Consider the following 65,362-nt stretch of genomic DNA (forward strand, 5'->3'; position numbering starts at 1 on the left):
ACCAAGTGCTTTTATATATTTTAACAGTGTCTTCACATGATTTTAGATGGTATGGCCCACCTAAGTTCTGTATACGGCTGATTTTTGGGATATCCCATAATTTAGAGGGTACCCATCAAATGCACGGTGTTGATGGTCGACACGCATCACGGTGGGGCCCACACAGCTAAACCTCACGGGAGCTTATCATGAGGTCGAGCGCATAGTACCTTTTCCCATATATATATATATAAGGAAAAAAAAAAATACAACAAAACATTACTGAAACATTATGGTGGGCCTTAGGAAGTTTTTAAGGGTACACCATTGTTTCAATTTCTCATCGAATTTGGGCGGGTAGAACTCCTGTACTTGCTACGGTCATTGTATTCATAATTACAACTTTAAAAAATGAGGGTGCTTGTGTTAACAGTTCTCCTCTCTTTGCTAAGCAAATTTATGAGAAAATTGTTTTTTATACTGTCTTTGTCATTATCCTCCCTCGTGGGAGGAGCCATGTTCTCAGCCGGTGAAGCCTTATACACAATAGAGATCTCATGGTTGGGATTCTCCTGGGAAGTATTTCCCACTTAAAGATTTGGATTTTTTTCCTTTTTTGTTGTTGTTTTTTTTAGTTCAATGATCAAGAAGAACATATGATCGGTGCGAATACAGAATAGATACATTAAGGTGGGCCCATAGCAAGGGCTACACCGTGTTGGGTGAGACCGGGGCGCATCTAATCTGCTCCCCAACCATAGCAACCGGGCACATGTGCTAATGTGTAACACATGTTTGAGGTATAAGATTTCCATCTGGTCTCAGCCACAATGCTTTAGATTTCCTGGCTAAAAGCAGATACTCTCGCACCTCAGCGTATTAAAATGAACGGATGGTTGGGGAAAAAACATAATTGCTCCAGACTGTGAGTTTAACTTTTACACTACAGCCCACGCGAGAGACAGCTCATTGATGGTGGCCCACCTAATGTACGGTAAACTGCCGTAGACAAGCTGTTATGCAATTCATCTCATCATCTGTGAGGTGCAAATGCATTGACACTATCGTACACAAGATTAGGGGTGTACATCGATCCCTAGTGGGGGTGGCTAACAGTGAAGTGTCAACTGTCGGTGGGGTGTACTAACAAGCCAACGAAACCAAAAAAACAAAAAAAAAAGGGGGTGTGCAACGAATCAAACCAAGTCGAGCTGGCCTCAGCTGGGCCACTAGCTGACCTCAGCTTGAACTCCGCTCAGCTTGGTTCTCGAGCCTGACTAGCCAGCTCGGCTCGGTTCGGTCAGCAGCTTGGCCAGTTTGAGCAGAATTCGAGCCGAGTTAGTCATTGCAGCATTTTCACAAACACCTAGACTTGCCCTTCAAAATCTCACTGTATTTGAGATAACAGCAATGGTTTATGGGTATTTTGTGAAACACGTTCTAAGCAACATAAAAATCAAGAAAATAAAGGTGTTGATTTCATATACATACCTTCCTTGCCACCAGCCACACTTCTTTGAGGCATTTCATCACACACTTAGTGAGCAACATCAATATCAAAGTACCCAAGTCACCAAACTGGTTCGATCCGAGTTCGATTCAAGCTTGGTTCAATCCAAATCGAGTCGAGTTGAGTCGAGCTAGGGCTAGCTCGAACTCGGCTCGAACTCATTTTCGAGCTCAAAAAATCAGCTCAACTTGGCTCGAACTCAGCTTCAAACCGAGTCGAATCGAGCTTTTTCGAGTCAAGTCAAGCGAGCTAACCGAGCTAGCTCGGTTCGTGTACACCTCTACACAAGAATGCCTAAAAATGACAAACATGGACCAAAGAGAATGCTTACTGAGTCTGTGTGGCCCATCGTGATGTATGTCTTATCCACGATGTCCATCTGTTTTAACAGCTCATTTTAGGGCATGAGCCTAAAATTTAAGCATATCCACAGCTCAAGTGGACCACACCATAGGAAATAGTGTGAATTAAACTTTTACTGTTGAAAATTTCTTGGGGTCACGGAAGTTTTGAATATGGCTAATATTTGTGTTTTCCCTTCGTCTATTTCCGTGTGACCTGATGAAAGGTTGGATGAAAAATAAACATCACTATAGGCCCTACAAAGTTTTCAACGGTGGTAGTCATTATCAAACTAGTTTTTGGATATGCTTCAATTTGGGCCCAATGCCCAAAAATGAGTCGGAAAATGCATAGACAGCGTGGATAACAAACGTACATCCATGGTGGCCCCACATGGTTTGCTCAACATTAGAGCTGGGCACTGGACAACTCGACTGGTCCAACTCATTTAGATCCAAGTGAGTGAGTCTATCCGAACCGAGTTGACTTTGTCCAATCCGAACTCGAGTCGAATTCGAGTCACCCAGTAACTTGACTCTACTCGACCCAAAATCCAATGACTCGACTTGATTCGAAATTTGACTCGTACATATATACTTTAAAAAAAAAAACCTCAGATATAATGTTTCAAGTATGAGACGTCGTGTACTCAAAGAGGCCATAATTTTGGCAAGTGAATTTAGGCTTTGGGTGGTGATTTCAGCAGATCAATATTTGTTGCACCCGACCCGGCTCAGTGCTGACTCGACCCGACTCAGTACTTGTGATCGGATTGGACTCGGTCCGGATTAGTCTAGGCTAGACTCGGACTTGGATCCGATCAGGCATGCTGGACTCAGTAACGAGTCCATTCGAGTTTAGGTCAAGCCTATTTCAAATCCGTATCAAGTCTGGTCAGACCTAACTTGGTATGACTCGGCTCGATGCCCAGCTCTAACTAACCGGTCTCCTCAAGTTGACAGCTTAGAAAGAAAAAAGCAACTAATGAATGTAAATGGCGGGTGTGATTTTTGGATTATGGCTGACTAATATTGGGGTCCACCAAATGGACAATCCGGATGGCTCGACTCATCATCGATATTAATGTGTGTTGAAGGCACTAACCCACTTACTCGAACTTGTTAAATTGTTAATGTTCATAAAGATCACGGACTGTAATGATCTAGACCATCCATTTAAACAGCACCACCTTCCCCATTTGGAACAATTTGCCAGACGATTGAGATCAATATTGAACCGTCCCTATGACCAATACACAATGAATTGCACCAGATCATTCCCTAACAGACGTATATTTGCATTTTTTACTCCAACTCAAGGGGGCATTTTAAGTAGAGCTGGCAACGAGACGACTCAACTCGTCCGACTGGTTCAGATCCGACTCAATCTGAACGAGTGGGTGAGTCAATCCGAATCGAGTTGACTTCGTCCAATCTGAACTCAAGCTAAGTCAAGTTTGAATCACTCAATAATTCAAGTCAACCCAAGCTGAAATCTAACTTGGTATTGACTCTACTCGTTCTGGAACTCAACTTGTACATATGTATTTAAAAAAACTCAAATATGAAGTTTCATATTTGAGATGCCATGTATATGATGGAGAGGCAAGTAAATCTAGGTTTTGAGTTGCGATTTCAGCATGTGGATACCCGTAGCACCCAACTTTACTCAGTGCCGACTCAACCCAACTCAGTACTTGTGATCGGATTGGACTTGGTCTGGATTAGTTCAGGCCAGACCCGAACTCGAATTGGGTCAGGCATGCTGGACTCGATGCCGAGTCAGATTGAGTTTGGGTCAAGCCTATTTCAAAATCGGATCAAGTTGGGTCAGCCCTAACTCGGTCCGACTCGACTTGATGCCCAACTCTAACTTTAAGGCTCGTTTGTTTCCATACGTTAGAGCTATGTGCGATCCACCTTGATATGTTTGTACCATCCAAACCATCCATCTTACGTGACCCCATGTTTAGAGTGGAGCCTAAAAATTAAGTCTAATTCAAAAGCATCCATCAAATGTGACTTCATGGTATGCTATGTGGCCCAGCGGACATGTTAGTTAAGTGTGTCCCATGTCTATGATATACAAGAAATGGGATGCAAATCAGGTTGTGTGGCCCAATGTGATGTGTGTTTTATATCTATACCATCCATCTGTTTTGTCCCCCTCATTTTAGGCCATAAACCTAAAAATGAAGCAGATCTAAAACTCAAATTGACCTTACCATGGGAAAAAAGTAGAGATTGCGGTGGGCCCTTCATCCAAGTCTAAGTAACCTTATCAACAGGTTGATGACAAATAAACATTATGGTAGGCCCTAGAAAGGTTTCCCGTGGTGTGGTCCACTTGAGCTTTTTATCTGGGTCATTATTTACTTCATGAGATAAAATGAGCTAGAAAAAAGATCCATGGGTGGTACAAGACACATCACACACATCAACACGCCACCAGTGGGGATGGTCTACTTCCCAAGAAATGGCCTTGTAATTTCCCAGCTACACCAGTGCATGTGCCAAAAATAGGTATACCCAAGGGGGGCGGATGAGTCCGGATACTCTGCTTGCTACAAACAAACAAAATAATAATAATAATAATAATAATAATAATAATAATAAATAAAAATAAAAATTCCTATTTGGTATAATGTGATTGGGCCACATCATGGTAGACTGCGCTTTATGCAGAAGCAGATTGCGTACTGAGTAAACTCTATGGAGCCCACTGTCATTCATGCATTGTATCAACTTTGTCCATCCAGTTTATCATATAATTTTAGGGCTTAAAACAAAAAATTAATCATATCCAAAGCTCAAGTGGACCACACCACCTGAAACAGTGTGAATTGAAGTCTACCGTTGAAAAGTTCTTTAGGGCCCACAAAAGTCTTAGATCAAGATGGTATTTGTGTTTTCCCTTCTTCTATGTTTGTGTGATCTTATGAACAGTTTGAATGACAAATAAACATCACTGGGGCCTTAGAAAAGTTTCAATGATGGAAATCAATACTTTCACTGTTTCCTTTGGCATGGTTTACTTGTTTTGGGTTTAACCCCAAAAATGATAGGGAAAAGCGGATGGATTACGTGGATAAACCACATGAATTCACAATGGACCCAACAGAGTTTACTCAGTAAGATAAGAGCGTTCTAAGATGCAATTTGATTTCGTTAATTTTATGCATATGCTGACAAAGTAAGTAATGACATGAACCAATAACCTTGCAAGAAATCAAGAGTTTTCTGTTTATGGCAAGAGAGGATCCAGATTCAACGCAAATTAGGTATTACCAGCTTAGTGGGTGTTACCCATATTTTAGGTTGCAGTCTCAAACATTAAGCACATTCAAATCTCAGGTTACAGTCCCTACAAAGCTTTGTATGGGCGCCCATGTTGAGCTCCACATTGTTGGGCAGAAGTTGGCGAGAAGAGTTTGGTTGGCCCAGATTTGGTTCAAGCGACCTCAGAGAAGATTGATATTATCAGGCGTCGACTTCTTACAGCTTAGAGTAGACAGAAGAGTTTCGCCGATACGAGACGGAGACAGGTGGAAAAACTTACGCCGAGATTCATTGGCCCATTCCAGATTTTAAACTGAGTGGGTGTAGTAGCATACCGTCTTGCCTTGCTCACACCACTCGCAAGCGTGCACAACGTATTTCACGTATCGATGTTGAAAAAATATGTTCTTGACCCTACTAATATTATCAAATGGGAGTAAGTGCAGCTAAGTGAAAATGCTACCTATGTATTGCGACCAACACGATTTCTAGATAGGAAGGAACAAGTGCCACGTAGCAAGGTTATCCCGCTCATGAAAGTGTTATGGACACACCACACTAAGGAAGAAGCTACTTGGGAAATGGAAGCCGAAGTCTGTAAGAACTACCTTCAAATCCTCGAGAAGTACGAAAAGGTACTAATTTCGGGGATGAAAATTTTCTTTAAGGGGGGTAGATTGTAATGTCTCAAAAAAATTCGTATAAAGACCTGAGTACCACCTCAGGCAGAAATACCTAAGGATCGTATCCTGTCGTAATTAAGGCGGAATTTAGTTAAGTACCAAACTGAATAATCGGTGGATTAAGTTTAGGCAACCATTTTCACAAACGATAAGACCTAAAGCCATTAATACCACTGACACAATACTACATAAAGACCTAGGAAAAATCCCAAGCGTCTGTCGCTCTCGGGAGTACATTGAAACCCCGTATCGGACCTAGACCGCGCGTCAGGAATCCGATGACCGCGAAACTATAAGACTATGTCCGTCCTATTGAGCTTGACAACCATTGAGGGAATTAAGCTCAGATAGTGTCAAAAAATGCATGACTTGAGCCCTGAGTGAAGTGTGTGAGAAACGCGAATATCTTTAGAAAATGAAGTGAAACTTAAGTGAATTGGGTCATTCGCTCACACACGAAATTGAGGATTTCGGACCGTCAATTTCTGACCAAACTTCACCCATGGGGAAAGAAAATTTCCTTGCACATATCCGTATAACTATGGCCCCGATCGAGCAAGTATGATTGTTGATCTGACATAGGTCCTCCACGGTCGATCGACTTATCCGATCGCACCGAAATCACGTCCTGGCATAGATCCATTGTCAGAGAGCATACCCTATAACGTATGTGAGTAGTAGGCCTCCCTGTGAGCCCTGTTTGTCAAAAACAACTACCTAAAGAGTATAACCTATGTATATAGTGGCTCTATGGCCATTTGCATCACTTCTGGGCTTATATATAGCCCTTATACGACCCCACCTCTCTCATATACGAATTTTCCTAAAACCCTAAGGGAGAGAGAGAGAGAGAGAAAAGAAGAGAAAGGAGGAAAGAGAGAAGAGGAATTTTTGGTGATTGATGTTGTGATTCTCTCCCACGACTCCATGCATCGAATCACCTCCCCATTACGCTACACACTCTGATTCGGCTAAGATTTGGGTAAGAAACCCTAACCCTAATCTTATCATAGAGATCCATATTGAGTAATCGACAAACTAGCTAACCTATTTCATTGTGTAGGTGCCCGATGTTCGGTTTTCGGGAACGTAGAATTCGAACAGAGTCCGAATCGAGTATTCCGACGAAAGGTGTGGACTATAAACATTTAGGTTATGGTTATCAATGCTTTCAATGTCAGTTAATGATTTATATCTAACTTGATCGCTATCATATCGTCTTAAATATGCCATTTTCGATATAATATACATGTATGAACTATGTTGAACAAAAGATGCATCTCATGTGTTAGTTAAAATGTTTGAATGAATATGTAAATATGATTTATGCTTGCCACGTCTACTAATCTAGGATTCGTAATTGTTAGATGCATACTGACCTCTCTGTATAAGGATTTGCTAAAATATACATTGTAACTAACCTAGTCTATATATTTGATGAAGTAGTTTAAGTGTTTGAATGAGAAATTGTTAATGATTTGTATTTATTAAGAGTATTAAGATAAGATTCTTTGTTACCTTATTCATATGTATAGTTCCTTTCATATAATCTTATTTACTACAACGCAATTTATGAAAAAAATGTAAGTGTTTAGCAACGTGTGCAATGTGTTTGATGAAATGCTCAAATGAGGAGTTTACTTGGATTGTTTGTTAAATACTGAAATGATTTTCACATGTATTTACTTACTGCATCTGAGTAAGATTGGGGCTACAACGTAGCCCAGGCAATTGGTAACAGGTGGCCGAATTAGTCTCGCCACATTGGGTGTATTCGACGAATCTGGGTCACACAACGATTGTCGACAGTGGTTAGGCCACGAGGAGTGCTTATGCACTCCATGTCGATTAAGTCAGCGTGTGCTCGTACCAATCGAACTTGTCTAATAAACCGATTGGCCTATTGTGTGTTTATCATGTATGGACACTACTTCTTAAATTTAAGGTACCCCCTACTAATGTAAATGCCCACTTTAACCATGGTACCACGATCCGCTAAGACTCATGAGCCGGGGATGGTGGTATGGGACACCGTGTTTGAGCTGTCGGCCTACGCTAGGGTGACGAGCCTCCCCGTAGTGACCAGTGAGCAACTCAGACTCGTGAACCGGACGTGGTGGTATGAGACATCGTGTTCAAGCTATCGGCATACGCCGAGGTGATTAGCCACCCCATAGTGACCGCGAGTATAAACTTTTGAATTTGTCTATCGACTGCTTTTCATTAGGAGTGATGACCCTACAACTTGCCTATCATATGTGCTTGACTAGGAGTGACGAACCTAGATGAATCCTTCGGTTCGGGTCAATGATATAAAGGGAGGTACCCTACCTTCCTAAATCTGCTGTATGAATAAGCTTAATTAATTACTGGGCTAACATGACTATGCATTACACTGCATTAGTTAAGACATGCTTTAAAAGAGTGGAAGTCGCACAGGAAGCAGTGTTGTCATATGCGATATTAGTGTCAGTGTCGCTTGTTGAGGGAGCTTTGATGCGAGGGCATACATCATTACTTACATTCCATTCCTGCATTAACAAGAGTAGTTAGGAAGTGCTTGTTAATTTGCTTTTTCATTACTGCTTGATTGACTTGATAACATGTTAACCTTTGCCTTATAGTGTCATTGTGTTTGTCACTCACTCCCACCCTGGGACAGTGTTTTAAAACACTAACCAGACTTTGGTTTAGATGCAGGTGATGATGAAGTCTATGCAACGGAGCAGGACTTTATAGACGAGGAGGAAGAATTCTCCTACTTTCAGCTCTTGGGCGGGTCTATGTAGATCTCGTACCAATGCGCAGGGAATATAGGGATTTTTGGCTTAGTTGAACACATTTACTTTCCGCATTTTGTTTATTTTGAAATAGTACATGTATAAATTGAGCCCGGTTACATATTCATACTCTAGGGGCTGTGAAACACTTGTATACCTATATATATATATATATGTGTGTGTGTGTGTGTGTGTGTGTGTGTGTGTGTGTGTGTTTCAGTCTTCCGCTTGTTTAATTTAATTATATCTGGAGTATGACATGCTGTTTTAGTATAATCTCACTCATGTTTAACTCATTAATATGGATGAAATCTAAACATCATTATCCATATTGCATAAGTGATGTGCTAGATCTCGGGAGTAGAGCTTTACTTGACCCTGGAAATTCAGGGCGTTACAATTATCGAAGAGACCAAGAACAATACACCACTCATAGTACAAGAATACAACAAGAAATAATACAAACATATATATTATAGGGAAGATCATGCAAGAATCAAATATGAGATGATCATGCAACACCAATTTTATGCTCAAACATGTTGAAAACCAAACAAATAGCAATTTATCGTTGTATGAATGTTGGTGGACCTAATATGTAGGTTTTTAGCTAGGTTTTTTTCCGAATCACTCGTGCACATCACTTTAGCATTCAAAATCATTAAATTTATCCTAAAATTAGTACTTGGCCACCTAGGGATAATGGTTCGCACCTTATAACGTTTCGTCCCATTTCACGGAGTTCATAAGGTTTGGGCGTTGGGGAAAGGTTGTCGAAAACCTAAGTAAGCATACAAGCTTATAAAAATTGGAATGAATTAAACACAAGACTTAAACCTATAAACTTAACTCAATACTTACTTTCAATCGTCACCAAATCAACACCAATGAAGGACAATGTTGTTATAAAGAGATGAGAGGGTGAAGGTGCACAAACCCTTATGCTTCCAAGCTCTCCCTATCTCTTTCCTCTTTCTCTTCTTTCTCTTCTTCCTTTCTCCTTTTTTCTCTTGTTAAAATTCGTATGGGAGGAGGGGGTGCCCAAACGAAACCATTATATAGTGCCAGATTTGGTGTAAATGGCCCCAAGGGCTAGGTTTTTACTATATAGCCCTATGGGAGGGTCTTTCTAATCTCTAGGGCCCACTATGAGGTATACATGTCGATATATACCATAGGATAGTTAGCCCTAATAATGATCTACGTATAGACATGATCGGCCCGCCATTTGGATGCGCCGATCGACAAATATGATTACAAGTTTGTTCAATAGTCACCGATAGTCGATCGGGGCCGCGGCTATATGGATATGAGCAGGGAAATATCCTTACTCCACGTATGAAGTTTGGTCGTAAACCAACGGTCCGAAATCCTCAACTTTGCATAAGAGTAGACGACCCAATTCATTTAAATTCTAGCTTCTTCCTTTATGGTATTTGCACTTCTCATGCACTCGTCCTTCGGCTCAAATTGAGCGGTTCTGGACACTACCCAGGTCCGACTCCCCCGATAGACGTCGAGCCCAGTAAGATGGACATTATTCTATAGTTTTAGAATTAGTGGCCCACTAACGAGTAGTCTAAAGCTTGTTAAAAAAATCGGAGCATTTCTGGAATGAATTAAATATTGAGATTTCTCGTAGGCAGTGATTAAGGTTTAGATTAACTATGTTCATAGGGTGGCCTATTATAACTAGTGAAAGTGGAGATTTGGTCATGGTTACTCTAAACCATCGATTTTAAGCTAAAAGAGTGATAGAGTTGATTAATTTGGTCCATTAGTCAAGATCTGAGCCTTATCTAACTCGGCTTCGAGTAGGTCTTTTAATTTAGTTACGATTGTCTTGATTAATCAGTATTAGGTCAGTTAGATTTAAGCTCTGTGTGAGCAAATCATGTGGCTAAATTCGGTATTTAAGTGATCAGACGGATTTGTTGGCTTCTTACAATTAATTAATTGGACTTGTGCGGTTCTTTACTGGTTCCACCCATGTATAAACTAACACTAAGTGCTAATGTTCAGTAAGTGATAATATAAGTTAATTACATTTTTAAAAAAAATTAAAAATTTTTAATAATCTAAAATAGTGAAAATCCAGGACTTCGTTACATGAGTTTAATAATTTAATGGTTTAATTCAACTAATTGTATGCATAAGTGCATGTGTATCATCCATCATACTCACCAGAGCATCTATGTTGTTCTCGTGAGGAAAGTGGAGTATTATGATAATCTGGCAGATATAAAGCTTGATACACAGGCACTAAGAAACTATATATGTGGCATGCATTGATACAAATTAAACCGATTAAATCGTGACAACCATTGTTGCGACGTAACAACCCCAAAAGTAGATTTCTTCATTTATCTTAACCTCTGATGCACTGACACATGTTCATTGAAATTGGACCGTTGGATATTTCTAACGTTTAACAATTTAATAAATGTTCACCAGTCTAATACTCATATCATCAAATAATCCTAATTTTTTGTTCATGATGCATAAACTGGGAACAGTAATTTTGGGCAGTTTAGTTTGACTCGCTTGAAGGCCATGTACGCAATTTCTAAGGGCCTGTGCAGCATCCATCACAATCTGCCAGAGTAAAAATCTTTTCAGGAAGAAAAATGGCACTTGTCTTATAGTCTGGCAGAGTTTGATGATTAATACACATGGCATATATTAATCAATGCAAGTTGAGCCGACAGAATAATGGAATTTGCTTTCTTTTTATTTCATTTCTAAAATTGGATTTTTTTTTTTATTTTTATTTATTATTATTTTTTTTTGAGCCATTCTGTTCTTTAAATCCAGAACGCATGTTGAATTAGGAGCAGTACACTAAATGCCAACATTTCTAAGTTAGAAAAATTTTGTAATTATTTTTAAATATTTTAATATAATTTTATAATATTATAAAATTATTGAATTTGATAAAAAAAAAAAAAAAAAAAAAAAACATGTGAGTTGCATGAGCCACTGCATTGACCCACTTCAGTCAAGTTTCAAGGGTTAGTCCAGTGGAACCGCGTCCTGTGGTGATCTAGAAATGAGGCTATTTCTAGTAATGAATGTTTTGAATTCGATTGAACGTGCGCTATTAAAAATATTATTGGGCATAGCAACAGTATACTCTTCTGGAATTGATTGAAAGCTTATGATATCAAGAGATTATATATATATATATATATATATATATGAAGATTGGTCTAACTATTCAACAACTGATTGTTATGGTAATCAATAAATTTGAGAAGGCAACAATTAATTTTTTAAAATGAGATCTTTTTTACCTGAACTAGAATTATTTTTTTTTAAAGGTAATAACATTTTAAGTTTCTCAATGAATTAATTATAAATAGATAACATTAAAAATAAAATTGATCATCAATTTTATTAATTTAAAAGTAAAACTATTACAATCAGGGAGAGGCATAAAGTAAGGTAGATCTAAAGATCAAGTGGACCACACTGCAGAAAATGGTGAGAGATTGAAGGTCTACCATTGAAACCTTCCGGAGGTCACAAAAGTTTTTGATCAATCTGATATTTGTTTTTCCTCTTCATCCATGTTTTTATGACCTTATAAATGAATTTTAAAAAAAATAAATTAAGGTGATCCCTACCAATGTTTAACGGTGGGAATCGTTGTCCTCATGACTATTTGTGATGTGGTCCACTTGAACTTTGGATATTTCTCATTTTTAGGTTCATGCTATAAAATGACCTGGCGAAATGAATAGATGGTATAGACATATATATAATAAATACATCCTGATGGACTCACATAACTTTGATTTTTTTTTTTTTCCACCCTTGGTACCATTATGGGGCTCGAGGATGGTCGGCCTCTTCGCATACACCAGCTAGGTCACTGGTGTGCGGTACCGCACCTAATCAGCTTCCTAGTAGGGCTTGCCATAATTTCTGTGTTTTTATCAGCTGTATATTCATTTTGCCAGCTCATTTTAAGGCATGAGCCCAAAAATAAACTGATCCAAATCTCAAGTGGACAACACCAAAGTAAATAGTTGATCAACTTGATTAGACTTACTTATATGCCAAGTATTCATTTTTCTTACTTATACGCTACGTGGTTAATTCCTAAGGGTCTGGGTATCATCCGCCACACTCAACCAGAGTATCAAAGTTTTTCTCCTCAGATATACATGCCCAAAGGCCACAGAGTGAGAGAGAGAGAGAGAGAGAGAGAGGAAATGGCTTCTCAGTGGAAGGCGCACGCGGCGATGGCGTTCGTGCAGTTCTGCTTCGGCGGATATCACGTGATAACGAAGGTTGCCCTTAACGTGGGCATGAGTAACATCGTCTTCTGCGTCCTTCGCAACGCACTAGCTCTCTTCATCCTCGCCCCCATCGCCTTCTTCAGAGAAAGGTCAGTGCTCTCGTCTCTTCCCCTGCCTCCATCTATCCTTACATACTGACCGTACAAATCGTGAGTCACGCTGTGGATGGAGCGTATTCTGGAGATAACACTTAATGGATGATCAGGACCGTCCAATTGGTGACCTTCTAATGGACGGTTAGAAAGAAACTAATGAGTGGTCTGTTCAACGGATGGTATCACATGGTTGTGATCGTTCAATTGGGTTTTCTGAATATGCTCTATCTGTAATGGATCTGACAATTTGGACGGTCTGGATTGATTTACTTGTAGGCAGGTGTATGGTAGATGAGTCACCACCATTCAAGAGGACTCGGAATGCTTAATGTAGCACACAGCACGTATGTGTTTTATCCACGCCGTCCATCCATTTTTCCAGCTCATTTTAGGGTATGAGCCCAAAAATGAGCTAGATCTAAATCCTAGGTGGACCACACAGCCTACAAGGAAATCAATCCAGACTTTCCACATTGTCGGATCCATTACAGAGAGAGCATATTCAAAAAACCCAATTGAATGATCATAACCATGCCATATCATCCGTTGAACATGGACCACTGACTAGTCTCTTTCTAATCGCCCATTCGAATGTCACCAATTGGACGGTCCTGATCATCCAAGAATTGTTAAAATCACCTTTTTATGCCAATGCGTTGCTTGTGTAGGAAATCCGATCCATGTAAAAGGTTTATCCCACCATAAAGATCACCTGGACTGAAGACCAGGCCGATCCACTAGTCAGGCAGGCCACACCGATAAAATCGATGGTGTGTCCCACCTACTCTGTCGATCGGCGTGATTTTCGAAACTGATGATCTTGGTGGTAAGTTCCACTTTTTACATGGCTCGGATCTCCTGCCGAAGGTATGCTTTGTCTGGAAATATGGACCGTATTAAGTTAGCATGCAGCCGGATGCAGGGGATCCGTTTCCTTGGTAGAGTAGCCCGGAATTTACGGGAACGGATTAGGTCATGCAGGCGGCGGATTAGGTGCGCACCAGGCCTCACCCAAAGATGGTGTGGCCCTTACTGTGGGGCCCACCTTGATGTATGTATTCTATATCCATGGCATCCATCCATTTTGCCCGATCGTTTTAGGGCATGAGCCCAAAAATGAAGAAGATCCAAATCTCAGGCAAACCACACTATAAGAAACAATAGTGATTGAATGAATCACGCCCTACCATTAACCATTAAAAACTTTCCAGGGCCCACCGTAATGTTTTGGTAACGGTTATTTGCCATCCAACATGTTGATAAGATAAGTAAAGTTGGATGAAGAGAAAACAAAAAAATAATAATAATAACAAAAACAAAAACAACGAATACCAGCTAAATACAAGACTTTTATAGCTCACTAATTATGTTAGATGAAGAGGGAAAAAACACAAAAAAAAACAAACAGCAGCTAGATTCAAAACTTTTATGGCTCATTAATGGTCAATCACCACCATTCCTGTGATATGGTCCACCTGAGAATTAGATGTGCTTCATTTTTCTGCTCATGCCCTAGCATGATTTGCTAGACAAAGTGGATATAAAATAAGAATCCAGATCATCTGTTTGCTACAGGTAGAAAAATCCTGCCTTTTGCAATATAAGTGGACCACATCAATGGAATATTGCTGACATGGACGTGGACAATTCAAGACGCAAGAAAGTTAGATTTTTCTGCTTGTCACAAGCAGATGATCTGGATTGATAAAATACATACATCAAAGTGGGCCCCATGGTAAGGGCCGCCCAACGGTTGAGACCCTTTCGTGGAAGAATCATGTGAACTTTCATACAGAGTACTTTGGTTTTAGCTGTAACACATGACAAAAGGTTTCTGGGAAGTAGATTGTGTGGTGTATCACACACCACTGACCACGATAGTATGTGTATGTGGGCGTGTGAAGAGGAGTGCACTAGGTGGCCGAGCCTTAGGATTTAAGGACTGGAGAGGATATCAAAGTTCAATGGCCCCACAGTTTTGTATTTATTATATTCAAAATGACCATCCATTTGGTGAAATTATTTTAGAGTGTAAGCTCAAAAATGTTTCATATCCAAAGATTAAGTAGGGAACAATAATTCTCATCGTGAAAATATTGGTAGGGCTCACCATTATGTTTATTTTCTATCCAATCTGTTCATTAGGTCACACAAACCTGGATAAAGGGAAAAGTGTTGAAATTTGGTTTTTGAAAATAATTGAAATTTTTGAAATTTTTATTTTTCAAGTTGAAAAGTGCAGTTTTTACTTTTGTCCCACATCGAAAATGAAAAAAAAAATAAAAAAATCATGATTTATACATGAAAGTGTATGTAATATTTTTATTTGGATTGTCAAAAACGGCTCAAATTATTGATCAACAGGTAGAAACTTTTTTCAAATATTCTTAACCATTAATTGCCACCTAGCAATGGTTCACTTCTTAGTGCCCATATAAATTAAACCATTCCAGTCCCGATCTCAATCAACCTAAAAAGATATCTCCTCATCCATACTACAAATACATCCATTGTTTGAGTCTGCCAAACTTCTATGACTCCTAGGAATGTGGTTCACTTGAGCTTTTGATCTATCTTATATTTTTTGCACAAACCTTATAATGATCTAGCCAAATGGACGGACAATTTGGATGTAACATATATCTCATGGTGAGCCCATATAACTTAGTGACGTAAACACACCATAGATGTCAGCTGTGTGTGGTACACCTAGAGTTTGGAGTACAGATCTGACTTATCCAAATTGAGAAGAGGCCAATTCCAGCAGTAGGAAGCGAGGTGGGGCCCACTTCGATGTTCACTTCTTAGTGCCCATATAAACTAAACCATTCCAGTCCCAATCTCAATCAACCTAAAAAGATATCTCCTCATCCATACTACAAATACATCCATTGTTTGAGTCTGCCAAACTTTTATGACTCCTAGGAATGTGGTTCACTTGAGCTTTTGATCTATTTTACATTTTTTGCACAAGTCTTATAATGATCTAGCCAAATGGACGGACAATTTGAATATAACCTATATCTCATGGTGAGCCCATATAACTTAGTGACGTAAACACACCATAGATGTCAGCTGTGTGTGGCACACCTAGAGCTTGGAGTACAGATCCGACTTCTCTAAATTGAGAAGAGGCCAATTCCAGCAGTAGGAAGCGAGGTGGGGCCCACTTTGATGTTTGCGAAAAATCCATCTCATCCATCTATTTTATGCAAGCTCATTTTAATACATGCAACAAAAACTGAGCTGCATTCAAGACTTAACTGAGCTACACGAGAGGAAACAACGGAGATTGAGTAAACATCTTTTAAGCATTCATATAGCCACAAAAATTTTGTATGAGGCTAAGTTTTTTGTGTTTTCACATACGTCGGAATGACCTTATAAACAGTTTAGATGGCATGTAAATGTCAAGGTAGAACCCTGAAAGGTTTCAACAGTAGGCACTTTCAATACACACACTCCATGTTAGCCACCTCCGCTGGGGATCGATGCCAAGACCTCAAGTGTTGAAACCAGTATCTCAGTCTGCAACAGTAGGCACTTATTTACCCATCTTTCCCTCCCCTGTAGCTACTCGAGTATTGTACTGGATCTATGCCTATTTTAAGTAAGCCTCACCTAGGCATCACTGCTTTGTCATTGGTTTGGTTTTTTTTTTTTTTTTCAATTAACAGGTGAGTCGGTTGATTTACCTTTTCATCTTTTTGTTGGATTTGGTTGGACTGGGGGCATTTTCTGCAAGAGGCTTTGGCAGGAAGCTAAATGGCTCCCTTGTGATGTCTGAGCTAACATGATAGGATTTGACTGGTTGATATGTTGCTGTCAGAAAATGAAGTCTCATGTAGAAAATTCTTCGCACATTTGTCGTGTATGACAGATGTATGTGGCTCAATCAAATCATATCCTGTCAGATTATCATGGCATAATTGCAGATCTCGTCAGCTAAATTCGCTGCCATTATTAGAGATGGGACCACTCAAAGTAGTTTACCAGCGTTGGATATTTAACAGACCCACTATTTATAGGATACCTTAAAAAAATCTTACCAATCGGATGATCAGAACCGTCCAATCAAATCAAAAATGAATGGACAAGATTGTCCCTTCTAGTTTCTTTGGTTTTCGTACAGCAGTGGAAGAAGAATGGACTGGACCTAATGGACGGTCCACATGAGCGATTCAGTTACCAGCGAATCCACGTGCAACTAAATGATCCACATTCATCATGCTGTGACCGTGGGGCCTTTCCTGTGGTGTGGTCCACCTGAGATTTGGATCTACTTCATTTTTTGGATCATGAGCTAAAATGATCTGTCAAAACTAATGGACAGCATGGATTTAAGGCATATGCATCAAGGTGGGCCACACGGTAAGGAATCCACCCACCATGGTGGATCCCGGGATCCACCAAAGCCCTGCCATTCTCAACCAGGCCGTTTGGCTGGTGACAGCTAGGCGTTGTCAAAGCTGTGGGCTCACCACGATGTATTTATTTTATCCACACCGTCCATCCATTTTGTCAGCTAATTTGATGGCATGAGGCAAAAAATGAGGTAGATCCAAATCTGAAGTGGGCCACACCACGAGAACACAGTAGGAATAATCTCATCCATTCCTAAGCCACTATTAAGTTTATTGGTCACGCAGACCTGGATGAAGGAAAAACACAAATACTGATTTTTGATCCAAAACTTCTGTGGCCCCTAAGAAGTTTTCTGTGGTGTGGCCCACTTGAGCTTTCGATCTGTATCGTTTTGTGGATTATGTCCTCAATTGAGCTGGAAAAATGTATGGACGGTGTGGATAAATTATATACATCAGATCCACATAGTTTTGACATCAACCAGCTCCAGCTAGCTGGCTGATGTCGGGAGTCACCAGCCAAACCGCGTCTCGTCTCTTCCAAGGAATCATGTGAGACTCCACGGGAGCATTCGCACAGTGTACCTTTGTTTCAGTTCTGACACGTGTGGCCTAAGGTTTTTGTGATCCAGACCGTTACTCTGTTGTGTCTCACGTGGATGGTCTACGCCTTAAATCTATTCCGGACGGGATGGTCTCTAACTTTTCTTGTTGTGGCCTAGAGATAAACGGTTGAGAATATGAATAAGACTTCCCATCTAAGAGATTTGTGACAAATACTCCATTTATGGTGGAAAGCAACAGACCCTAAACGATCTGTTGACCCAACTTCTCATTATTTTTATTTTTTACACACGCACGCACACCCCCGTATTGAGAATATGAATGAGACTACATTGAAATGAAAAATTCTCTAAGATAGGTCGCTGAGATCTTCCCATCTAAGAGATTTGTGACAGATACTCCATCTATGGTGGAAAGCAACAGACCCTAAACGATCTGTTGACCCAACTTCTCATAATTTTTTTTATTTTTTATTTACACACGCGCAAACACCCCACACACTCACGCCGTGGTGGGATTTCACCACCTATGGATACTCCACCCCTTGACCGGGTGTTGAAACTCCTGAGAGTCTACCACCGGATCAAGAGTAAGGATCCAACCCAACTTCTCATAATTGAGTACAAGTGTACATTGGGCAAAGATGGATCATTTTCCTCTCTCTTGATAATTGGTTTGATTGATTTTTATTTTTATTTTTTTAGTTCATCTAAAAGGTTAATTAAGTACTATATCGAACAACTTTCAAACATGCTTTACATACACATAGGGGTGTACAACAACCGAGCTAGCTCAGTTAGCTCGCTCGATTCAACTCAGTTCGAAGTTAAGTTCGAGCCGAGTCAAGCTGATTTTTTTAGCTTGAAAATGAGTTCGAACTGGCCCCAACTCGACTCAACTCGAATCGAATCCAACTCGGATTGAACCACTTCAATGACTTGGTTACTTTGCTATTGATGTTGCTCACCAAGTATTTGAAGAAATGTCTTAACAAAGTGTGGTTGGTGGCAAAGAAGGTATGTACATAAAACAAATACCCTTTTTTTTTCTTAGTTTTTATGTTGCTTAGAATGTGTTTGATAAAATACCTATAAAATCATTGCTTCTGTATGTTACATACTGTAGGATTTTGACGTTGCAGTCTAGATGTTTGTGAAAATGCCTCAATGGCGAACTCGGCTCGATCTTATCTTAAACTCGGCCCAAGCTAGCTCGAGCTGACCAGTCAGGCGCAAAGACCGAGCCGAGCCGAGCCGAGCTCGAGCTAAGGTCAGCTAATGGCTAAGCCAAGTCAAGCTAAGGCCAGCTCCACTCGATGTACACCCCTACATATACACCACATATCCTAGGGACCAAATCTTCACTTTGGGTGTGATCTCTCAAGTGACCCAATGTGGCTAGATTTGATTGGACCACTTCTTACTACTCATCTCTATCGAGAGCGGATTAGTTGTTACCAGGTTAACACCTTAGTGAGGGTTACCCATACCATGTGGGGCTCATTTTGATGAATTTGTTGTATATCCATATTTACTATTCATTTCTTTAGCTCATTTTAAGACGTTATACCAAAACTTAAGCATATCCAAATCTCTTATGGATCACAACATTAGAAAAAATGGTAAGTGGCCATTAAAATCTTTTTATAGCTCATAAAAGATTTTGATAAGTTGATCTTTGTATTTTTCTCTTCATCCTAGTCTTGTTGACCTTGTTAATGAGTAAGATAGCAAATAAACATTATGGACCTACTTACAATGCCCCCTAGGTAACTTTTAATGGTGGGCATTCAATCATCACTATCTCCATTTGTGTGATCCACCTAAGATTTAGATCTCCTTAATTTTTTTTTGGACCACGACAAAAAATGTGCTTGATAAAATGGAAGGACAAGGTGGATATACAACACATCATCAACGTGGGCCCTTACTCTTACTCCAATGGTAGACTCTCAGGTGTTTCAACACCGGGTTGAGGGTTCGACTACCCATAGGTGGTGAAATCCCACCATGGCGTGAATGTATGGTGGTGTGTGTGCATGTGTAAAAAAATAAAAAATAATTTAAAAATAATAATAATAATAATAAATGGGGTACTAAGGTGTTACCTAAATAACACCTAATCCACTTTCTTCTCCCTAACAGGGGCATATGACTCAATTAAATCCTACTCTGAATCCATGCATATGACTCAATTAAATCCTACTCTGAATCCATAATATTATCATGGTGTTTTTTATGATTCAGTTTACCTAGCAATCTATGAAGTGACACATTTAAGACAGTGACTATGATTAGCTTTCTTGGTGGACATGAATTGTCGTGTGACCATGTTACTAAGGATATCTTTTATTTGCCTAACTTTGGAGGGTTTTGTTAGTCACAGCTGCCATTAAAAAAAAAAAAAATAAATTTAATTCATGCAAGGCATGTTTTAAAGTTGATTTAGCTAAAATATGTTTGAAAGTTATTGGGTGGAATACATATTTAACTAAATCTTCTTTTTTTAAAGTAGGACATTGTAATCTAATCACGTTATGTCACTGGGTCATTAACACTATACTTACTTCTCTTGTTCACTTATGCCAATGGCATGAACATATGGTAAAAAAGCTTGGTTGAATATTCAATAGAGGGCCATGTAAAATCTCATAAAATTTAATACATTCACATGGTGTGGCCCACCTGAGTTTTGGAATGGCCTGCTTTTGGCGTGTCTCTTAATCCTAGTGGAGCACACCTGATGAACCGGTCGGATGGCATATAAACAACATGGTGGACCCCACATTCCATCTGAAAGTTTCTATGGTGGGCATCATCCTCCTCAATGTCTATCTGGTTGTTCCCTTTGTTATCATTAGCTTGATTGTGTATCAAGCTGTAGTTTAGAATCTACGCCTAAAATGTGGGGGCAAATCTAATGGACGGCTTAGATGGCACTCAAACATCACGTGGCCCGACACATCTCGATCATTCACCATGGAAACCTTCCCATGCACGTAATTGCATTTGGAATGTGGAGAATCTGAATCACTGATCTGCACTGCCCATTTGCCCAGACCCACTATTTATAGCATACATTAAAAAAATCTTACCAATCGGATGATCAAAACCATCCAATCAATGCAAAAATGAATGGACAAGATCGTCTCATCTAGTTTCTTTTATTTTTGTAAGGCAGTGGAAACTGTATGGACCGGACCTAATGGACGGTCCAGATAGGCGATTCAGTTACCAACGAATCCACATGCAACTAGGCGCATGGGAAGGTTTCCATACACTTGTCCACTGGATAATTTGAATTTCTCCACGTCATAAAACGGGATAATCCTTCTTTGTAGCAGAACGATACGCCCTCCGCTATCTCGCCGCCAGCTCGTGTGGTTCATCTTCCTGGGGTTCACCGGGTAAGGTTTACCTGGCCCACCTTGAACCTATTCTTTGCACCGTTTACAATTTGATCTGGACCGTTCATCCTTCAGGACCCATCATATATGTTCATGGTCCAGAAATTGGGCTGGTTAGGTCGTCCGAACGGTTCCTTTCGATGGAAAAGTGAAATTAAGCGCTGTCCTGATTGAATAATCAGGACCGTTGGATCGACTTGATTTTTGGATCCAGGAACATGTATAGCAGGGCCCACTAGATGATCCGTCTGGATTGTACTAATTTTTTGAATTATTGAACAGGATATATGCGAACCAGCTTTTATTTCTTATTGGCCTTAGCTACACAAATCCATCATATGCTGCAGCCGTACAGCCAGCTATTCCAGTCTTCACCTTTCTATTGGCTGCAATAATGGGGTGAGGCCCACCATCTATTCACCTTTCTGACCGTTCGATGGAAATCATTATTATTAGAGGATTTATTTGAAGCCTTGGAAAATTATGATGATCCATGTGCTTGCAAATACCTCTTGTGAATGTGACATGCACTTTGATCTAAACCATCCAAATCGCAGGCCCAACAGTGGATGGGCCATGGTTCAAAAACAGACTAATTAATCCAAGTATCATTTAATTAATTAATCAATACTATTTAGAATAATTTAGGTTTTGGGTTTTGGAAAAGATTATATTTGAACCATTGTTATGTGAAAATCCACTTGTAATTTTTGTACCTAACTTAGACCTGACCATGCGAGCTATCTTGCACCCCTGAACCCTAAACCTCAAACCCAATGACCCATTAAAGGGCCACCTTTTTTTTTTTTTTTTTCGGCCCCTACCTGGACCTGACCTGAAATTTAATTGGTAAGGGATGGGGTCCATTATAAATTTGATCTGGGCCTGGGGCTAAACAAGATGTGCTCGTCGACGTACATGGGACCTCCCAAAATCAACCCGATTGTACCAGACTTAGACCCAATTTCTAAATGGGTCCCATCCTGACTATTCTAATATGGACCCCACCCAACCCAAGTTGTGATTTGAACCTGAGAAAAATAGTTAATTAATACAAGTATCATTTGGTTAATTAATCAATACTATCTAGAATTGTTTTGGTTTTGAGTTTTGGGTTTTGGAAAAGATTGCATTTGGACCATTATTACGCTGAAAATCCGCTTAGCAATTATTGTACTTAACCCAGACCTAGTGATGCGAGCCATCTTGCACTCCTAAACCCTAAACCCAATGACCCATTATATATATATATATATATATATGTGTGTGTGTGTGTGTGTGTGTGGGAAATGGTTCTATACGGTCAACCTCATGGTAACTTACCATGAGGTCGAGCTGTGTGGACCCCACCATTATGTGTGTCAAACATCAACACCATGCATTTGATGGGTTCCCTTTAAATTATGATATATCCAACAAAGCAGCCGTATACGGAGCTCAGGTGGGCCATACTATCAAGTAGGCCATACCATCTAAAATCACGTGAAGACATGCCTAAAACATATAAAAGGAATTGGTAGGGCCCACCTGAAATTTGGATGAGTCTGAAACTTGGTCTGACCCCTCATTAAGTGGAACACACATAATGGATGGGCTAGATTTGTGAACCACATCTCAGTGGGCCAACAAATGGTTATGGATTTTTTAATGGGAGGGTAACCCTTCTCAACTTTTGTATGTGGTGTGGCCCACGCAAGTCATGGATTGACTTGATTTTCATGCCCTAGGCTCACAATGAAATGGTGCATCTGACTGAAGGGGTAGATGTTCAACACGCATCACAGTGGGACCCACACAGCTCGACCTCATGGGAACCCATGAGGTCGACCGCCTAGAACATATATATATATATATATATATATATATATATATATATATATATATATATATATATATATATATATTTGGCCCTACTTGGACCTGACTGGAATTTTAATTGGTGAGGGATGGATCCATTGGAAAACTGATCTGGGCTGGGCCTGAATTTCAGTCCTATAGATAAACAAGCTGGGCCCATGTTTACCAGACTCCCCATCGCCACCCTACTCCGGTAGCCACCATTTGGATAATTAGGATCCACTTAAGGTGAAAGTATATGATAATGATCAATCTCAGCGGGCCCACAATTTGGATGGTTTAGATTGAGATACACTTGCATCATGTCATCTGCAATGTCTGCCCGTATGTGTCCGCGTCCACTCCGGAATCTGTCTAAGGCTTTTTCTTTATTTTTTTTTCATCAATGCAGCACTGAACAAGTGCATTTGCTCCGAACAGAAGGGCAGGCGAAGGTGGCCGGCATAGTGGTCTGTGTCGCCGGAGCCATATTGATGGTTTTGTACAAAGGCCCATCTGTGCTTGGGATGAGTTTCATGGGCCATGATCTTCAAAGAGAGCTCTACGTCAAGTTCCAATCAGATTCAGATGGATGGTTAGGATTTGATTTGCTGAAGTTTGGGCTCACACGTTGGCACATTGGCGTGTTGTGCTTGATAGCGAACTGTATGTGCATGGCAACTTACCTTGCTACACAGGTATTGGACTTTATTTACTTGGATTGGGCTGGGCTTGGGCTTGGGTCTTAGCTCATGGGCTGGCTATTGACGTGTTTCGCCCCGTCATGGCTGCAACTAGAGCTGGGCATCGAGTCGAGGTGGACCGAGTTAGGGATGACTCAACTCGATCCAGTTTTGAAATAGGCCTTAACTGAACTTGACTCGACTCGATACCGAGCCTAGCATGCCTAAACCGATCTGAATCCGGGTCTAGCTTGGACTAATTCGAACCGAGTCCGACCCAGTAAAAAGTACTAAGTTGCACCGATTCGGATCCCATTCGGATTGAGAGATGAGGGAGGGAGGGAGGGATGGAGTGTAGAGGAGAGAGAGAGAGAGAGAGAGAGAGAGAGAGAGAGAGGGTGGTGGTGACGGTGGTGGGCTTGAAGAGGAGAGTGGGACGAGTGGAGAGAGAGAGAGAGAGAGAGAGAGAGAGAGAGAGAGGATGATGGAGGTGGGTAGTTGCCGGGATTGGAAGAGAGTTTGGGATCGAATCAGGGTTTTTTATTTTATATATACCCAAATCTGAGTCGAGTCGGTTTTGAATTGAGTCGAGTCTAACCAGATCGAGTTTCGAGTCGAGTTGGATCGAGTTATTGGGTAACTTGAGCTCGACTCGGTTTGAGTTCGGATTGTGAGAAGCCTACTCGGTTCAGACCGACTCACCCATTCGGTTCAGGTCGAGTCGGATGAGTCGAGTTGTCCCCTACCTAGCTCTAGTTGCAACCAACAAATGTGTTATTTTAGATGAGTTCTTCTAAGTGGGCCCCATCATGAAAAATGCCTTTGCAATCCCAAGGGGCTGGGCTGATTAGTTCTTAAATGAATCGCAGCCATCCGTTGTAATTATAAGGGCTTAAATTTTAAGCCCAGTTGGCCTTTGGGCCTAATGTTCCAGCCCAAGCCCGCCCGAAGTGGGCCACGCCAGTCCATGTGGGATCATTCATTTACTTGTGGGCACACGTGCCAACCGAGTGATGTTTGAGGCGTTCATCAGGTAGGGCAATCTGTGTGTGGCCCACCCAAGAAATTGGAGTGGACCACACTTGTATGGGAAATATTGATTATTTAGAGAGGAATTGACTATAGGTCCATGCTCAATGTGAATTTTAGGCCAGCACATATATGCAGTGGAGCCCACTAGATGAAAGGCCCAGATCATGCACACGTGTGGGAAAAGCCCTTGCAATTTTGTTTTGAAATAAGAGCATACAACTGCAGCTGGTCATTGTAATGAGTTTACCCTCTGATAGAGAGACACACATAGCCATCACCTGCATACATGTACCATGATCATAACCGTCCAAATTATAGGCCTACATAGATGGGTCACAATCGAAGAACGTATATGATATCTAATGCGTTGAAATGAAAATCCAACGGTCCAGATTGAACAAAAAGAAGTTCGTTAATCGGAGTTAAGGGTGGTCCAACTAATCTGCATTTGGGGTTACTTCAAATCTCCAACAGGCCCCACAATTTAGACGGTTTGGATTGAGGTACTCATGACTCATGATCCATGCATCCAGTTGCAGGTTCTGTGCTCTCAGGGTGTGATCTAAATCAGAGTATAGACTCAAATGGAACTACTTGGTTTCAGTTCACCCCAAAGTGTACGGATCATGCACGGATCCAATCTAGGCACGGATCCAATCTAGGCCGTCTATCTGATGAGTCCCTAAGTGTACAGATCTTACAAATCTTTGGGCCTATTGGATGGGCTTGTGGGCCGGACTTGGACTGTATGGCCCGATCATGCCAGGCTAGGCTCAAGTCATTTAGTCTGCCCCAGCCTGGCCTATGTGCCCCATCCTACTAATAAGCCATTTAGAATTCTTGATTAGGCAACATATGCATCTTGTCCGTTGATTTCATTCCTCTAAATGTTTGTCTTTGTGCATGTGTGGCCCACTTGATCAACGGATGCGTTAGGAGCGTTCGCATGAGAAATAATGATCAGATCAACTTTTGGGCCAGGTCGTCCGTCGGACCCAACCTGTTCTTTCTGAGCCCAGGTTTGGGCCTGCCGTGCTAGGCCCATGCCTGACTGGGGCCTTGGGCCTTACAATGTAGCCCTGCCGGTGATCTGTGGGCCCCAGTGTAGGCGATGCCCCAACATTCCCACCATTGATATGAAATTTTCTCTTCAATCGTCATGAAAATCTCACCGTTCATCCAGTTATTTAGTTAAATTAGTGATTTATTTAAACTAATAGCCTATTAGCATGGTGAATTAGTGCACTATGTCACATATAATTCAATGTGGACATATGGCCCACTTGGTGAACCGGCCCAATTTTCATGCCAGGTGATCCTAATGCATGGCCATGATCATCTACACGTGACAGGATGGCGCACGTGCTCGGAGTCAGCATTAATATAGCATACACCAGGATGTATGTGATTAATCTTATTATTATTATTATTATTATATTTTTTAATCGCAGTCTCGGCTCTTGACGTGGTATCCCGCCGGTTTGTCGGTGACGGCATACTCATATTTTTTCGGCGCTTTCTTAATGGCATTGACGGGATTATTAGCGACTAATCTCCATAAAGATTGGACCTTGACGAATTCCGAGATAATCGCGGTTTTATATGCTGTAAGTTCTTAATTATTGTTTTACATTATCAAATTTCAAATCCATGTATTTAAAGTTAGACATGAAATGATCCAAATCACCATTTTTAAAGTATTCCGTTGCTATGAATCAATTGCAATCTAACCTCACTTGGTACATTTATGCTTTATTGAATTGAATTATTATAATTTGATTCGTTCAAACATGGCCTTAAACTAACAATTTGATTCAACATGGACCATCGTATTTATGGTTCTGATCATCCAACCATGTGTCACCCCATTATGCCAATGCGAGCTCTATATGGTATTTATAGAAGAAGAGCCCGGATACAACCAAAGCTTTAAGCTAGCCATTGTTTGCTGGCGTGGGACTTTTTCAACTCTACTAATGTAGGACGACTGGTAGGGCTCTGAGTGGAGTAGGTCATATCTGAGATCCGATTCACTCTAAACGTGTATAATATGGAGTTGGATTTTAAAATAGGTTCGATTAATTAAATAGACCGGATTCAGGTTCACAAAAATAAATCTGAATCATATTCGGATCTGGATCTAATTGTGAGATCCGATCGGATCCCTACTATTACATGCTTCAAGTCGTCAACCATTTCAACTTCCACATTAGTAAGTTATGTGTGGTTGTTTAACTTCTGCTATTCGAACTTCAATACACTTGCTTGATTCAAATTGAAAATATTTAAATTATACTTTTTTATTGCTAAATTAAATATATTATCTTTTGTGTGTGTGTGTGTGTGTGTGTGTGTGTGTGTATTAGATTTGTGATGTAGTGGATTCAGACTCAAATTTGATCTGAATTCAACAGCTATATGAATTTTTGGATTGGAAATAGATCTAGCTATTTATAAGGGGATCAAATATGGATATCACTTTTGGATCCGAGTCATATTAGAATCTGGATCCGAATTTGACTACAAATTTTCAAACTTGGAGCTAGATCCAACTGGATCTGATCCAAATCCTACCCATTCAGAGCCCTAGTGACTAGGCCAAGCCGAGTAAAAAAGGCTTTGATGACTCGATGGTGAATATTAGGAAAAGGAGACCCAGGGGAAGAGGTGGCAGCACTTGGCCAATCCTATACATGTGCAATGTACATTTATGTGAGTTTTAAGTGCATTTAAGTGTGTCTAAGTGTGTCTAAGTATGTCTAAGTGCAGTCTAAGTGTATCTAAGTATACTGCACTTCGACATACTTAGACATACTTACAACTAGTAGTTAGACACACTTCGATGCATTTAAATGTGCTCGAACATGCTTTTATATCAGAGGAAGTGTTGTATTGTAAAAGAACTGAAATGTGTGCTTCTTTTTCTTTTTTAGGGAACTATTTCATCCGCACTAAATTACGGGCTGTTGACATGGTGTAATAAGATCTTGGGGCCTTCTTTGGTCGCATTGTACAACCCGCTTCAACCGCTAACGTCTGCCATTTTATCATTGCTCTTCCTCGGAAGCCCCATTTATCTTGGAAGGTTGTACCTCGTTTGATCTTCAATCTTTTTATTAGTAGATTTTCAATTAGTTTATATAGGCTAAAGGCCAATGGTTCCATGGTTCAATCATTTGATTTGGTGTGCCTCACATCATAGATTCTCATGTTTATCCGTTGTGATTAGGTAGGGATGATTTAAATGAGAAAAAAGGCTATATTGGCCACACTTATATAATGGGCCATACCTCAAAAATCACTCAAATTGAAAAAACCTGGTAATTTCTAACAATGTGATGTTTTTCTTTTGCAAACAGCATTGTTGGTGGACTGCTTATTATTGCTGGGTTGTACTTGGTGACTTGGGCATGCTATAAAGAGAAAAAATCAGCCGGAATTGCTCATGAAAATCAAGAATCCGAACAGCTTCTCTGCGAAGATCCGACATCCATGGAGGCTTCACAACAGAAGGGAAACAAATTCTCCAGGCTCCACTCAACCTAGACCTTAGATCACAATGATATTTTGGCCAGTTTGGCCACATGAATTTGTTGTGTCATATGCATTTGCTAAAAGGGGGTATGATTTTAGCTTTGATTTTAGTATTGATGGTTTCAAAATGGGTTCTTGGCATTTGAGAATTTGGATCGAATTTTTCCAAATTATCTTATTATGGGGATGGAAATTTCCATGTATTTTAAGTGCTAGTGTTGTATCAGGTAACTACCCATAGTTTTTTAATTTTATTTTATTAATTTCCATCATTTGTTTTTTTTTTTCTCTTGTAGGGACAAATCTTGTTCTCCGCAATTCCTAGTTCAGGAATTTCTTGGGAGATTTTTCATGTTTTGAATTTCTCACAGATTTTGAGGTTTTTCTAGGGATATTATCCAAAATATCTTGCTAAAAATTAAATTTTATAAATATTTTATTATAAATTAGTGGATAAATTTAAAATTTTTAATAATATGTATGGAAGGAAATAAAAAATTCAACTCGGTAACACAGGATTTTAGCACTAAATCATGATAATCTATAATAAGATCATGAATAATAAGAAAAGCTAGAAATTTGAAGATTTCATAGTAATTAGTTGATTATTGTTTAAAAAAATATTAATTTTAAAAAACAATAATAATAATAAATTTCATCATACACTATTTGAAAAACATCCATTAGGGGGGTTTCCTATGACATGACTCACTTGAGCATAAAAACAGGATAGATCCAAAATTCAAGTGTGCCATGTCACATGAAATAGGTGGGATTAAAGTCTGTTTCATGTTTATATTCCATCCACAATATTTATAAGGTTATTCCCACCGAGAAAAGGTTCTATTCGGTCGAGCTCATGAGAACCCCCCATGAGGTCGAGTTGTGTGGGCCCCACCATGATGTGTGTCGAACATCTACCCCATCAGTCAGATGCACCATTCCATGGTAGGCCCAAGGATTAAAAATCAAGTCAATCTGTGACCTTTGTGGGCCACACCACATACAAAAGTTGAGAGGGGTTACTCTCCATTAAAACATTCATAATCCCTGGGCCATGTAGGGCCGCGTTAGGGTTTCCTATGACATAACTCGCTTGAGCATAAAAATGAGATAGATCCAAAACTCAAGTGCGCCATGTCACAAGAAATATGTGGGATTAAAGTCTACCATTTAAACCTTCGCATGTTTATATTTCATCCACAATGTTTGTAAGGTTATTCCAGCTGGGAAAAGGTTCTATAGAGCTCATGAGAACCCCCCAAGAGGCCGAGTTGTGTGGGCCCCACCATGATGTGTGTCAAACATATATCCCATCAGTCAAATGCACCATTCCATGGTAGGCCCAGGGATTAAAAATCAAGTCAATCAGTGACTTTTGTGGCCCACACCACATACAAAAGTTGAGAGGGGTTACTCTCCATTAAAGCATTCATAATTATTTTATGGGCCCACCGAGATGTGGTTCACAAATCTAGCCCATCCATTATGTGTGTCCCACTTGTATGAGGGGTCAGACCAAGTTTCAGTCGCATCAAAATTTCAAGTGGGCCCCGCCAAGTGCTTTTATATGTTTTAGGCATGTCTTCACATGATTTTAGATGGTATGGCCCACGAAGTTCCGTATATGGCTGATTTTTGGGATATCCCATAATTTAAAGGGGACCCATCAAATGCACGGTGTTGATGTTCGACACACATCATGGTGGGGCCCACGCAGCTCAACCTCATGGGGAGTTCCCATGAGCTCGACCATATAGAACCTTCTCCGATTCCCACTAACATGAGCAAAGAATGCAAGATTTTGGATATTTCATTTGCTACAAATAGAATTTTTTTATTTTGCCTATATTCTAATTGGTTCATGTCATCAATGATGTTGTCAGCACTACTACATTAAATGCAATGTGATGATGTGGCCCAATCAAATTGCAACAAACGGAAATCTCTTGTTGGTAGCAAGCAAAGCATCTGGATTCAAAACGCAAATATCAAACCAAATTAAAAAAAAACCTTGGTGGCCCCACAAAGGTTTCAAAGGTAAGCATTCAATTCTAATTGTTTCCTTCATAATGACCTAGTTGAGTTTTATATCTAACTCATTTTTAGGATTATGTCTTAACATGAACAATCGGAACCGGTGGAAGCATTGGATGTTACATGGACATCACAGTGGACCCCACAAAGTTTATAGGAAAGTCATAGGTGCATTGGTGTGTGTGTTGTTAATCAAGGAGCGATAAACTTGCATGAGATCCACTTCATCCATTAGGTACCCCACTCGGTGTTTTTATTATTATCCAAAACTTAAGATTAACACTCAGGTGGCCCACCCCAAAAGCCTAAAAATTAGATGTAAAACCAATAAATTCACGCGGTTCGGTCTACTTAAGTTTTGGAACAATCTAACATTTGGTGATTTTTTTTCATCTTAACTAGCCACATCGGATGGATGGATTGTATGGTATATAAACACCAGTGGACTACACATAAAACCAACGGTGTACATGTCCATGGCCATTGTTTCTTAACAAGTGGCCTATAAGAGTCTGCGATTATTATCATTTTTGGGTGTCAAGGTTTCTTAACATGTGGCCTACACAAGTCTGCGATCATTATCTTTTTTGGGTGTCAAGGTGAACTTGAGGTGACTCACCTGATGGACGGGGTGGATCTCATAAAAGGTCCATCGTGGCCTTCATTTAATGGAAGTTGGTCCAAAGAGGTTCAGAGCATGGGAGAACTTGGAAGAGAGCATGAGCACGATTGAAAGGGAGGCTTTTAAGGAAGGTATTCGATATTCCATTGGATTATGATGGTTGATACACAAGCAATATTAAACCATACGCTTTGCCTATGTCACTTCAAATCGAAATTTTATAAATTGTGGAACTCTATCTATTTCAGCCAAAATTCCAAAATAATACTGATTGGACAACTCTAATCTCATTGGAAGGGGCCGGTTTGTCATTGGACGAGTAATTTTTTTTATTTATAGAAAAACCTACTTAATTTAATTGCTGCTAAAAAAATCTAATTGAAGGTAGATTATTAAAACTTGAATATTCAAGGACCTGTTTGATAGCGAGTAATTACTTATAGTTAAAAGAAAATAAGCAATTATTATAAATTACTTTATCTATCTACATACTTCCGTCGTATTTGAACGCCATAATGAGCTTGATTTATTCATGAAAAAATTGTAATGGTTGCTTCATCTTTCTTTTATTTATTTATTTATTTATTTATTTATTTTTGTTCTTATTTTTATGTTACTTTAATGTCAAGTCATGTTCAAAATAAACTAATATGATTGTTTAATTGAAGGTTTTACTATAATTACATTGTAAAAAATAAATTACAAATTATGTGTTTTTTTCCTAATTTGATTTTGTTATGGAAAAAATGTAATAATAGCAATATTACTTTTAACTATAAGGAATTACTCACTATCAAACAAGCTCTAATTTAACAGTGTAGTTTAATGAAAACATTTAAAAGATAGATAAAATAATATAAATTTTATAAGAATCAAGTAGTATTTTGTAAGATTCCCTAAGTATAAAAAAAATAAAATGATATTAACCATGAATGTAATCTCTATTGAAAAATCTTCAGAGTGATAGTGCTCTTAGTTGCTTAGGATACTTAGACAATCATGTCCAATCCAATCCGTTGATATAAGCTGTCAATTGGGTTATAAAAATAAAAAATCATTTCATGGCTACCATCAAACATCGCACTGATATTACAATCTTAACCATATGAATATTAGTAGTAATTAATATTGCAATCAAGATTATTTATACAAAATAGGTGTGATTAACAATTTGCAGCATGTATTTGTTAGGACTCTTCGCTAGTTATTATAAAGGATCATTTTTTTAAGTAATCCTAACCATTCCATCCATGTCTTAGAAAAAAGGATGGTCACCAATAAGATCAAATTAAGGATGGACTGGATGATCCTGTTAGTGTAATATTTGGATGGTCGTGCATAAAATGTGTTATGAGCTTAATGGACAGTTCAAACCAATGATTGAACCATCTAAATGGTCCATTGCAACGTGGAGCACTAAAGCATTTCTTATAACTAATTTATGAAAATTGTGTTGGGAAATCATGTACATTTTTCTTTCCTATGTAAATCAATAAAATTAACAATATAAAAGATTTAATGAATGGTGATTACTTCCAACACTGGCAAGTAAAATATCAAACATATAAAATGTATATAAGATATAAAGATCACTTAGTCTAACACAAATCCACTCTAATAAAATATAATGAAAGTGTAATTATCAAGAAATCTCTCTGAGATACATAAGCTACATTACCTAATAATAAATTACAAGAAACAATTAAAGAAAAAATGCTTATAGATTACTAGGAACTGTAGAAAACCCAGTAGTATAACTTTTTGAAAAGACAATCGAAAAAAACTTACATTGTGGATAAAGATTCACAAATCAGAATATAAAGACTTCTGTAATAAAAGGCTCCTAATCAACTTTGTGGCATCTTATCTTTTCTTCTTCTCATCCTTTTTTTCAATAAAGAAAAACCTTGTAGTATTCGGAGAAAAAAAATAAATCATTCTCTCTCCTAATTTACATGGCCAAAAGATCAAAATGCCCTCTTACCCGTCTAAATAATCGCTTAAGCTCGGTCCCACCTCCACACGAGGAGGGACCCAACACATTAGTTTTTGAATTTGAGCCATTAGATATTAACTAACAGACCGATCTTGGCATCATTTCAGTATAGTTTTTGTGTTACTAACTCAACGGTTTAATTTTGAGTTACGCCTACGCCACTTGTGCAATCTCTCAGTGCCCGCGTATCGTCCATCACAATCTACAGAGTATCAAAGTTTTCTCTACCCGCATTGCGTTGGCGACTCTTGTACAACATAAATGAATAAATTGAAAAACGGTTCATATTCTATCCACGCCTGTGGCCCATCTATTAATCACTTTTCCTGGATTTTTGAGCTTGTAGGATGGCTGGATTTGAATGAATGGATCCGGGTCGTCCGATCTTAGTACACGGAGCCTCGTTGCTTCGTGGAGAAATCTCTTCGGACCGGAATAGTCTGCAACACCTGTTGTAGCGAGAGCGTGTAACACCCAATCTCATTGGGCCCACCATGATGTTTTGTAAGATATCCACACCATCCATCAGTTGTAACACCTAATGTTAAGACCTGAACCGAATGATCAAGAGGACATAAAACTCTATCGGACCACACCACATGGAAGAGTGGAATGTGAACGTCACCATAGAAATATTCCTGAGGCCTGATGTGCTGTATACCTGCCATCCAAACCGTCCATCAGACTAGCTCATCATAGTAAGAATTATTCTAGAAAAGCTCGATCCAAAACTCAGGTGAGCCACGACCTGTAAATTGGGCAGTTTTATATTGTTCCGTTAGTGTGGTCCATCTATTTTGAGGATAAGTATTATTTTTCTTAATTATTTTGAATAAAAGGTGGGTAAAATAATGGACGGATTGGATGCCAGGCACACATCAATGTGGGCCCCACATAGCCCGGGTGATGCAGGCGCTCTCTACAACTGGTGCTGTAGAGAACTTCAGTCCGTTCCCTTCCAAGGCACACTCGAGCGCGAGTTCCTTAACCGCACTTCCCAGAGAATTTCTAACGCAGAGCCGGAGGTGTACGCTTTGAGATGGCCCCTTCTCTGCAACCTCGTCTTCTTCTCCTTCGCTCTGCATACCAATCCTTGTGGAGGAGATCGCTGTCTTCAGATGCTTTGGTAGAAATCAAGGCTGGTGAGATTGGGATCGTCTCCGGTATTCCTCAGGAACACCTCCGAAGGAGGGTACGTTTTTTTCTAGGGTTTCTCATCTCTTTCTCAGGAAATGCATAGTTTCTGGAGGCGCAGGATTCCGTACACTTGGGACCATGGTCTGGCGATCATGGCCTTTGATCCGGTGGGCCCCTCCTTGGATGAGGATGCCTTAGAAAGTCTTCATTCATCGTTGAGTGAAAAATGAGAAATTCATGGAAAATTGCAATCTCCACCACTTAATAATACACCTATCCGGGTCTTGATTTGCCGCGTCGTTGTTTTCGGGGAAGAAAGAAATACATTTTATTTTGCCCTTTTTTTTCCCATTGAATGTGGACCGTTTTCCATTTATTTGTAAGCTGCTTATTGAAGTGTTAGGATCTTCCGATCTGGTAGATTTTTGGGGTGTCTGCGATCCAAGGCAGGCCTGATCAGATTAATGGTCTCGATAGCGGAGCTGTGGATCCTACATATACGGAACACTGGCACTCTATATGGCTGAATTGGGGTTTCCCCGTCTTCGGTTGCTAGGAATCCCTTTTTCACCTCATTGGCATCCATGAATGGCACAGGTTGTAATTTACTCGCCTGCTCGAACGGCGACCCAACAAGGTTCCGGAAAAGTTGGAAAATGGAAGATCAATTTCTTGTCGACCCAGAAGTATGTCCTCTCAACTGTATCTCATAGCCTTCTCTTTTTAATCTATCATAAAGAATTAGGATCTTGGTCAAGATAAATGCTTGGGCGATTCAGCCAGGATTGATTGATGAGGTGATTTGCCACACGCATGCTAAACTGGCATACATGTGTGAAATCCGGGCCATTCATCAGTTGGGTGAACATCTCCTGGCCAGGCAGGCACACTGGTTTGCTCATTGGGGTGGCCTACTGCATTTGTATGTTGATTATAGACTGTTGGTCCTTTTTTTATCGTTCGGTCTTTCTCAAACACGTGTGGCCCACTTAACGAGTTGGGTGGCCTACATGGTGGCCCCACCTGATAAATGGCTTGGATCTCTCACACACGTGCCAGGTTGATGCGTGTTTTGCAAATTGTCTTATATTTTCTCCTTGGTGAAAGAGTTCTAATTTTACATTGTCCTCAAATTTTCATGGAGTAAGTGTCCTGCTTCATTTTCAGCACACAATATGTAATTTTCATCTACAATTCTGCATTGTCATGGGCTCATATGGAACTGCATGTTCTTGACTTTAACTGCTTGCAAATTGTCCTATGTGGGCAGCATGTAGTAGTTGTTCTAAGGCATAGTGTGGTCTAATCACATCCGCGTGTGAGTGGTGTTGGTAATCATGTAGTGGTGGATTCCCTACTATTTTCTGCTACCAAATACTTGAGCATTTCCTTTCATGTCTGTGGGTGCTTCATGCTAACAGTTGCCTTACAACTGCCCCTTGTGCCCCTTGTACACTTGTCTTTGGGGTGCGCATGTGATGGTTGGGTTGGGGCCGTTCAATACTGGGTGGGACCATGTTGGCATAAGAGTGCTGTCACTGTTAGCTCTGCTGTCGCTAGTTTCAAGAACTGGTTATGAGAGGAAGGTTGATGCCTGGTGAGCAGCTGATCACAGAACTTTTTGCTGATTTAATGCGATATAGAGTGTGGGGATCCATGCATAGATGTGGAAGGTTGCCTTGACATGGGTTTGTCCATTTTCCATTGACTCCTTTACTGACCTGTTAGTTGTGGAATGTGATTCGAAGACACTGTTAGCTTGGGTGGCTGGGGACATACCAATTCTATGTAAGGGTATCATTGCTTGTTTAAGGGTTCTCTGCATCACGCGTGTAGAGAGGACAATTCCTTGGCAAATGCTCTTGTTGTGGCCATTTTGTATTGGAAATTCTCTCCATTGCCTTTTTTGTAAGGTTTCCTTTTTCCCTTCCATTCAATTGAAATTTTCTTTACCAATAGAAAAAAATGAATGGAGCCATTACTGTTATGTTCCTGAACTTATGCTTTTAAGTGGAGCATCAATCACCTTCACCATTTCCCAGGTCAACTGAAAATGTCTGAATGGATTTTGCTTTATTTGTAATCATACACCCATGTCAATTATGTGTAAATTTGTTCCTAACTTATAGAGTTCTGCTAAGCCTACGTGCATGATGCACCCGTGCATTGGGCCAATCACAGCTGGCACATGTGGGGGAATGTGTGACATGCATCAGTTGGGCCCCATTGCGTCCACACAATGGGGCCCAACTGATGCATGTCACACATTCCCCCACATGTGCCAGCTGTGATTGGCCCAATGCACAGGTGCATCATGCACGTAGGCTTAGCAGAACTCTGTAAGTTAGGAACAAATTTACACATAATTGACATGGGTGTATGATTACAAATAAAGCAAAATCCACACAATGGGGCCCAACTGATGTGGACCCCACTTTTTTTTAGTGGTAGAAGTATGATGTAGTTACACAGTGCTGTTGATGTTAGTTGTTTTAGATCATCAACTCTTTATTTTCTTGTAGGTGGGAGAATCCATTGATGGGCTGGACATCCACTGGGGATCCATATGCCAATGTAGGTGATGCGGCGCTTGGTTTCGACAGTGAGGAAGCTGCAAAGGCATTTGCCGAAAAGCATGGGTGGGATTATGAGGTATGTGCATCATTCATAGTTCAACAACTCATGCTACCATTTCTTTTAAATGGAAACGACTTGTCTAATTTAAGTTTGTCTTATGAAGTCTATTCATAATTCAGACAAAAGTATCTAGCAGTTTGCCTGATCCTTTGTGACTACGTGGTTTAAGGTATTCTGTATCGGTAACAGTGGCCGTAACAGTCACCACCATTACCGATACGGGTATTAGCTGTAACGGCTAATACAGGGGCGTAACGACCGTTACCACTCCAATAACAGTTGAAAATTTTCTTTTGCCTGAAAAATTATCTAAAAATATCAAAATAATGTAAATATTCCAAATATATATTCATTTTTTGTTTTGAACATGTTTATGGTTGTGTAACAGTCCACTCTTTGGTGATAGTGTTGTATCGGGCTGTTTAGTGAATTTGTGAACATTATTATATGTCTGTAATGTTTACATAGCACAATCAAGCATTAAAACTAGAAATCAGGAAAAAAAAAAGGACATTACTTTTTCAAATTTTTTGAAAAAATGCCCTTGGAGCTTCTATTCGCTCAAATCACTTCAATCTACGATTTTAATCTTAAAAACTATAGTAAGAATAGTCAAAATTTATTGTAAAATGATTTATGAGAGTTTTTTTTTTTTTTTTTTTTTTTTAATGAGAAAATGGATTTAAATATAAAAAAAAAAAAAAGAAAAAAAAGTGGTTGTTTTTCAATGGAAGTGATTCTTGAGAGGCCATGAGCAATAAATTTCAGATCCTCAAGATGGTCATGCAAACCAATGGTTGCATCTTTCATAATCACAAGAGTTTGAGAACGGATTACATACCTCTAGAGGCATGACATTTTTGTGCCTCCAGATCATGTACTACACATGTGGCACTTGCATGATGATCTGAACCAGACATTCTTTGGACTCATCCATCGATTGACAGTTAATCAATTTTTTATTTTTTATTATACAAACCTCAATCATCTAATAAATGGGCCCTTTCTCACTTAGTGGGAGCCGTTGCTGGTTTTCGTGTTTAAGTGTTCATTTGTATGCCACCGAGGGTTAGAATTGTCTAAATAGGCAAATGATACAATTCTATTTTGTGAGGTAGAAGAGAGTAAAGTGGATAATTTAAGGAAAGATGATAACTTGTTTCAATGTGGTTTCTGGTTTGAAGGTTAACATTAACAAAAGTGAGATTTTGGGTGTCGGGATTTCTAAGGAAGAAGTTAGCAGGTTTGCGGATATTATTTGTTGTCATGTAGGTTCTTTTCCGTCAACCTACCTTGGGCTTCCTCTTTGCATTGGAAAACCGGCAAAACCATTGTGGGATAAAGTTATTGAAAGGTTCAAAGGTAAGCTCTCTTGATGGAAAAGCATGTATCTTTCAATAAGAGGAAGGTTAACATTGATTAGATCGGCTATGTCTAATCTTCCGGTCTATTACATGTCCCTTTTTAGGTGTACTAAATCAATATTGGATAGGTTGGAAAAATTAAGGTGGGATTTCTTATGGAAAGGCTTAGAAGAAAAATACAAGTTTCACTTGATTAAATGGGGTGAGGTATGCAAGCGTTTTGAAGGGGATGGGGGTATGTGGAATTTAGATCATATGAATTAAGCACTTTGAGGGAAATTGATTAGTAGTTTCGGCGTGGGAAAAGGAAATTTCTAGTGAGAAGTTTTTTAAAGGAAGTATGGGTCTCAAGTTAGGGGTGGTGGTGGACAAAGGATTCGTTTCTATATAGAGCTTCCGCGGTGTGCAAGTCTATAGCGACAGCGGTGTGCAAGTCTGTAGCGACAATGAGGCAAAATTTTGTGGAGCATGTTAAATTTTCATTGGGTGATGGGTTGGATACTCATTTTTGGAAAGATATTTGGTTGTGGAAAAGGCACTCTCTGAAGTTTATCCTAGGATAGCAAGGCTATCTGTGGATGACAATATATCAGTGGCTCATTGTTTCACTTTTTTAGGGGATGTTCCGTTATGGACTCTCCCATGTCATAGGAATTTGTTGGATGAAGAGTCGGAAAAGTTGGTCGGCCTTCCTTTTTCTTCTTTTTTTTCTGCTTTTGGCCCTAATAAAAAATCGTCTTTCAAAAAAAAAAAAAAGGTTAGCCTTCTAGAGTTTCTTCATAGTGTAAATCCAGTTTTGGGGTTAAGTGATGAGATGGTATGAAGTTTGGAGAAATCGGAGCATTTCTTATTAAAATCTTGGTATAGAGTTGTAAGTGGATCATTTGGGTTGAAGCTTTGATTTGGCATTATCGTGTTCATCCTAAGGTGGCGGTTTTTGGGTAGCCTGCATGTAAGCATAAGGTTCTCACAATGGACAATCTTCGCAAGAGAAGTATGGTGCTTCCAAATGCGTACTGTGTTTCCGAGATGAAGAATCAATAGATCATCTCTTTATCCATTGCTTTCTTGTGAAGGAGTTTTGGAATAACCTCTTCAATCTATTCAAGATCCCATGGGTGATGCCGAATCCAATGGAGACCTTCCTTCTAGAGTGGGTGTAGTTGGCAAGGAAGTCTGGAGAATGGTGATGTCGGCAGGCCTATGGTGTATGCGGGGGGAAAAGGAATAGTCGGTGCTTCAAAAATGGAAGTGGGAGGTGTCTGAGGTATTTAGTGGGGCATAATTAAATGTCATGGAGTGGGCTTAAGCGTCTGCTATATTAGGCAAAAGTTATATGTTTCTAGTTGCTTAGTTTGTGTTGTAATTCTTTAGGCTTTGGCCTTCTATCAATAAACTTATCACTTTAAAGAAAAAAAGAGGAAAAAAAAAAAAGAACCGTCTAAACACTGATTTTTGGACCACAGGCCTATTGCTTTTGGAAGCTGCTGTTACGAATTTACGATAGGGGCCATAACAGTTGTTATGGCCTTTTATATATATATATATATATATATATATATATAAACTATGTTGGCCTTGTAACAGGATGTTATAGGACTACAGGCCATTACAGGGTTACATGCCTCCTCCTCCTCCTCCTTTTTTTCATAATGGCCGTTACAACCCTGTAATGCGTAATGGTTACCACCATTAATGTTATGTAACTGTTTTTTAATGCCTTGAATACAACAAGTGGCTCGCATGTACATTGGGTTTTCAGCTTGAGCAAGTGGAGAGCACGTGGTTCGATAATCCAGACCACTGGTATTGAAGAGTGGGCCAATACTATTTTTGGTCAAAGGCATGTTTACACTGAATGGTGTGGGTCTTTGACAAGTTTGCTGTATGCAAGAAGCTTTGACATGTAGGGACTCTACTGTTAGATCAGGGTCAAGTTCCATGTTCCATGTCCATCATATGATGCTCCACACAACTAACTGCAGTTGCCTCAAAACTCTTCAAGATTGGTAGATACTAAACTTTTATTCAATGTTCTGGAAACAACAGTAAGGAATTATTTGGTAATTGCAGACCCATCTGATGTATATTATAAACATGTTTCTTTTCGCATAAGCAAATTCTCAACAAACGCTTATCTGGAATTGTTTGTTATGAATTACTTCTGCACTTATTAAAAGCAATTCCAAACGGACCCTTAAGCTCAGACTTGTTTGGGAAGGTAGAAAACCGTGGAAAAGAATATGAACTCCCTAATGTGACAGTTTCCTCAATTTGAGAAACCAAAAAAGAGGGGGAAACTATTTTCCTTTTCCTAGTTTTCCTTGAATGTGCAAAACCATTTTGAAAGAAGAAGAAGAATCGTGTTAAATGTTGCTTTACACATTTGCAAGAGAAAACTCTCGTTGTTTGACTATTGGCATTTTAACATTTCCATGGAAAACGGCCCTCCAAACCAACCAATGGAATAACTATTGTATTCCGTGGTTTTCCATTTCCTGAGGATTCCATAATTGTTTTCCATGTCCACATTTTCGGTTATCCCTATCCAAACAGGAAGTCCAAGATGAGGGCCCTTCGAGTAGGTTGTTTGTGGATGATGCAGTAATAGTTGATGAGACTAGAGAGGAATGTAGCCCAAAATATCAACTGGTTTGCTTTATTTTATAGGTAAATAGCGTACAACTGTCTGGTTGTACTATCTACGTACTTGGAATTTGGAATGCTATATCCAAACTCTATGCTATTTCCAATCTATACAATTGCATTCAATATTCGAAATATGGGTATCGCACCCTTGTGATACAGATACATATCGGTTACCGCATGAGACATATTGGTTGTATCGCGTAATGCGTCGTTGTTGTTCTAAACATGGGGAAATTGGTCGAATTTTTCAATGAAAAAAGACATTAATACACACTTATAAATCAAACCATTACAAAAAATAAGTGCACATAATAGGCTTGCTTTGTATAGGGTCATAATCTATGTGTTTTTTCTAAATTAATGCAAGTATATTCAAAGTCTATTCATATAATTTATAAATGTAAGAAGAAGTGTGGAAACACAAGTAATACATTCAACAGCAAAAGAAGAATCATTAGTTCAAATTACACACGTGTTTGATTTTATGTTTGGACACAAAGATTGCAACCAATTTGTGAGAAAGTGAGAAGTTTTGATTTTATTTTTTTAAAATTTTCCGCAACTCGGCCCATCTCTTCCAAATCTCAAATTGAAGATCCCAATCCATGATTTTTTTATGCAAAATATGAAAAATCAGGGATTTGTAACAATTTGACAATGATTTAACATGATTTACAGAAAAAAAGGATCAAAAAATCGAAAATGCTCGCCGGATTGAGCATGTGGGATATATCGTACTACTTGTGTGTTTCATATTGCACAGGTGGGATACAAGATATATCGTAGGAGATATCGGCCGATACCGTCGATATTTAAAACACTGATTGCATTAAGCAGCTCAACCAGTTATTCTTTTAGGTTATAAAGTGGTATAGAGGTCTTGAAAGATTTTCCAGTTCTAGGTTTTCTGGAGACTTATGTAAAGCCACAAGAGGGATTATACAATTTTATAGGTCCTAATACAATTGGAAAGGTATGCTTTTCACTCAAGCTGGAAAGATGACCTTGTCAAGTCTTCCCTTCAGTCTCTTTTGGTTTCTTGTCTCTTGTTGCATCGGATGCTTGTGAGGGTTGCAAAATCAATGGAGAGCATCCAGAAGAAAGGTTGATCTTACAGTTATGCATGGAATTCAGCTTGTACTGTTGGAGAGATGACATGTTTAGGCTCTTTATTTCCTACTGTTGTTCACTTTGGGGGCCTCTTTGGACAGGAAGAGTCCAAAACATGGACACGAAAATCCAAGTAGAATCCTATAGACAAGGAAAACTATGAAATGAATCCAATTGACATGATTTGTTTGGCAAGGTTGATTTCTATGGAAATGTTGAAAAGTCAACGGTCAAGCAGCTTTAGTTCTCTCTCATAACCATGGAATGGAGATTTAACACCTTTTTTTTTTCTGAAAGAAATTGATTTCCACAATAATTTGAGGAAAATGTAATTATGGCAATTGATTTCTGCAGTTACTTTTCGGTTCACAAATAGTGGAAAAGTAGATTTCCATGGAAATCAATTTTATTTCCAAGGTTTTTAATGTTCCAAAAATAGATTTTAGGTAAGCGTTCCTTCAGCCAATAGGCAACTAGTTTTGGTCTTTTAGTATTTAAATTAGCAAGTTGTGTGACTCCTTTCAACCATAAAAGGGCCATACATTTTGTATCGGAGACTGGGTTTCTGATAGGACAGGGTTTGGTTTAACTTTGGAGATCGATATTCATGTGCATCTCCACAACAGAATCTCTATCCTAGTGAATGGAACTCGAGTTTTGTTTGCAACTCTAGGGACTCCTGCCAAGGTGGGAGCGGATTAGGTGTTACCCCCGACGTGGCGTGGTTTCATTGGCGTGCAGATGCATGTCAAAGAAGGGTCAAGTACGTATTCGACCTGTGAAAGTTGATGGATCCACTCTGATATGCATCTGCATGCCAATGAAACTGCGCCATATCAGGGTAGCACCTTAGTCAATGTTACCCGGTTAATACCTCATCTGCTCCCTATCAAGGTGACCCTTTTTCTCCTTGTCCATTCACCATTGCGCTTGTCGAGATAGCAATAGAAGTAAGTCTCTTGGCGGGCTTCATTTTGGGCTGTTTCATGTTTGGAGAAGTCCTATTTGATTTTACCAGTGATCTTGTTTGCAACGATGCTTCTACTTTTCATCCTTAGATGTTTAAGCACATATATGAGCAGCGGGTTGATCTTAGGAAGAGTTCCTTCATTGGTTTGAGGTGGAAAATCATGTAATAGATGATGCCATTAGAAATTGGGCTGTTAGAGCACTCGTTTCTAGCCAGTTCTTAGACTCCTAATTAGGGCTGCAACTGGAGCGGGTTCAAACCAATCCAGACTTGCCCAACCAGATTAAATCGGGTTGGTTTAGGTTGAGGTTAGGCTTGGGTTTGCTTTTGTAACCTGATTTAGTTTCGTTTTCGGTTTTGGTTGAATCATAACCCAACCTTCTCCACCCGAACTGGACATGCATACTCAACCTGGCCCAACTCTAATCAAATTGTTTGGGCTAACCCCAATCTGATGTGCTTTGCATGCCTACTGCTAAAGCCAAAGAAATCCCCTGCATAACCCAAACTACTCCACCTGACCTAAATATGCAGAGTCAACCTGGTCCAACTCTAATATGAAGAGTTGGGTCATCTACCATAGGGATTGTTGATGGTATAGACCAAGATTCTTTACCCAAGTTGGCAAAACTAGATTGGTGAGTCAGTTTCAGGTTGTTAATATGAAAAGGGGCAGAATCAGGTGGAATTGGGTCAGATCGAGTATGAGTTAACCACCAAGTTGTTTGGGTTGACCCCAATTCGACATGGCTTGCATGCGTGCCGCTAGCCCAAAGAAATCCCCTCCTAAAATCTGTTTATGTATGGTGGATCCGTTGTTCCATTAGCCTCTTTCTGTCAATTTATCATTGGAAGAGAGGTGTAATTGGGGTGGGCTAATTAGGACTGCAATTGGAGCAGGCTAAAACTGAACCCTGGTTGCCCAACCTGACACTACTCCAGTTAGATCAATTGGATTAGTTCGAAGTTGGGTTTGGCTTTGATTCTGTAACCTCATTTGGATTTGGTTTCACCTCACACGAATATGCATGCTCAACCCAGCCCAACTCTAATCTAGAAGAGTTTTGGGTCATCTGTGTTGGGGTTGTTCATATCAATGTTTTAGACCAAGTTTCATATCCCAAATAATAATAATAATAATAATTGTAGTAGTAATAATAATAATAATAATAATAGTTGTCGTAATAATGATAATAATAATCGGATTGGGTTGAGTCAAGTTCAGGTTTTTAATATGAAAAGAGGTAGACTTGGTTTGAGCTCTGTCAGATTTAGTGTAGCTTAACCACCGAGTTGTTTGGGTTGACCCCAATCTGACCTGCATTGCATGCCTACTGCTAAGCCAAAAGTCCCTTGGAAAAGTCTGTGTCATTTTATGGTTGATCTGTTGTTCCATTGGCTTCTTTCTGCCAATTTATCATTGGAAGAAATGTGCCATTTTTTGGGGAGGCCATCTCCATTTGAGGAGTTAAAGCAGATGATAAATATGTAGTTTCCGCCATTCACACGAAAAGCCTTGCGACAATATACAACAGAATGCTACAGTCTTACCATTCAAAAGAATCATTCAACACTATTGTTGATTAAACTGTATCCCCAAATCCAACAATTATTCTTAATCATTGCAACAAACGCAATCACATAGGCTGAAGTGGTTTTTTGGATATGTAGTACAGTTGAGATGGTTGAATGTTATGCTCTGGATCCTGGTACTATGAACTCAACGTGGGTACATGTTCATTTACTAGAAGGGTTTGTCGTCCCTAACATCTGGATTGACCAGGATGCTTGCAACGGGATTGAACAAATGAGTGCTTGTGCTTGCTGGCTGCACTCTTGAGTTGATTGAAATTGGATTTGCTCAAATTTTGGAAACATTGGAAATTTGCTCAATTCAATATTTTGCATGGTTATATTTTGATTTATCCCATACCTCTGCACGTGTGCTTGACATGACTTGTATCTTTTGTGCAGGTTAGGAAGCGTCATACTCCTCTTTTGAAGGTTTGATATTCTTTTTTCACCTACTTCTATTGATGCAACTATTTTCATTTTCATACCTGGTTTGTTTTTGCTTGACATGTAATATCATTGCGAGCTTGTGGTTTAGTAAAGACTGATTGATCTCTCCGAGCATTAAATCTGATTGTAGAGTTTCCACGCGTTATTTTCTGCTATGTAGGCACGAGTTCCAATATATCAAGTGTCTCTCTTAGGCACTCACATGACAAATTACATGATCGAACATTTTCTACAGTTATCACTGTACGAATTTGCATAGCACTTATTGTACCTCCAAGCCATGCATCAAGATGGATATGTAGATGCAGGTCCAAAAAATTAAGCTGGTATACTGGCATAGGACAATGATTGTTAGGTGGTTCCTGTCCTCCAATCTCATTCTCGTACTTTGACAATAGGTGAATGCAATAATTGGAAATAATTTTTTTGATTTGCAGACTTGGATATTTCCCGCACAAGAGAGTTAAAACTGGTATATCGGGTGCCATACAGTTCATGGCCCCACATCTGTATTGTGTTATATTGGGTTGTTTCAGCCGATACAGCTATATTGTTGATGGATGATACTGGTACCTATCACTCAATCCAGTTCCGGCCTTTTGGATGGTACTTTAAACCTTGCTCACAAGAATATCCCTTAATTTAAGGCTTCTAATCCCTAGCCCTCGTTCCTTTCATTTGCATGCCTCTTCCCAATTGACCATGTGGAGTGTAGTTTTCTTTTCAGCCCTCTGCCAAAGAAAATCTTTTTGGATCTTCTTCAACTTGTAAACAACACTAGCAAGGTCTCAAAGTCGCACAACCCACAAACAATAGGTGATGACTGTAAATGTATATTTTAAACATTAAACATTATATATATATATATATATATATATATCAAAACAAGAGTCCAGAATTGCTCAGCACGACAGGCTTTTGAGTTTTCTTATTATTTAAACTACGATTGGGAGTAGTCCTTGTCTGTGATACTTAGATGTGGACACTGATACAGGACAAGTATAAAAGTGGGGGCAGCACCACTAGGATGATGCATTTATCTGATTTTGTGATGAAATATTTGAACCATTCTATTTCATAGTTGTATTAAACAAAGCGCTAATCTTTCTAACATGTTAATTGATGAAATAGTTGATGTTTACAATATTCAGTCAAAAAGTAAATATATCTAATACAATAGGATTCAGTTAAAACGTTAAAAAAAGTACCCTAGAGCTCTCCCAGATATGAGTACTGCCATCGTCATTATGTCCAGGCATAATAGCTTCTAGGGATAAGATACCTCACCAATTTCAGTTGTTAGGTCCTAAGAATAAGATGTCTACTCATGCAAGTGTACATTTTGGAAAGAGAATGATTTGATACAGCAGCTGTATCTATACACAGCCAATTCCAATCTGTGCAATGTCTCACATTTGCAGAATATCTGGTCCGTGCAAAAGGTGGCCCCCTGTGATGATCACTTGGAATGAAAATCAGGCCGATCCACTATTGGGCGGGCTCCATGTGGTACACTGAGCATTTTATTGGCTGTCCATAGAATTCTTATACCAGATGATGACTCCACAACATCAAAGCTGATAGTTACATGATCTTTGGATTCCTGTCTCGGACTCTCGGTTCGTTTTGTCCTTTAAATCTTTGTACAGCCTCCATCCATTTGATTTCTATTCTTGAAAGTGATCATACCCTACCAAATGGTGAGCTTCCATGTTTCTAAAACGGTTGGATCCGATCCACATCATCACTATGAAACCTGAGGGCGACTCATAGCCTAGTTGTCGCTAGGATGCATGGAACCTAAGAGCAACTGAGCCGAGCTGCCACAAACCATTGCCCAATGTTATTGGGTTTTTAATTCTGGCGGGTGGCTCTCATTGTTTCACAATCCAACTCCCACTATGCCTCCATATTTCGTCAATAAAAAAGGCTAACCCAGGCTTTCTTGATAATTCCTCAATAATACAAACTGACCCAACATTTTTATTTGTGGCCTTCAGATATAGGGTTCAGAAAGAATAAGAGCAGCACACATTCAACTCAAAAAGGTCCTAAGACCGTTTAGGAGAGAAATAATGACAAGACATTCAAAAATAGGTGGCTGGATTGCATTTTTTTTCATTTGGGATTTTTGTAGGACATGCCATATCCAAGGGGCAGTCTTAAAACCATTCTATGGAGTACTGACCCATGGTGATGTTGATTTCTTTTATATCTGTTAATAGCAATAGGAAAAAATTGTGTGACCAATGCACACAGACACTCGTTGCGCATCGTGCGAATACATGGTTTGGTGATTGCTTGATACTTAGTAATTTTTGTAATTGGAAAAGATTGTGTGCCTGGTGCACACGGTCAGGAATTTATCACACATTTCAAGATGGGAGCTTGAGTATTGAGATTTTTTTTTTTTTTTAAATGTGGAAATGCTTGCTGGATTCCTGGCAACTGTTTGCTTTTGATGGGGATAGTGAGTGTGCACATTGTACTGATCATGTCTGCTTGAATTTCCTTTTGGTGCAGCCAAAGGCTTATGCAGACAATTTCAAGTGGAAGGGTCCCCCCAAGACTGAAGAAGCTTGATTTCATTCTCCCAACTTTTTCTTTCTTTTTTGTTTTTTTTTTTTTCTTTGTTTCTCTTTTTTGAATGATGTTGAGCCACAAATCTTTCTATCAATAAATTAAAATGGCTTGATTTTCTTAATCAGATTGTTAATTCTGTATTAGTCTTCTGATATTTCAAGAACCTATCTTTGTCCCAACTGAAACATTGGAAAAGAACACAACGGATTTGAACTGTTTTGCTACTTTTTTTTCTTTTCGTTTTGTGTTATGTACACTGGAAGTTCTTAAGCCTTGGAATTTGGTATCAGGAACCTCCATGTGAATAGATAGTCCTTAGATTCACAGGAGAGCCTGATTACATCACATGGAGCGTTGATGAACATCTTCTGCCCATTGCTGGCCCACTCTATCTTCACCCTGCATGAGAAGCCGTTGGATGAAATGGGCACTGAGGAATCTGAAAGATCCAGCATCACCTCCCCGCTAATCCTCTCCGTCTTCGAAGTTGTGGCGCTCACTCTCCCATCCTTTGCAACCATTGAGTCAAGCCAAGGGCACTCGGGCTGGCCTACCATCTCTTTATACGCCGAGTTGGCGAGCCTAACCTTGTTGTTGGAGTCTGAAACAACTGACGGTAACGCCTCTGATTCCATTTCCTCTTCAACCTCCTCGGGCATCTTTGAAACTGGAGCTGTGGAACCTGAGCCAGTGGTCTCACTGATGCAAGCGACGCTGATGCTCGAACCGATAGGCCGCACGGGCTGAGGAACTATAACAGAAGTGCAACCCGTCGGGCCTGGAATGGGTAACTGTAGATTCTGCAACAGATCCTTTTCCTCTGGAACTTCTGCCTTACAATTCAAATCCAGTATCCATTCTTCCATCTTCGGGAAGAGGTTGAGTCCCTCTAAATCAGAGCCATTTGCAGGTGGCGGGACATGAAGTGCAGGAGCATGACATGGATATGGAAGAAGGGGAAGTGTAACTAAATCACCACAACCTGATGGGCCTTCTTCAAATCTAGGACTTGGGTAAGGAAAGCATGGAAGGCCATGTCCAAAGGTCTGAGAGGAGAGTGGTAGTTGGGTCTTTTTGGCTAGGCAAGAAGCATGAGGAGAGGGTTGTGTGAGATGATGGGTCTTTGATCTTTTTTGGGCAGCTGTAGAATTGCATGTTTTGGTCCTTTTTCTTGACCTTGTGGACCTGGTTTTGTGATGGGAAGAGAGGTTTTTGAGGAAAGGAGAGAGGATGTTCTTTTCAATTGGTGGGCCATCTAGCAATGGATTTGGAGGGAGCTGAGGCCTGGGTGCAATGGGCCTGTATCTTGACAGGATCTGATCTGTTTTAGAGGTAGACAAGAGCCCTAGAGAGCTGATCATGGTGCTTTTCCTTCTCCTTTTGCATGCAACTCAACCTCTCTCTCTCTCTCTCTTGCATGCAGGAGTGTGAGAGAAGGAAAGAGGGTTTGGTGGGGAGGTTTTATAGCTATAGAGAATTGGGTGGGCTCGGCAAACGTGGAGAGAGGTGGTCGGGGCACGTGTGAGGGAGGTGGACACGTGGGTGGCTGATGTTTGTTTTGATGTGGGCTTGTGGGGGGAGAAGCATGTTGATGGTGGGAGGCGTTGGGATAGGACCTGCGGAACTACATGCGGTCACCAGTCAGGACTTGACTGACACGGCAAATGTAGAAGCCAATGAGGTGTTGACACGTGTGTGTAGGGTTCATGCGTACGCACACATACGAAAAAGTTTTGGTTTCTTGGGAAACATTGGTGCTCTGGTCGAGTGTGATGGTCCATACGCATGCATCCCAAGTTTTAGACGTGGCATACACTTGTCTCAAATCGAACCAACCAAATTGTGGGCCTCTGATTTAGATTGAATTTGCACGATTCCAAACCTCTGATGGATATATATATTTGTCATGGACGGCTGGATCTTCATTGATATAATACATCGATGGCCACAACGGGAAGTTAAGGTCCTCCGTCCATCGTAATTTTGAACGGTCTGTAACGAGGAACATATGCCAAGTGTACATCCGTCGACATGTATGTGGCAGATCCGTTCTGCCAGCGAATATAAAGACCAGCTCTCAGGTTTATAAGAAAAAAAAAAACTTTGGTACTCCAGCTGCATGACAGTTCAAATGCATAAGCACTCAGATAACATATCATAAAGAATATGCATCTGGAATCGAACCGTCCAAGTTGTGGGCCCCACTTATTTGGATCATAAACCAAAATCTAGAGAGGATGATGCCTTCTTTGGCCAGTTTTTTAGACATGTAATAATGGACCGTTAAAATAAAAGAACTTCTCAATCCAACCAACAAGCCCCCTCTAATGGTAGTAGGTTTTGATATGATCTATCTGCACTGGGTCCCACGTCTTGGACGATTTACTCTGAGTTTGATCCATGCCACATGTGCAGCTGGCCAGAGCATGAGTATTAATCTACGGATGACCAAATAACTCCCTGAATTTCTTGATGGTGATATTACGAAAATACCCTTATGAATGCATATCTTGTACATCCATATATGTTGCCGATTTCTGATTGGTTGGTGGGGATGAGAGTTACCCAAAATAGCCACTAGCGTTGAGAAATGTTGTGTGTGTTTCAGTTGGGGGGCAGGACCGACAAATGGTTCTCTGCCTTGTACGGCGTGCCTCTGTATTTTTCCTGATAGGTTCTTAATGTTAGTTTACCACCATTGCGGGGACTCTTATACCGTACAAGTGGCATAGTTCTAAGGAAATCGGAACCGTCCAAACCGCTTACCCAACTTTGGATGGACCATAACCGAAAAACTACACTGATAAGACAACACTTCATATTTGGACTATTCTTTTTTTTTTTCTTCTTGTTTTGACCATCTGTTTGATAGCCATCATTTGAACGGCTAGAATTTATTGATTAGTGCGATTCTAGATATATGGTCCATCCAAAATCTGGTTCACGATTTGAATAGTCTGGATGGCATTATAAGAGTTCCAAAGTGAGATTAGTCACGATCATTTTTCAAAATAGTTGTGAACTGTCTCAGGAATCTCGTCCATTTTTTATAGGGAAGATTGCAACTTGCAGATGCCACCTTCTCGAAGCACCGGACAAAAGCTCCTCATACGTGCCGATTTGGTCCATGTGTGACGTATCCGTGGCGTTCATCAGATGGCACCTCTTGGTTCATATGTTATGTGCTAAAAACGGGTCTGTGTACGTCTGCACGTTGATGTGGACCGTTGGAACATCATCCTTCATAAGAACGGCCCAGGTTTCTCACATGCATCATTGAGGAACTTGCATGATATTTCTGTTTCCAGCTTGAAGATCCGTGCCTGCGATTGACATGCATCTTCAGTCGAGTTGCACCTCCCATTCATCCACCTTACAAGTGGACTATATCGCATGTCCAATTTGTTGGACCCATTGTGTAGCTTAAAATCAACCTGATCAGACAGTATCAAGAGTCTGATTTTGCCAGTTAGATGTGAACGGTTAACATTTTCTCTTAAACCTATTGAGATTTGTGCTACAGAATCACACAAATATGGATCTAGAATAGCAATCCAAGAGCACCAAGCAATCTCAAAAGAGCACCAAAATTTAACGTGGAAAACTCTATCAAAAAAAAAATCACGACACAAAGTGATAGAAATCTACTATGAAAATAGAAATTACAAAGAGAGAGGACTTACCCGATTTGAACAACCTCGAATCTCACACTTGCTGATAACCCTAGAACCCTTTAGAATACTTTAGAAAGTCTTAGCTTGCCTTAGAATGACCCTAAAGACTTCTATTTATAGTTTAGGAAACTCCACTTACACACCGACTTTGAAAAAATCCGGAAACTGCCTCAAATTTACACAGTCCGTTTGCAATTTGCGTAACCTTCGACTAGTCGAGCCAGTCCCTCGATTGGTTGAGGATCTCGAACTCCAAGATTGGAGACACCTGTTTAACAACAATCTCAACCATGTCTTCAATATTTAAATGTGTATCTTTTTGCCATCTTTTCTTATCTTCGTATCACATCATGCATAGCTTCAATCAACGCTTCTCGTGCACACTTCGTCCTTCTTTTACGCCATCGTCAAGCCCAGAGAAGTTGTACAAAACTTGAACTTTTCTGTAAGAACAACCTTGGTGAGCAAGTCTGCTGAATTCACATTAGTGTGAATCTTCTCCAGTGTTACGCCTCTTTCCTCAAGCACCTGTCGGATAAAATGGTGACGAACATAAATGTGTTTAGTACGAGAGTGATAAACAGAATTTTTAGCCAAATTGATAGTGCTCTCGCTATCACAGTTAACCGAAACGGCCTCCTACTGAAGTCTCAACTGATTTATCATACTTCTTAACCAAACATCTTCCTTAAACACTTATGTCACTGCCATATACTCTGTTTCGGTCGTGAAACGAGTCACCACGGACTGAAACTTCGACATCCAACTTATTGCTCCACCCGCTAATACAAACGAGTATCCTGAAATAGACTTTTTGAAATTTACACTGTCTGCGTAGTCTGAATCCACATACCCTACCAACTTTGTCATTGTCTTCTTAAAAGTTAAGACATAGTCTTTTGTACCTCGAATGTATCGAAGTAGTCATTTCACCGCTTCCCAATGTTGCTTGTCGGGATTTGCATGTATCTGCTCACAACACCAACTGCCCGTAAAATATCTGGTCTCGTATAGACCATGACATACATTAAACTGCCAACCGCATTCGAATAAGGCATATGAGACATAACTTGCTTTTCTTTATTTGATTTAGGACATTGTTCTGAAGAAAGCTTGAAGTGAGTAACGTAGGGAACGCTCACCGGCTTTATCTAGTTCATCTCATACTTGATCAGCACATTTTCAAGGTATTCTGCCTATGATAACCAAAGCCTCATCATCTTCCTGTTTCTATGAATATCTATGCTGAGAACCCTCTTCGCAGCTCCCAGATCTTTCATCTCGAATATCCCTGATAACTGAGTCTTCAGTACGTTGATTTCAGACATATAATAATTGGCGATCAACATATCATCAACATATAATACTAGGATGATGAATCTGCCATCACTCAGTGTCTTGTAATAGACACAGTGATCGTATTAATTTCGAGTAAATTTCTAACTCAACATGAAAAAATTAAATTTTTTATACCACTGCCTAAGCGACTGTTTCAGGCTATACAACGACCTCATTAACCTGCAAACATTTTTCTCTGCCCCTTTAACTTCGTAGCTTTCTGGTTGCTTCACGTAGATCTGTTATTCCAACTCTCCGTGTAAGAATGTAGTTTTAATATCCATTTGTTACAGCTCGAGATCGTATTGAGCAACCAGTGCCAACACAAATCTGATAGACACTTGCTTAACCACCGATGCGAATATCTCTGTGAAGTCGATTCCTTCTCTCTGATCATAACATTTTGCTACTAATTTAGCTTTGTATCCATCATGTTTCTTTTTGAATAACCACTTACATCCGATCGCTTTTCGGCCCACTGGAAGCTCCACCAGCTCCCATATGTGGTTTTTGTGCAACGAGTCTATCTCATCATCCACAACCGCTTTCCATTTTCCTGCATCAGGTTCACTGAGAGCCTCTTAAATAGTAGATGTGTCCTCTTCATCTGTAAAAAGGGCATATGTAATATTAGAGTTGTCTCTGTATCTTGCCGGTAACTTAGGATCACATGGTGGGTTCCTCCTCACAGGTGGTTGTTCCACCTGATCCTGTACCTCTGTCTGCGCATCTATCTCTTCTTGAGTATCATTTATGTTAATCTAAACATCTACGATTAACCATTCTAGTTCCTCTTGCTCATCTTGATCATTCTTGCGGAATAGAGAGGTTTCATCGAATCTGACGTTACGACTAGTGATGACCTTACATGTGACCTTATCAAACAACCTGTAACCTTTTACACCAATACCATAGCCAACAAAAATATACTTTTTGGCTCTATGGTGTAGCTTATCTCTCTCGACTGACAGTACATGAGAGTAAGCTTCATAACTAAATATGCGCAGATCTGAGTAGTCAATCTTATTACTACTCCATACTTCCTCTGAAATTTTACATTCAATTGTCGTAGAAGGAGACTGGTTCACCAAAAAGTAGGTCGTGTTAACGGCCTCTATCCATAGGTCCTTGCCCAATACAGCATTATTTAACATGCATCTGGCCCTCTCCAAGAGAGTCTGATTCATTCGCTCAACCACACCATTTTATTCGGGCGTGTGGTTCACTGTTTTATGCCTAATGATCCCTTCATCCTTCTAATATTCATTAAATTTAGTGGAAGTAAATTCTCCACCATTGTCAGTCTTTAAAACTTTTATTTTTCGCCCTAACTGTTTTTCCACCATTACCTTCCATTGTTTAAATATGGTGAAAACTTCGGATTTACGTTTCATGAAGTAAACCCAAACTTTCCTGAAGTAGTCGTCAATGAATGAAACAAACCATGATGACTCCTTAATGGAAACTTCTAGTGATGGACCACATACATCAAAGTGCACATAATCAAGCATTCCCTTACATACATGCTTTTCAGATTTAAAAGACAATCTAAATTGTTTACCATATTTACAATGCTCGCATATATCTAAATCAGAATTTTTAAAAGCTGGAATTAAACATCGATTAGAAAATACCTTCATTCCTCGCTTACTCATGTGGCTCAGACGAGCATGCCACATACGTAGAGATGTGGAATATTCAATAACTGCTGCCGTTCCACCTATTGAAGTGGTCCCGATCAACCTGTAAAGGTTTTCGTACCTTTGCGCTCTCATAACCACGAATGCCCCTTTTGAAACTTTAAGAACACCATTAATACCAGTGAACTTGCACCCTATAGCTCCAAGTGCACCAAGAGAAATTAGACTTTTTTCATATCAGGAACGTGCCTGATATCAGTCAAGGTACACTCCATCCCATCAAACATCTTGATGTTCATTGTACCAATAGCCACAAGATTACAGGCATTGTCATTGCCCATAAAAACTTATCCACCATCGCATTCCTTATACTTACTAGCGAACCAACTCTGATGAGGAGTCATGTGATATGATGCCCATGTGTCAAGTATCCACTCGCCTTTATGATTGTCATATAAGTGACCAATCATGAAAACAGATAAAACATTACCACCACTTGTTTCTTCATCAGATGTGACAACATTAGTCTCCTTGGAAGAATCCGCTAAATTTTCTTTCTTCGTTTTAGGATTTTTACAATCCTTCTTCGTGTGTCCAAACATTCCACAGTTCCAAAACTTTAATTTTCTTTTGCCCTTGCCCTTAGATTTGGATCTAGGCCTTGAAGATCATATACATCACTCAAAATCTCTACCCCTCGTAATCAGTGCATCGGAAGATGTCCCCATGTCGCTGTTTAGCTTTCTCATGGCTTTCCCTTGAATGGCTAAGATAATGGTGTTGACACTCAGGGTTTTATTTGCGGTGTACATTATGTCCTTGAATAACTTATATGATGCAGGAAGTGAATTAAACAATATACATGCATGTTTTTCATCTTTGACCACTTCCTTCATATCTAGTAATTTACACATCAATTTATTAAAGTTGTTGATGTGAGCTTCCAGATCTCCACCATCTGTCATCTTAAAAGTATAGCAATGTAGCTTCAAGTGTAAGCGATTTTCAGAAGACTTTTTAGCATAGATGTTCTCTAACTTCGCCCACAAATTAACTACAGTTTTCTCCCTCAAAACATTATAAAAAACCTCATCTGTGAGACATAAACGGATAAAGGCTAAAGCATTACGATTAAGATTTTCTTATTCTTCATCTTTTATGATATATTTCCGCTCCTCAAGAGCCTTAATCTCGTCTTGCTTGGTTAATAGGCTAATCATCTTAACTTTCCATAACTCAAAATTATTTTTTTCTGAGTACTTCTTAATATCAAACTAGTCATTTCTCATTATTAATAATCCTGCAGATTCAGATATGTGCCCCAACGATAACTCTGATACTATTTGTTGGGATTTGTGCTGTGGAATCACACAGATATGGATCTATGATAACAATCGAAGTGCACCAAGCAATCACAAGATAACACAAAGATTTAACGTGGAAAACCCTTTCAGGAAAAAACCACGGCACAAAACGACAGAAATCCACAATGAAAATAGAAATTATAAAAAGAGAGGATTTACCCGATTCAAACAACTTCGAATCTCACCCTTGCTACACCTTTTGATAACCCTAGAACTCTTTTAGAAACCTTTTAGAATACTCTAGAAAGCCTTAGCTTACCTTAGAATGGCTTAGAGACCCTTATCTATAGTTTAGGAAACTCCACTTACACACTGACTTTGGAAAAGTTCAGAAACCACCTCAAATTTACGCAGTTCGCGCGCAGTTTGCGTAATCTTCGACTAGTTGAAGTAGGGCTTCGACTAGTCGAAGGGACCTTCAACTAATCAAGCCTGTCTATCGACTGGTCGAGGATCTCGGACTCCAAGATTAGATACATCTGTTTAACAACAAAACTGTCCATTTGACGATGGCCAAAAATATTCCACGCCAAGTGATTTTTGGGCCAAGCTCCATCCACGCTTTGGCCCATGATTTGAACGGCACTGATTGGCATACATGCATGCCATTTGCTGGATGGACCAAGTGATGGAAAGCATTCTAGTAGAGCAGGCTGCAATGCATGGGAGTCCACGGCAAATTTGCGTGCCATAAGAAAGTAAATACAAAGACCAGCTCCTGTACAAATCCAATTAAAATAGGCTTATTATTCTATTATTTGGTGGCCCATATGGTGGGGCCCACTGTGATGCGGACCAGACCACAGGAAACAATGTACACACCATCTGGGGCCCACATGCAGCACTTGTAGAATGGACGCGGATTAGATACTGACAAGGTCATTAGCCAAATCGCTACTTAATTGACGTCACCAAGTTCTGTGGACCCCACCATGATGAATGTGTTGTATCCATACCGTCCAACCATTTGTAGAGATCGTTTTATGACATAAGAAAAAGAATGAGATAGATCTAAAATTCAAGTGGACCCACCACAGAAAACCGTGGGAGCAGTCACACCCATCATTGAAACATTTACAGGACTCACCATGATGTTTTTTTGAGATCCAACCTATTCATAAGTTAACATATGGATAAAGTGAAAACAAAAATATCAGCTTGATCGGAAACTTCTGTGGCCCCTAAGAAGTTTTGAATGGTGGATGTCACTGTCCCCACTGTTTTATATGGTGGGATCCACTTGAACTTTAGATCTATCTCATTATTTTCCCCATGCCATAAAACGATATCTCCAAATTAGTGGACGGTATGGATATAACACATGCATCATGGTGTGGTCCACGGAGCTTTGTGACGTCACTTCAGTAGCGATTTGGCTACTGACCACGTCAGTATCTAATCCGCGTCCTTGTAGAATAAGCTTTTTCTAAGACCTGTAGAAGAACCAGTAGCAACTTGATTCCGTAACTGGTGTTTTTGGGGGGCCCACCTTAATGCATGCTTGGCATCCAACCCATCTAAGCGGGGACGCGGATTGCGTCCTACCCCTGCCTGTCTCCAGCTGGGAACGGGTAGGAGCTTTGAGTGGCCACCGTGACGTATGGGCCTTATCCACACTGTCCATTCATTTTTAGTATCATTTTAGGGTATAAGCCCAAAAATGAGGCAGATCCAAGGCTCGAGTGGACCACACCACAGGAAGCAGCGGTGATCATGATTCTCACCGTTGAAACTTTTGTAGAGCCCACCGTGATGTTTATTTGCCATCAAAACCTATTCATAAAGTTAGGTAGACCTAGATGAAGAGAAAACACAAATATCAGCTCCATCCAAAGCCCATGTGGCCCCTAAGAAGGTTTTTTTTTTTTTTGAAAACACAGGGTGTCCCATCTCTTTTTTGAAGTGAGACTAATGCCTGCGGATACTTTAAACGGTAAAAGTTATAATCCCCATTTTGTAGTCCACTCGAGCATTCGATCTGCCTCATTTTTGGGCTAATAGCCTAAAATGATAGGAAACAATGAATGGACAGTGTAGATAAGATCCATACATCACGGTGGCCACTCAAAGCTACTGCCCGTTCCCAGCTGGAGACGGGCGGGGGATAGGACGCAATCCGCGTCCATCTAGCAGGGTTGCCCTGTGAAGGGGACGCCCAGAAATCAGACTAATCCAACCATCATACGGGCCACTGCATGAATTTTGAAAATTTTTTTGAGTGTTTAGTCCATTGTTTTCTACAGTGTATCGTGCCTGATGATTGGATGGGCCTGATTTTCCATGGGATCCCATCCATCATGGTGGAACTCAATGGAGGCCGGATGGCATACAACAAAACCCTGGGCCCAATACACAAGATTGAACGGTTGAGAAGAACCTTGTTCTCAAGGTTTGTAAATTGGCTTACTCGTTTGGAGGCAAAGAAAACTATTTTAAAATCTTTCCTTTTCCAATCCTCACTCTCTCAATTAGGAGAAAGCAAGGTTTGCCCCACCAAAGCAACAAATTTTCAAAAAAATTATCTTCTTCGTTGTCATATAAAAATCTCGAAGGTTGACAGATCTTAGACTTTCATTGAATGAGGACGGTTGCTGGATGGCTCTCCTCGGCTATCTGTTAGCATGTCACAGTATGAGAGGTTAGGATTTTCCTACAGGAATGTTCAAGCAGGCCAAAATCTTGTAAGTCTTAACCTAACTAAGACTTCGATAACTTGATGTTAATAGATTGGGGTAATATACTTGTTGAGGAGTTTAAGGATTGATTATAGCATGAAAAGGGACCCAAATATCTTCCCAAATCTATAGAATAATCAATCAACCACGCATTATGGCACCCGTGCTGTATTTTTTGGTCCACTTGGTGGCATTTACCTTTAGTTCCGAATTTTATATTTATTTTTTTTTTCTTTTTTCTTTTTTGCTTTGCTTATGTATCACCTAAGCAAATAAGGGTATTTTAATTTTTTTTCCTCCTTTAAAATAAGATTATATAGTTGAAATTATATCATCCAGCCTATAATTCATGCTTGATGAAATGCCTAAATTAGTGTTAGGGTTTTTTTTTTCTTTATATAAAAGTTCAATAAACAAAAAATGTTCAGTAGCTTTTGGAATATGTTTACCTTCTCTAAAAGCTTTAGGCTAGGGTTTGTACGTGTTTTCACATGTATGATCTAGGCCTTCAAAACTGATAAGAGTTTCAATTATTTGCTACTTATTGCATTATTTTTCCATTTCTTTTTAAGTGAAAGAATCTCTATTTTTGAATTGGGTGGTTTGGACATGATTTGGCCTTAGGGTTTCATATAACTGCGTGCAGTTAACAATTTTTATTCGTTGGCTACACCAGAATTATAGGCCCCACCTGATGAGTGGGGCAGTAATTTTTTTGTCAGGACACGTACGTAGTGGGACCACCAAATAAATGGCCTTGATCTTGGACATGTGCGCCACATTGTGACGAAGACATGAGGTAGGACGGTCAGCACCCATTGCATCCTCATCCATAAAAGTATCCAAAAAAATGGGATACAAACCAATGTTCTATAACCAGGTCAGCCGTATTTGAATCAATTGTTTGTAGAGAGATTTCCTCTTTCTTTTTTTAGGGGTAACGAAATTTTTTATTGAAACAATGTCGAGATGACACAATAATCTACAAACTAGGCAGAAAAACTAAATTACAATCTTATAAGGACTTCATACCAGAAGCCCATTCCAATACAAAAAGACTTGGCCTTCGAGGATGCCTCCGCCTCCTTACAAGAAACAATGCGAAAATATCTCCCATTTCTTTCCCCCTAAATCACTACCAGATGACAAGCATAGCTAATCTCCAAACGACTGTCTTTTGCCTCTTGGTCCCCATGCTGTGCCAACTCGAGAGCAATTCTTCAACCGATTCTAGCATAACTCAAGACACGTAGAAAGATATGACAAGGCAACTCAACATCTCCAAAGCAAACTTAAAATAAATGAAGAGGTGGTTGACTAACTCGACATCCACTAAACACAACACACTGGGGAGCACCATAGATCTTCTTTGAAGATTGCCGATGGTGAAAACTCTCTTCCTACCAACCAACCAACCAAAAAAAAACTGCAACTTCGGAGGGGCGCCATAGTGCCACTCATGAGTCGTATGAACACAATGAGCAACCTTTAACAGGTTTCGAAGCGACCCATAGAAGGATTGGACTGAGAAGCGAGATGATTTATCCCTTAACCAAATTATCTTGTCCCACTCTTCTCATGTCAGCGAATACAAGTAAAGACAATCAAGAAGCCTCATAAATTCTACTTCCTCATCCAGCATGTCTCTTCGACAAGGAGACCAAACTACTTTGGTTCCAATAAACGAGAAGCATTTAGACACCAAAATATTATTCTCCAAGGAGAAACCAACAATTCTTAGGAAAACGACCTGAAGAGGAGAGTCCTTGACCCACACGTCATACCAAAAACGGAATTTTTTCCCGTTACCCAAAGAGAAGCCAACCACAACTCTAAATTCCTCCTTCAACAAAGAGATCCCCTTCCACAACCCAAAAGCACTATAAAGGGAGGAGATTCTTTAACCCACCATCTCCCTTCCTAGCATCCATATTTATTTGCAATGACCACTTTGCACAGAGTTTTCCTCCTCCCCAAACCTCCACAACCATTCCCATCCCAAGAGGTGAAATTTCTTCACTTTCTTCTTACCTTCTCCAATAGAGCCATGACTGACTTCAGACATCTGAAGAGGGACATGAAGTACGAGGGAAAATTCGATAAAGCAAATTTTATGAGTTATCTAACCGCCTAGAGATAAGTATCGACACTTCCATTTAACTAACTTCCTTTAGAACGCTCCATCACTACATCCAACAAGTGCTTTCCTGACTTCCCAATACAGAAAGGAAGCTCCAGATAAATTGAGGAGAAGGCCCCCCAAACGATAAAATCCATGCTAACCAAGCGACCTCCCTAGACATGCGCACCCCCAAGATCTCACTCTTGGCTATGTTCACTTTAAGCCCTGACACTGCTTCGAAGCATAAGACGATCATTCTCAACTTTTTCACCATAACGTCATCAGCTTCACAGAAGAGGAGTGTCATCGGTGAACTGAAGGTGAAAGATTGGAGAATTCACCTGTCACCTTATCCACCCTAAACCCATGAAAAAAGTCAGCCTCCTGCCCTTTAGCTATCATCCTTCCTAAAGCCTCAACCGCCACCACAAACAAATAGGAGGCCACCTTGCCAAATTCCCCTCAAAGGCTTAAAGGACCCTTTTGAGGACCCATTCACCAAGACAAAAAAGTGATTTGAACTGACACACTCCCTTATTCACCCTCTCCATCTCAAGCTACAACCCATCTTCCTTAGCATGTAATCCAAAAACTTCCAGTTGGCATATCGTAAGCCTTCTCCAAATCTAATTTACAAACTCTGCCTTTACCTCCTTCCTTGTGCCAAGAGTTGACATGCTCGTGAACTAAAAGCACACTATCAATGACACGTCTGTCCACAATAAAAGCACCTTGATTCTTAGAGATGACACTAGCCAAAACGACTTGAAACCTTGAAGCCAATGTTTTAGCTGGGATCTCATATGGCCTTCCAATCAAGTTAATCGGCCTGAAATGTTTCAAGCTTTTTGCCCCAGTGACCTTCGGAATTGTGGCTATGAAAGACGTACCAGTTCCATCAATGAACGACCCCTTGTGTAGAATTCCAACATGAAGTTCATGATATCTCCTTTGACCATTTTCCAAAACTCCTTATAAAAGGCCATTGGGAAGCCATTGGGACTTGGGACCTTATCCCCTCCCAAAGACTTCACGGCAGCCTTGACTTCATCCCGGACCTTATCCCTTCCCAAAGACTTCACGGTAGCCTTGAGTTCATCCTCCAAAAACGGCCTCTCAACAGATGCAGCATCAACATCGGAAAGACTGCAAATCTCAAGATCACCCACCTAGGGCCTATCCCACCCATCGTCCATGAGGAGAGATTTATAAAATTCAACCACAGATATGCACACCTAGTCTTTCTCAATTCTTCTGATGTTCATAACAACAGAATCTAGTGCAACTAGCTCGTGCACTGGCGCTGTTATGGAAGAATCTAGTGTTTTCATCCCACTCCTTTAATCTAGTGTTTTCATCCCACTCCTTTAACCATGCAACCCTCAACCATTGCTTTCATCTTATCCCTTCCTCCTTATGTCTGCTCAAATATTCTTAAGATAGCCACACATTGTAGTTCTTTTCTTCCTCTGAAAACTCTGAGTCTTCTGCCTTTAAGGGCGTGAAATCTTTTTAGTAGATCATCCATCTCCCCCTCAGGCCTCCCCAAAAACTCCTCTTATAAGAAATCATTTTGCCTTTAAAAAGCTTCAACTTCTAACTAGGTCGGAACCCAACAAAACCCTCCACGGTGAGGGAGTTCCAAAAACTAGCCCCTCTACCTCTAGCCATGATAGCTAGAACTTAAATGGCTTTGGCCCCTACCTCTCCACCTCTACCTCCAACAAAATAAGACAATGGTCTGAAATAGGTTTTGGAAACCCCTTTGAAGAGACCAATGGAAAATTCTCCACCCGCTCCACTAACAACAAAAATCTGTTTAACCCGAACATTACCGGCTTTTCTTGTTCATTTGATCATGAATACTTGTCATATGCCATCGGAAGATTCACCAACCCCTGCCTGTCTACCCACAACAAGAACTCCATACTACATGTAATCTTGCCCCTGTTGGACTTTTTGAAGCTTAATCTTGTCACGTTAAAATCACCCCCCATGCACCAAGGGGAAAACAAACCTATCGTGCACTAAATCAAGCTCTTCCCAAAAGTCAGAAGTCATGCATCCTCACTGCTTGGTTCAGCCCATAGGGTGTCGTGAAGCACCACTAGAATCCTGACATAACAACCCTAAGAACCATCAACACTGAAAATGACCCTCCCCACCAGGTCTCCTTGGCCCAAATATTGGAACCCCAAGCCACCACAATACCCCCAGCCGACCCATCAGACTCAATTACCACCAACTCCTTTGACTTCACTTCCCATAGAGATCCATGAGCTTTAGGATGATGACATGTACCTTGGTCTCCTTGAAAGATATCACCTGAGCCTTCGACCTACAACAACTATCATTAATCTTTCCCCTCTTCTGCGGGCAGTCCAACTCCCCTTACATTCCAACATAAGATCTTCATTTGGACACTTGACCTACCCCTCCTCCCCCTCCTAACTCTAGACCCAGATTCCCCAGCTAAGAAATTGATGTCTGATACAAGACTTACCAGCTCCCTATCACCTATGGGGGATCGTTGGATCTTCTTCTAAGATGCAGGTTGAGATCCTTGGTTTCCCCTCTCCTTCACAAATAGGAACAAGGCATTATAATATTCCACTTTACCACCAAAAGTGACACCCACCATTTTGCCTCCTTGGTGCATCACCATCCTGAGCTATCTTTTCTCACTAGTTTTCGACACTTGATCACCAAAGTTGTCCTCCTTGGCAAACCTTGGAGAACTCATGTGACTAATGGTGAGGTCGAGATCCCCACTCCCACAAAGGGCCACTTAAAAGCAGAGCTACCTCAAGCACCTCCCCAAGAGCTTCCCTGAAACTTCAAACAGCTTGACTAATCGAGCCAACAGCCTATCATCAGAAGGGATTTCCATCAAAGCATCAGACGAGCCTTCAAGCTCCACCATCGCTCTACTGAAAACGTCGGATTCTAGGTCCTCGTTGGGTCCTGACTCCATCAGCTATGGTGAGATCCCTTCATCGGAAATTACAAGAGCCAACCTCGGGGGCTCTCCTGGAATTCAAAAGGAAAAAAAAAACAAAAACCGAAGCACTTTGAATTATACGGGAGAAGACCGATTCGCACGTGACTCGAAAGTTAGAAATAGCCACACGAACCGCAGAAGGGAGAGAAATCACACGAGCGAGAAATCAACGCCACCCACATCACCCAAGGTACATGGCGAGAACTTTAGAGAAAGACAAACACCCGTTGCCATCACCCTCATGTCAACGGGACACAAGTCTCCCAACACTCGCACCACGGCATCACCTCCCCTACTTGAACCTCTATCTAGCACCCAAGCATACTCCCTCGACCAAATGCCCCATCGACTCTTTGTCACCCTACCAAGTGTAGAATCTGGATCATCTTGGTTGACACTCAAGTTGTCCTTTGCTACCACCACGGACAGAAAGTCAGCTTACAATATGTGTCAAACCCCTTTGCCTCTCTCTTGATGAGAGAGCCGCCCTCTGCTCCTGCCTTTGAGAAAATGTCTACATCGATGCCACGTGTCACACTCTGTGAGAGGACCCTGGGCTAGCTATCGCACAAAAGGCATTAGGTGGGCACCATGCATCCATCACTTCATTTGGTGCTTTGCCGAAGCATAGGGAGTGTGTTCCGACATCCACCATGACCACACCGAGCCCCCCCCCCCCAAGTTGGCCTTCCGGTGACCTCTACCCCCACTTTGACCTCCAACGGCCTCTTGACAGCCCCAGGAACCTCCTTCACCACTCAAATGGAAACCATTTCCTCCCCCACCACGATTGAAATCATCTCAGGAGCCGTTATCAACCTCTTTCTTTTGACAAGGATACTAGTCATCTTAACTTCTAATCCTGACTCCGTCACTGGATAGATCATTAGCCCCTTGTTGATACAGGATCCGATCATATTGAACGCTCTGGAGAACCACAAATCTAGCAATATCCCCCACCCACCCACCCACCCACCCAAACACCAATCTCTCTTCCCACCGATATAGTCACTTCATAGATCCTTCATTGAAGAAAGCTCCAGCTAGCAATGCTCGACCAATCTCCACCATCGGTCTAAGGGATAACCAAAACCTTGACTATGATAAAGGCTTGAGAGTATAGTCTCCTTCCTCAGCTACGCTACTTTTTGAGAACCACCCTTTTCACCTCCCAAGTGATTCCAACCCTCACCTCCACCCCAGACTCCATTGAAGACTCTCTTGGGCACTCTCTGTCACCTTAGGATGCACGAACACCTTTGGGCCTACACTGGCCGAGTCCTTCCAGATCCACCGCTCCTCCTTCCTTTAAGTCCTGCACTACCCCATTGGGCATCTCCTGAACCACCACATCCCTTAAAAATGCGGTTGCTCTACCTTCCTGACGAAGCTCTTTCCTTACTTTAGCGGTGCCTTCCACCCTAGCTTGGTCTCCCATCCCTATTACCTTTCCCACCTTCTTCGATATATGGGGTTTTATCATCTCTCGACCATACCTGGCCTTTTGCACCGACAATTATCTATTGTCAAAGCTCCTGCAATGCAACGTGGCCACCACATAAGGGACATCCTCCGCTCTCTCAAGAGGAAACAAGGCAAAACCCCCATAGCTTCCTTGACCCCATCTCCTTCGGAATAACCGCCTCATTCACCAATCCTACCCTCCCGAAAACCTTCTAAAGTTGAGTTCCATCCACTCGTCCAAGAAATTTTCAAAGAAACACAAGGTACGACCAAAGTATCCATCCCCAACACCCTTCTTTATCTTATAGGATTTCTCCACCTGAAACCAATTCCCTACTAGAACGCCCTCTATTTCTCTGTCACCCTAAGTTTTTGGCAGAACCCCTCCCCCTATGCAAAGCTCCGTCCCTAACATCTCCTCCCTCCCCATCCTTCTCCTTTCCTTCCCATTGCCAGTGGTTTTTTTTTGAAAGATGAGATGATTTCATTAAAGGGAAAGAAAAAACAGACAAAAGAAGGGCTGCTGAGGAAGCAAACCACGATTACACTCCTAAAAATAAAAAGTCA

At 40.3% G+C, this 65,362-nt stretch overlaps 3 protein-coding genes across 6 annotated transcripts; 2 read left to right on the top strand and 1 right to left on the bottom strand.

The window, feature by feature from the left end:
* Nucleotides 1-12,741: 12,741 nt before the first annotated feature.
* LOC131229013 (WAT1-related protein At5g45370-like) lies at nucleotides 12,742-28,649 on the top strand. 3 transcript variants are annotated; one of them, XM_058224864.1, is made up of 7 exons: nucleotides 12,742-12,965; nucleotides 21,240-21,305; nucleotides 21,588-21,704; nucleotides 23,554-23,839; nucleotides 26,308-26,463; nucleotides 27,790-27,941; nucleotides 28,216-28,649. In XM_058224864.1, exons 1-7 carry the CDS (start codon nucleotides 12,742-12,744, stop codon nucleotides 28,400-28,402), a joined length of 1,188 nt encoding a protein of 395 aa, XP_058080847.1. In that variant the 3' UTR covers nucleotides 28,403-28,649. The 3 variants fall into 3 exon arrangements, with proteins under 3 accessions (XP_058080847.1, XP_058080849.1, XP_058080848.1); XM_058224865.1 differs by having other exon boundaries at nucleotides 12,744-12,965; nucleotides 21,243-21,305; XM_058224866.1 differs by lacking the exons at nucleotides 21,240-21,305; nucleotides 21,588-21,704 and having other exon boundaries at nucleotides 12,743-12,965.
* A 5,364-nt stretch (nucleotides 28,650-34,013) lies between these two features.
* LOC131228717 (NADH dehydrogenase [ubiquinone] iron-sulfur protein 4, mitochondrial) lies at nucleotides 34,014-47,638 on the top strand. 2 transcript variants are annotated; one of them, XM_058224565.1, is made up of 5 exons: nucleotides 34,017-34,237; nucleotides 34,780-34,868; nucleotides 36,705-36,834; nucleotides 44,887-44,916; nucleotides 47,458-47,638. In XM_058224565.1, the coding sequence occupies exons 1-5, from the start codon at nucleotides 34,085-34,087 to the stop codon at nucleotides 47,515-47,517; spliced, it is 462 nt and encodes a 153-aa protein (XP_058080548.1). In that variant the 5' UTR covers nucleotides 34,017-34,084; the 3' UTR covers nucleotides 47,518-47,638. The 2 variants fall into 2 exon arrangements, with proteins under 2 accessions (XP_058080549.1, XP_058080548.1); XM_058224566.1 differs by lacking the exon at nucleotides 44,887-44,916 and having other exon boundaries at nucleotides 34,014-34,237.
* Nucleotides 47,639-47,783: 145 nt separating this feature from the next.
* LOC131228882 (uncharacterized) lies at nucleotides 47,784-48,878 on the bottom strand. Its single transcript, XM_058224728.1, has one exon. It carries the CDS (start codon nucleotides 48,876-48,878, stop codon nucleotides 47,784-47,786), a length of 1,095 nt encoding a protein of 364 aa, XP_058080711.1.
* Nucleotides 48,879-65,362: the final 16,484 nt, after the last annotated feature.

This window comes from Magnolia sinica, chromosome 16, assembly GCF_029962835.1.
Source record: "Magnolia sinica isolate HGM2019 chromosome 16, MsV1, whole genome shotgun sequence".
Taxonomy (NCBI): Eukaryota; Viridiplantae; Streptophyta; class Magnoliopsida; order Magnoliales; family Magnoliaceae; genus Magnolia; species Magnolia sinica.

Bases quoted from the DNA above. Each gene is read 5' to 3' on its own strand.
- LOC131229013 (XM_058224864.1), top strand. From the start codon at position 12,742: ATGCCCAAAGGCCACAGAGTGAGAGAGAGAGAGAGAGAGAGAGAGGAA. The intron at 21,306-21,587 runs GTAAGGTTTACC...ATTATTGAACAG, and splicing joins ATCTTCCTGGGGTTCACCGG to GATATATGCGAACCAGCTTT. The intron at 27,942-28,215 runs GTTGTACCTCGT...TTTTGCAAACAG, and splicing joins AGCCCCATTTATCTTGGAAG to CATTGTTGGTGGACTGCTTA.
- LOC131228717 (XM_058224565.1), top strand. From the start codon at position 34,085: ATGGCCCCTTCTCTGCAACCTCGTCTTCTTCTCCTTCGCTCTGCATAC. The intron at 34,869-36,704 runs GTATGTCCTCTC...ATTTTCTTGTAG, and splicing joins AATTTCTTGTCGACCCAGAA to GTGGGAGAATCCATTGATGG. The intron at 44,917-47,457 runs GTTTGATATTCT...CTTTTGGTGCAG, and splicing joins GTCATACTCCTCTTTTGAAG to CCAAAGGCTTATGCAGACAA.
- LOC131228882 (XM_058224728.1), bottom strand. From the start codon at position 48,878: ATGATCAGCTCTCTAGGGCTCTTGTCTACCTCTAAAACAGATCAGATC.